The sequence below is a fragment of the Balaenoptera borealis genome (genome assembly GCF_965194805.1).
Source record: "Balaenoptera borealis genome assembly, chromosome: 15".
Taxonomy (NCBI): Eukaryota; Metazoa; Chordata; class Mammalia; order Artiodactyla; family Balaenopteridae; genus Balaenoptera; species Balaenoptera borealis.
Window position 1 is genome coordinate 22,730,811 of NC_138871.1, and position 72,089 is coordinate 22,802,899.

The 72,089-nt window shown below is 33.8% G+C and overlaps 1 long non-coding RNA gene across 1 annotated transcript; it reads left to right on the top strand.

Moving 5' to 3' along the window:
* The first annotated feature begins 9,462 nt into the window (after window positions 1-9,462).
* Window positions 9,463-51,282, top strand: LOC309611962. Its single transcript, XR_014234861.1, has 2 exons — window positions 9,463-16,062; window positions 28,620-51,282. It is a non-coding gene; the product is annotated as an uncharacterized lncRNA (long non-coding RNA).
* The last annotated feature ends 20,807 nt before the right edge of the window (window positions 51,283-72,089 follow it).

A 72,089-nucleotide genomic window follows, 5' to 3' on the forward strand; every position in this document is an offset into this window, starting at 1 on the left:
ATTTTAACAGTGAATTATTTCTGGTATCCTACTTTATAGGAAACAACTTTAATGTCTCTTCCTCTATCTCCATTTCTTCTTTCTCCTCCTCTCTGCCCAAAGATAAGTGGTACTGGACTTGGATATTCCCCTTTTCAGGATGAATGTAACGTATCACAACTCTCTGGATCATATTCTTCCATGCCTCAGTCTTTAGTTTCCACCTTCAGAATAGTATGCACCAATTCCACCTTATTTTTATCCCAATCCCTAGTTTTAATTAGTCACGAACGGAAAATTCAGAAACACTATTATGAAAAATATTAAGTTGAATGTTTTTAGACATATTTTTTACTTCTCCCATATTATTTTTCTAAAGGTAAATTTGTAGAGAGGATTTGATGGCTCAAAAGACATACAAATAGAAATATATATAGAAATTTTGTGCCTGTTAAAATACAGTCCCTTGCTTCAACCCGATATTTGTTAAATGAATGTTAAATGTGATTTTGTAGGGGCAGGAACATCCTAGTTTTTATTAATTAAAATTTGCAAATTGAAACCAATTTCTACCCTAATTTATTTCCTTAGGTCAAGGTTCTAAAGAAAATATACAAAACATTTCCTATATCACTGCATGTTCTCTAATTCAATTTTCTCTTGCCATTTTCCAAACTAGAAACTTCTAGGGGTATGTTAAAGGTTTATCATTTATGTAATAAAAAACATCATTGATTTCAACTAAGCAGCACATCATGACTGATTTTGTTATATAATTTCTTTTGCCTGAGATTATCAATTTTCTGCTAGCTTATGACTTTATGTGCATATCATAATATATTAAAGAGAACTATAGATCCATGACTGGATATAAGTTTTATGTTTGTTAGTTTTGTTATTTGATTTTGTTAGAGTATGTCTCTGTGTGTGTGTTTGACTTCTATTAGAAAACACACTAAATGAAAGCAGAAGCAATTCATATGTTTCCAAGTTGGTCTATTTTGAACATTCTATGTTTTAACATTTTTTATATTTAAGAGTCTTGGGTAACCGACCATGTGTCCAGTTCTTAATTCCATTCATGCTAAATGTAATGAGATAACTTCATGTCACAGAATATAGCAGATAGTTTTCTCTATTATATTCTCCCACCTACTCTCTCAGCATATTTTTCTACTTCAGGGCTTTTTGTGTCCTTTAGTTTTGGCAATTATAATACTAATGATATTTTCATGTGTGAGTACTTTCCAGGAACAAACAAACATAAATTTTCAGAATTGATTTTGACTTCATACTTTTAATTCTTTATATATTCATTTTTATTCATTTTTTCTAGAGCTATTTGTTACTTAATATACTGTGCTTACAATGTCATTGAAATGCATTTCTGTTACATGTTTGCGAATATATACTGAATGCTTTCAAGGTTAAAGTTGTTGCTGTTTTGTTTTACATGGCAAATATTTATCATGATATCAGTTATCATATTAATGGTTAGTAGATTTGTCTCAATTCCATTTCATGTCTTTTACAGTGTTTAAATTGTTATATTTCCATTTTTCTATTTGCCTCAAATTGAAATCCATTTTAGTTAATGTTATAGAAGGATTATTAAGAATGTTGAAAAAATATTTTTCTAGTTCCTGTGCATTACCTGTAGATTACATTAATGGCAGCTTACTAATATATTAAGTCTCACATATCACCCTCTTCTATTCTAAATAGGAATAAAATTGAGTAGCGGAACTACTCTGACATATCTTTTCAACAAAAAATTGAATAAGAAATTAACATTAATATTTGTAAGCAAGATGCATAACTTGGCAGTTTTCAGGATTTTATGAAAGCATGCTATACACACAAACAGCATGTTTTGTTTTTCTTTAAAATCAATCTGTTACTATCAATTTGAAAATCTGTTGAGTGAAAAATCTTTTAATGTGAAGAAGTTGCTCTTGTACTGATTCTGGAGGTTACATAGAACATTGCTCTAGATCAGAGCTTGACAGACATTTTCTGTACAGTAAATATTTTAGATTTTGCTGGCCGCACAGTTTCTGTTCCAACTGCTGAACTCCACTGTTATAGCCAAAAGTAGCTATAGAAAATATGTAAACAAATGAGTATTTAGTCATGTTCCAATGAAACTTTATTTACAAAACAGGTAGAGACCTAGATTTTGCCTCCAAGCCATAGTTTACTGACCCTTGCTTTAGATCAAGCATTAGGAAAAAAATTATAGTACACTTTCAAGCTATACAACAAATATTAATTGTGAATAATGTAAGAATTTTAAAATATTGATATAATATATAATACATACCAAACATATGCAAAAATTGTTATATTTATTTATATACAATAGCTATAAATGGAATAGGATTCAAGGGCTATAATTGGATGCAGTCTTATGTTTTACTCTCACCATCCCTTTACATTTGTTCTGTGTATGATACTTTTTTTTTAACATCTTTTATGGAGTATAATTGCTTTACAATGCTGTGTTAGTTTCTGCTGTATAACAAAGTGAATCAGCTATACATATACATACATCCCCATATATCCTCCCTCTTGTATCTTCCTCCCACCCTCCCTATCCCACCCCTCTAGGTGGACACAAAGCACCAAGCTGATCTCCCTTTGCTATACGGCTTCTTCTCACTAGCTATCTATTTTACATTTGGTAGTGTATATATGTCCATGGGGCAGGACAGGAATAAAGATGCAGACACAGAGAATGGACTTGAGGACACGGGGAGGGGGAAGGATAAGCTGGGACGAAGTGAGAGAGTGGCATGGACAAATGATGCTTTTCTTCTTGTGAATGAAAATTAGGGTGAGATGTATGATTTTTAGTTTCACTGTCAGGAAAGATAACAGTCTCAGTTAATAAATAATAAGCCTGGTTCAGTCTATCATAATCATAAAACATTTAGGCTTCACTCATAGTTATACTGCCTGTGCTGGAAGCAGGCTGGGTTCAGAATTGATAGAGAGATGCAAGATTGCCACATCCATTTTCTACCCAGTTTACTCATCATGATTTTTAAGCCACCCGGGTATGCTCAGTGGAGAGAAAGGTGAGAAAAGAGAACAGAAGAGTTCCTATTGGACTAATATTCTCATGAGGTATCATCATGTCCTTTGGATAGAAGAAATATTTAATACTAATATCTTTTTTATGGGGCCCTTTGTAGGAACATATTGGAAACCTAGCCACTTACCTGGAGGTCTCAAACCTGAAATTCCTGTGAAAAGTAGAGAGGAGTAGCTTCAGCTGTTGCTGATCATGCTATTTCTTAAGCCCCTAAGCATCAGAGTGCCTCTACTTTCATTTTGCTGAGGTATTATTCCCCATTCCAGGTAACAGCTACAATCTGGACTTCTCACTACTGTGGCCTACATCATGTGTGTGGAAATTACTCTTTTTTTTTTTTTTTTCGGAAATACTTTGGAAGATCAGGCCAGTCCCAGTACCACCACCTCTCCTTGGCTGCACTGTTAAAGTAGTCAGGCTGATCAACTCTTACATTTTAGAGTCTCTTGACAAAAGTAAGCACATAGTCCACGATTTCCCTCAAGGTATACAGATTATTTATGAAATTCTCTAAGTGAGAGGGGTTCTCATTACAATATATCTTTTTACACTTAGGGTAAAGATTAAACACCAATGACTTTGAAAATGTTAAAATATTCTCCTTAGTCTCCAATAATTTCCAACTCATTGTAGTCTTATTGTGATTGAAGATTTAAGAGTTTTGTAACTAGCTCAATTACATTCATTTTTGTTCAGTTTTATTGAGATATAATTGTCAGCCAGCACTGTATAGGTTTAAGGTGTACAGCATATTGATTTGACTTACATGCATCATGAAATATTGTATGAAAACAGTTAGTTTAGTGAATATCCATCATCTCATATAAATACAGTTGTCAATAACATGGGTATAAAGGGAACACCTCAACATAATAAAGCCCATACAAACAAACCTACACCCAATATCATACTCAACTGAGAACAGCTGAAAGCATTTCCTCTAAGATCAGGAACAAGACAAGAATGTCCACTCTCACCACTTTTATTCAACATAGTATTGGTCGTAACCACAGCAATCAAAAAATTAAAAAAATATTAAATGTAATCCAAATTGAAAGGAAGAATTAAAATTGTCACTGTTTGCAGATCAAATAATATAATACATATAAAATCTTAAAAACACCATCAAAATAGTTTTAGAATTGACAAATGAATTCAATAAAATTGCAAGATACAAAATTAACATACAGAAATCTGTTGCATTTCTATACTATTACAACTAACTATCAAAAAGAGAAATAAGAAAACACCTCCATTTAAAATGCATCAAAAAGAATAAAATACTTAGGAATAAATCTAACTAAGGACATAAAAGACCCGTACTTGAAAAACTACAAGGGGCTGATGAAAGAAATTGAAGATGACAGAAACAAATGGAAAGATATCCCATGCTCATGGATTGGACGAATTAATATTGTTAAAATGACTGTATTACCCAAGGCAATCTACAGATTCAATGCAATCCCTATCAAAAAACCAATGGCATTTTTCACAGATATAGGACCAATAATTATAATATTTGTATGGGAAAAAAAAAGACTCTGAATAGCCAGAACAATAATTATTGATAGGTATGTACTTACCTATGTGATTCTATGTTTGATGATCATCTTTAGAGTTTTGTTTGAATTTTCTTTCTCTTTTGTGTCTGTGTATCTATTATAGATTTTTGGTTTTAAAATAACAAATATGGGCTTCCCTGGTGGCGCAGTGGTTAAGAATCCGCCTGCCAATTCAGGGGACAGGGGTTCAATCCCTGGTTGGCGAACATCCCACATGTGCCCATGTGCCACAACTACTGAGCCTGCACTCTAGAACCCTCAAGCCACAACTATTAAGCCTACGTGCCACAACTACTAGAACCTGTGTGCCACAACTAATGAAGCCTGCTCACCTAGAGCCCGTGTTCCGCAACAAAAGAAGCCACTGCAATGAGAAGCCTGCACACCACAATGAAGAGTAGCCCCCGCTCACCACAATGAGAGAAAAGCCCACGCATGGCAACAAAGGTCCAATGCAGCCAAAAATAAAATAAAAATAAAATAAAATAAATATATGTGGTTATTTTAAGGTGATGATCGCTTAAGTTCAAATGCATTCCATTAACTTGCATTTTCACTCCCCAGTCAGGGTATTTGACATCATACTTTCCTTCTTTTTGTTTTGTGTATCCATTAACTACTTATTGTGGATATAGATGATTTTACTACTTTTGTCTTTAACCTTCCTACTAGGTTTATATGTGGTTGATTTACTACGTTTACTGTGTATTTGCCTTTACCAATGTGATTTTGCTTTTCATAATTTTCATGTTTCTAGTTGTGGCCTTTTTTTTTTCTCTTAGAGAGGTCTGTTTAACATTTCTTGTAAAGCTGGTTTGATGGTGCTGAACACTTTTAGCTTTTACTTGTCTGTAAAACTTTTCATCTCTCCATCAAATCTGAATAAGAGCTTCACCAGAACTCTGGGTTGTACTTTTTTCCCCCTTTTATCACTTTAAATATATTGTGCCACTCCCTTCTGGACTGCCAATTTTCTGCTGAAAAGTCAGCTGACAGTCCTATGTGAGTTCCCTTGTGACTAGTTGCTTTTTTCCCTTCTATTTTTTAATATTCCTTCTTTATCTTTATTTTTTTGTCATTTTAATTACAGTTTGTCTTGATGTGGCCTCTTGGGCTTGATCTTTTTTCGGACTTTGGGACTCTGTGATTCCTGGACCAAGATGTCTGTTTTCTTTCCTAGATTAGGAAAATTTTCTGTTACTATTGTTTCAAGTAAGTTACCTGCCCCTTTCTCTCTCTCTTCTACTTTTGGGACCCTTATAATGCAAATGTTAACATGATTGATGTTGTCCCAGGAGTCTCTTAAACTGTTCTCATTTTTTTTAATCCTCCTTTTTTTTTTTTTCTTCTATTCACCTTGGGTGATTTCCACTACTCTGTCTTCCAGTTCACTGGTCTGTACCTCTGTATCTAATCTACTACTGATTCCTTATAGTGTATATTTTATTCCAGTTATTATATCCTTCAGCCCTGTTTGATTTTTCTTTATATTTTCTAACTCTTTGTTAGACTTCTCACTGTGTTTATCCATTCTTCTGAGTTCATTGAGCATCTTTATAATCATTACCTTGAATTCTTTAATGGGTAGATTGCTTATCTCTACTTCACTTAGTTTTTCATCTAGAATTTTATCTTGCTACTTATTGGGGAAGATATTCCTCTTGTCTCTTTTTTCCTAATTTCCCATGTTTATTTGTAAGTATTAGGTGGGTTGGTTATGTTTCCCAATCCTGGAAAAGTGGCTTTATGTAGAAGCTGTCCTATGGGGTCCAGCAGCACACTGCTTTCTGTTCAGGAGAACTATATGATCTAGGGATGCCCCCTGTGTGGGCTGATTGGCCCCCTTAGTTTTGTCAAGGCTGACTACTGTGGATATGATCATAGGTGATGCTGGCCCCTGGCCTGATTGGCTGCTGGGCCCTTCCTTGTGTGGAGGTTGCCAGGCACTTTTGGGTAAGGCCAAGACCTGGAGAGGCTGGCTGTGGGGCCTAGGGTTCCCAGACCTGGTGCTGGACCACTAGTGGGCTAGACCACATCCCAGCATGGCTTCTGCAGACCTAGGGGTCCTGGGGAAACTGGCTACAGGACCCTGGGAGGGAAGCCTGGGTTGGTGCCCCCCAGCTGATGAGTGGGACTGGATCCTGGGGTGATTGGTTATTGGGCGTTGTGGTTCCAAGGATGGTCCTTGTGCACTGGTGGGTGGTCCTGAGTCCATAGTTGGCTTGCTAGGGGACATGGGAGAGCCCTGGGTTAGTGCCTGTCCATTGTTGGATGGAGATATTTCCCCATGCAACTGGCTGCTTGGCTAGGGGGCATCCTAGGACTGGTGCTGACTGGCTGGTGGGCAGGCCCAGGCCCTGGTGTTAATAGTCTAGAGGGGGGGCTCCAAAATGCCAGCACTAATGTCCTTGTGGTAGAACAAGCTCCCAGAAATGGCTTCTGCTAACATATATGTCCCCAGGAGGAGTCCCAGTTGCCCTCTGCCTCTCTGGGAAGCTTTTCCAAGACTCAGCAAATGGGTATTATCCAGGCTCCATTCAAATTACTACCTCTGTGTTAGTCTCAGAATATGTAAGATTTTGCATGTGCCCTTTAAAAGTGGAGTCTCTGTCTCCTACAGACCTCTGGCTCTCCCGTACACAGGCCCCAAGGACCTTCAAACCAGACATTCACCTTCCCAGTGTAGGACCCCAAGGCTGGGGAGCCTGATGTGGAAATCAGACACTTTGCACCTTGCAGAGAACCTTGGCAAGTGATTATCCTATGTATCCTACCCAGGGGTATGAGTCTTTACTATACCACATTTCCACCCCTACTCCCTGTCTCTTTGTGGTTCCTTCTTTATATCTTTAGTTGTGGAAAATATTTTCTGCTAGTTTTCTGGTCATTCTCATCAATAGTTGCTCTTTAAACAGTTGTAATTTTGATGTGCTCATGGGAGGAGGTAAGCTCAGAGTCTTCTTACTCAGTCATCTTGGCCTAGCTCTTCTTTTACAGACTTTATAAGTCCTACATCATGGTTTCTCCATTCCCCTTGCAGTGAGGCATCTATTGCTTTGGTACCCAGGAACAGCGCTGAGCCTCTGAAGGCAATGAAGATTGTACACAGCAAAATTTTAAAGTCTTCCTAGAGCTCCTGTGTATGGTAGAACTTACCTACCAAAAATGAGATTGAAAAAATTATGATTAACATACATTTGCATATATAATATTTAATATAATTAGTAGTTTGATTAATGAATTTGTGTCTTAATTACATATTAAGTTATGCATTGAAATCCACGTATTTTAGTACTCATCATATTTGATAATGAATTCCATACTGTTGACTATTGTCTTTCCAATAATCTGTATTTTTTAAGCATCATACAATTTTGTTCTTCTGTTACTCCTTCTACTTTCTTGGTTTCTCCTTAGGCTCACTTGCCAGTTCGTCCTCCTTTCTCTATTCTTAAATATTGGAGTTTCTTAATACTCAATCCTGGACACTCTTTTTTCTGACATAGTACATACTTTGTACAGAATTTCATCACATTTACTGAATTATCATTTACATACTGCTGTGTTCACGATTCATAATTTTAGGCTAAACATCGCCTTTATAAATCTAACTTCCTACATAATATGTCTTCTTTGAATACCTAAAGCCATTTCAAATTCAGCATGTCAATAACTGAAGCCATGACTGACACCTTCTTAGCCCAGTCTCCTTCATTTCTTCTTAACATAGCAGTCAACTTTATCCATTCACTACATCGTACTCAAGCAACATATAAAAGGTAAATCTGATCACATCATTTTCTTCTTAAAACTCCTCAATACTTTTCCACTGCTCTTTGTAGAAGCTCACCTAATGTCATAGTCTACATACTCCCTCTCCCGTTTTTCACTTCTTTAAACTTATTGCCTGATGTTATCATTCTTAGGTTTCCTCATTTTAACCTGAAGTTTCTTCATTTCTATGAATGTAATATGATGCATCTATTATATACAATCTCTATTAGAGAGATTTTCCCCTATAATAGGTAATAGTTCTGTCTAGAACCGCTATTCTCAATCCTCCTGTATCTAGTTATAGGATAATTATTTACTAAAGCCAGATCTCAGTTCAAACATTATAAATTTGGGAAAAATTTTCTTAGGCTTCTAAACAAGGTCAGGTCTCATTTTATATATTCTTTATCCAGCTTCTGATTAAGTTTTTTCATAACACCTACCAAAATTCATTCAAATAATTGTTGTCATCCCTGCAGATTCTAGAAGGACAGGAACTCTTACTTCTTTGTTCACCATTGCAACCCTAACACTTGACTGATTATTGCTTGCTAAATAGTAATAGATTTTCTGAATGAGTAAATAAACACGTTTCTACAGTGTGTCATGATATTTATGAGAACACTGAATATGGTGTGATTTTTACACCTGTATTCTCAAGGTAAATTATATTAAAATAATAAACAGTAACATAGAAAATTGAAGGCAATTAATCTTTTTCTAGAAAAATGTGACAAAAATCTAAGAAGAAAAGGCAGCCTATGGAATGGTAGAAAATATTTGCAAACCATATATTTCATAAAGGGTAAGTATGCAAAATATATAAGAAATGCATGCAATTCAATAACAAAAAAAAATTTGATTAAAAAATGGGCAGAGTACTTGAGTAGATATTTTCCAAAATTGGCATCAATGGCCAAGAGATACATAAAAAGAATGCTCAAAAAATTAAAAGTAGAATTACCATATGATCCAGTAATCAGAAAAATTCAAATCAAAACTACAATGAGATGTCACCTCACACCTGTTAGAATGGCTGTCATCAAGGAAAAAAAGAGACAACAAATGTTCGTGAGGAGCTGGATAGAGGGACCCCTGGCACTCTTGGTGTAAATGTAAATTGGTGCAGCCATTATAGAAAACAGTATAGTTGTTCCCCTCACAATTAAAATACAACTACCATATGACTCAGTAATCCCACTTCTCAGTAGTTATTCAGGAAATGAAAACAGGATATCAGAAAGTTATCTGTACTCTCATGTTTTTTGCAGCATTATTTACAATAGCCAAAATATGGAAACAACCCAAAGTTTCTTTCAATGGATGAACAAATAAAGGAAAGGAAATGTGGTATGTATATATGTGTGTGTATGTATATATATATATATATATATATATATATATATACACACATATATAACATGCAATATATATGATATGCAATATATAATGTATATATTATGTATTATATATCTAGATATATATAATGGGAAATTACCTATCCATTAGAAAGAATGAAATCCTGCCATTTGTGACATAATGGATTGACCCGGAGGGTATTATGCTTAGTGAGATAAGTCAGACAAAGACAAATATATTATGATATGATTGATATATGAAATCTAAAAAAACAAACTCATAGATACAGAGAGTAGAATGTTGGTTACCAGAGGCTGGCAGTAGAGGAAATGGGGAGATATTGTTAAAGGGTACAAACCTGAAACTAGAAGCTGAATAAGGTCCAGAGATCTAATGCACAGCATAGTGTTTATAGTCAATGGCACTGTATTATATAATTCAAAATTGCTGAGAGACTAGATCTTAAATATTCTCACCACAAAGAAAGAAATGATCATTATTTGACATAATAGTGGTGTTAACTAAAGATATAGAGGTAATCATATTTCAATATGTAAATGTATCAAATCAACACATTGTACATTTTATACTTATGCAATGTTGTATGTCAAATTTACTTCCATTTTTAAAAAGGAGAGATCGAATTAATCATTAATTAATTATTTAAATATTTGACACAATTCATCAGTGAAGCCACTTTGGCCTGGGCTTTCTTTGTGGGAAGTGATTTTAATGACTATTTTATTTTCATTAATTCTAAATTTTCTTCAGTGAATATGTATTGCTTTAGTAATAAAATTAAAGAGGCACTAGTAATAAAGTTTCATTTACACACTAAGAAAATATTTATAACAAATACAAGGTACATAATATTTATAAATAGAATTCTTTATGGCATAAAGAATCCCATACATCAATGAGAAACAGATAAGTACCACAAGAGAAAGAACTGTGAAAGACCTGGTAAAGGAGAGAAAAGCCCAATAACATATAATTGAAGTTCCAAGTAGGAATATTACATTGCTACACCAATTCTGGAGTACTTTTTGCAATTGTGTTTTTAAAAAATGCATCATGTTTAATCAAGAACTCTCTTCTTGTAATTTTTCTTAATGATTTATTAGATTATTTTTGGAAATTTGATAACAATTTCTCCTCTTTTCCAGTGTTCTTCTTGCTTTCTTATTGATCTCAGTTGCAGAGAGTTATTTGCCTGTTTTGAAATCACTATCTTACCCCATGTTGTGTCTCACTTATTTTATATGGAGAATGTATTAGTTAGGATATATTAGTTGTTGTAACGCACAGGTCAAAAACTGTATAATAGCTCATATGTGATAGAAGTTCATTTTTACTCATGTAAAGTCCAAATGGATGTTTCTGACTTATGTTTCTCAATCCTGGGGCACTGCCATCTTCAACAGGGGGCTTCCCAAGACTTAGCGCTCTTCATCAACAAGTATGTGAAACCAGACTTTGCAGGAAATTATATGGAAGATTTTTTGGACAGACTTGCAAGTGACGCACATCACTTCCAGTCACCTCTGTTGCCTAAATCTTGGTTATATATACCTCTCCCTGACAACTCTATGGTAGGTTAGTAAATGTATTCTAGCTCCCTGAGAAAAGAAGAAACAGTCTTAGTGAATATTCTGTCTGTCTCTACGGTAAAAGAAAAATTATGCTCCCAGGGATAAGTTTTCAACAACACATATTAGTTTTTTTTTTTTTTTCTTTTGAGTGTTATGAATTTAAATATATGCTATGTAGCACCCATCACATATTATCATTCACTTCAAAACCTAAAAGTTCAAATTATTCATGCTTGATTTAAAGTTTTATATTTCTTGTTCTGCTTTGTTTTGCCTCTGCTCTGTAACAGACATCCATTTTTAAAAAGCAGCCTTATTTTACCTATTCCTTCTTAATTTTTTTCACTCTGACTAAAAGTATTTTACCTCATTGCTGCTTTATCTTTTGGCTTTTTCTTTCATTCCAAAGTCTTTTCTTGTAAGCTCTATAAAAAAAAAAAAAAAAAAAAAAGTTTAATATTTACTAAATAATATGTCTTATCCAAATAGTAAATCCACACATATAGGTATATGTGTTCTGAAAGAATTTCTTGGTTTATGGATGATCAATAAAAACTAGCTATGAAAGAAGTGAACAACTGGGAAATTATCTAATATTCGCTTTTTTAATCTCACAGTATATCTCCGAATCCTTCAATGTTACTTATTTTCAAATTACCTTTATTATTTATCAAAGTAGTATAAGCCCATCATTTTAAAAAAGTGAAATAAAGCCTAAAAACACTTAAAATTAAAAACAACATACCCAACCCCCTATTTCTACCCTAACTCCCAATTTTCAGTTAAACCCTCTTTATTATTTAGTTGTATCTTCTTACAGTTACTTTCTCTTTATTTTTTCCATACAATATTCCTACTGTTATTTTACTACAAATGCTCAAATTGATCTGTTGTATACCTATTAAAATTTTTGCCGAAGTTAAACTTACTAAACATCTGACTGCTCAATCTTTCCTATCACTCTCCCCACCCATTCAAGGAGATATCTTCACAGCACTCAATCCTCAAGAGTCACCTTAACTTGGCACTATTTCGTCTTGGTTTGGTGCCCAGTTGTGAAATGGGAATTCCTTTCACGTCTCTCTTGTTTGTAGGGTCTAAATTTGCCCACTTGCTTTGCAGAAGCTAGGTCTAAGAAGAAGTGTATTGCCACAGTTGATGTGTAGATTTTTAATTAATTCTCCCATTATCAATAGGTAACTTCCTTCTGAAGTGGCTTGTGCTCTTGCATCTGGAGTATCTTGCATTCAATTTACCCACAGAATGAACCTATGTGGCTTGTGATTGTAGGAAAGGACATTTTTCTGGATGGCTTTCAATGCTCCCATTAAGAAGACCTTGAGATTCCAACTCCTCTGTACTTCGATTTTTGGCAATTCCTTCTTTCCAATCCCACCCTTCTGTGGTACTTGGTTCTTTCACGTAAGGAGACTTTAAGGGTTCTGTGGAGCACTTTGGCCTTTAGCTCATTAGTTTCCACACTACAAACACCCAGGTAACTGCTTCCTAAACTAGTTAGCACTCTTTCAATTTCCTTTTTTTGTCTTCAAATTTTGTTGAAATATCAAACATACTGTTGCATTTTCTTCAGTTTTCTTTGTCCCTGGGAATAAAAGCTCTTACTTTATTATTGGATTAAGAAAATATGTGTATGGTCAAGCTCTAATCATTCATTTAATTCTTTTCTAATTAAATTTTAGAGAGGATATCATATATGCCTGAGTTGTTGATTTTTTGTCCTGTTTAATCCTAAAATCTGTGTTTTAATTCTCTAGAGTCTTAATAGAGTTTTAATTCTCTAGCTACTGAGTCTAGAAATATTAAAAATTACTTTCAACTCTTAAACCTAGACCCAAGCTGAACACATGTAATATCCCACTCTTTCTAGTCCTCAGAACCCTCTTGTTCTCCACTTAATCCTGTGTATCATGGGAGGGGCATATTCCAATAAAGAAAGCAAATATAACTCCCTTTTATCAATTCAGGTCCAGAAAGAGAGAACAAGAAAAGTTGTAAGGAGGAGGAAGAAGTAAAGCGTCATTCAGAAGGAAAGATCTTTCTATTCTGTGCAACTTTAACCTTAAAAGATGATAGTGAATTTTTCTCAATATTATTTTTAGTAAATGTATAACATTAAAAACCCTTGGTTTGTATACAAAACTATAAATTTCACTTAAGACTCATAATATGAGGATATTTTCATTTCATCAGAAATGTTAATGGAATTATTTAACCCTTATAGTAGATTAGTTAGAAATATGTATCCTCTCATCAAAAATGGCTAATATATTTATTTACTTAATGGAAAACAGTAAATTGCTGAAGACTATTTATAGAATGAACTCATTTCTGAAAATTAAATGATAAATTCAATAAATGATAGCATACCAACAGAAAATTTTCTGGAAAGTAATATAATCAACTGTTCATAGATGATTACTTTAAAGAATGGGAATACAGTAGTCTTTCTAAATTTTATTATTCTATAATGTTCCCATTTTCTTACACTATATGATATAATTAATTTAATGATGAAAAATTACTTATGTCATATTTATTGAATATATGCCATTTACCCAGCATGATGCCAGGAATCATAGTTTTTATAAAGAAAAATAAGTTACTAATTCTAACTTCATGTAAGTTGTGTTATAAAGACTAGATACATAGACATAAACCACATAATTATACAAGTATGGGAATAATTGTCTAAATTAGTGGTTCTGTTTTAGCTCAATGAGCCAAAAGTTTAAAATAGGATAGAATAGTGAAATGATTGAACCTGAAATGCATACTAATAGAGGAATTCTATTTGTATAAGTCAACTAGAGTGCTAGAGTACATTAAAGTTGGGGTTATTCAGGCATGAAAGACCCAAGTATTTAAGAGAGAAATTAATATTAACAAATCATTTTAATATCCAGTATTTTTAATTTGAAAATATTTATGTTTATGAATAAGATAGTGTTAACATTATGTCAAATGATTTTTTACACAGGAGAAAAACATATAAATAGAGGAAAAGTAGTTCTTGCCCAAGAAAGCATGGAGGGCATACAAGGACAAAAAATTGTATTTGTCTCTTTCACTCCCCCTGACTCCCAATGATTGTTGTATTGGTATAATAGCTTAGCACTATTAGGTACTTATGTTATTTAAGATAAGGTAAAGTAACCATAAAATGAGGACAAAAATTATTGTGGATTATGTAAGCTGAAGTTTTTTTTTTTAAATTGAAAACCTGTATTTTTCAAGTATATGACCTGGAGGTAATGATGTTTTGAGGAGTCTTAGTTATTTTCGTTTGTGGCTCTGCAATTTCTCAGTGCAACTCTTCCAACATTTGATCCAATATTTCTGCTCCAGTTTCCACAATCATAATTGTTTTCCCCTAACAGATGACGGGGAGAAGGTTATACCAAGCCATAATCATGTAAAAACAATGAAGGTGACTAGTAGAACTCAACCTTGACTGTCCATTAAAATCACCAGTGACCTTCACAGGACAATTCAATCAGAATCTGTAGGGAACAAGCAAACAGTAGTTTTCCAGAACCCCACCGATGATTGCAATGTGCAGGGAAGGCTGAGTACTGCTGAACTTAGGTAAACTCAGATCATTGAGTGGAAAGGGAATCTGAATACAAAGAATAAGTAGCTTCCACTGAAGTAGAACTCATGGAAAATCCATACAAGGAATTTAAATACAAGAAAAATTAAGAGTTTTTAAGGAAAATAAATTAATAGATAAAATATTTTTAGGCACTATGATCAAGAATTTTGAATTTGGAAATGTAGTAGAAAAAGTAGAAGTGAGATGATCAATACTAAGAAACAGTAAAATTTCCTTGAATTCTCAGTGGAAGAAATATCTTAAAATTTATAGATAAAATTTAAAAAGATAGAAAAATGAGTGAAAATGTAAGTAACTTGGTATACTCATACATGAGCTGTAACATGGGACATATAAGCCTTCCATAAAAAGAAAAATATAAGGAGAAATATAGTTAGACTCAATTAGTAGAGAAAAAATGTTCATTATGTAACTAAGAAATTGACCCTGCAGAATGGAAGGCTTCCTTCCACAAAGCCCAGGAAAGATTAATGCAAAAAAACAAATAAAAATTAAAATGAAATATCCATATTAATGATTATCAAGCTAAAGACAAATATTTTAACAGAGAAAAAAAATTAACAACAGACTTCTCCTTTGCAAGCAGAGGAGACTATAAGTGAACAGACTCATATAGAATAAAAATTAAAGGACAGAGACCCAAGAATACTATTCCCAGTTAAAATATTATTTACCTGTCAGGAAAATAATTGTAATTATCTAAGGATTCAAAAAGTTAGCATAATTAATATGAAGGAAGTGTTCGAGATAACGTTCTAATCAACAAATAAAAAAGAATATTTTTTAAAAAGAGAGTAATATTATGGGGAAACAAATAGGAGAATATTTATAAAATATTAAACATAACATTATAAGAATTTTCTAATATATATGGAAGTAAAAGTTTAAAAGTATATATATATATATTTTTAAAATATTTATTGGAGTATAGTTGATTTACAGTTTTTAGTTTCAGGTGTACAACAAAGAGACTCAGTTATAAGTATACATATATCCACTCTTTTTTAGATTCTTTTCCCATATATGTCATTACAGAGTATTGAGTAGAGTTCCCTGTGCTATACAGTAGGACCTTATCAGTTATCTATTTTATATATAGTAGTGTGTATATGTCAATCCCTATCTCTTGAATTGTGCCTCCCCCCCCCCACCTTACTCCCTGGTAACTATAAGTTTGTTTTCTACATTTGTAATTCTATTTCTGTTTTGTAGGTAAGTTCATTTTTACCCTCTTTTTAGATTCCACATATAAGTGATATCATATGATATTTGTCTTTGTCTGACTTACTTCACTCAGTATCTAAACCCAATAGTTGAAAAAAAATGATAAAGTAGGGAGAATAGGAATTCACTAAAACAGAATTTCAAAAAAAGTTTTAATCGGTGAAATTGACCTTCCCATGAAAAGGCAGGAATAGCATAATAAGATGAGAAGACCTTATGGTGCTTTATTTAACTAGTTTAAAAATAATAAAACAAAAAATGAATTCAAGGGATAACAAAATTTTAAATGGGCTAGCAATTTCAGTAGGGGTGATCCCAGAGAACAAAATAACCCCCAAATGATTAAATTCTAGACAAATTTGTCAAAATACTTTATCACTTATTGATCCAAAATATTGATCAATGGAACAAGTTACCCTAGGGATAACAGCATAGTCCTACTCTAGAGTTCATATGGACAATAGGGTTTATGACCTCAATGTTGGATCAGGACATCCCAGTGGTGTAATCACTATGAATGGTTTATTTGTTTAATGATTCCACATAATCTACATAATCTGAGTTCAGACTGGAGTAATCCAGATTGGTTCCTGTCTACTGTATATTTCTCCCAGTACAAAAGAACAAGAGAAATAAGACCTACTTTACAAAAGCTTCTTCACACTAATAGATGATATAATCTAAATTCAATTAAGTTATATACAGCCCTGCCCATGAACAGGTTTTTTTGATGGTGGCAGAGCCTGGTAATTGTGTAAAACTTAAACTTTTTTGCCAGAAATTAGATTCCTCTTCCTAAAAACATGTCTATAATTAATATCCTTTCAACTAATTATTCCCATCCTACTTGCCATAGCACTTCTCACACTAATAGAGCAAAAAAATTTAGGTTACTTACAGCTCCAAAAAGGGCCAAATATTGTCAGACCTCATGGCTTACTATAACCTTTCTCCAATGCTGTCAAAGTATTCATTATGGAGCCACTAAGACAACTAATATCATCAATGTTTTTCTGTAAAGGTCAGAATAACAAATATTTTAGACTTTCTACGACATGTGGTCTTTGTAACAGCTGATCATTTCTGCCATTATAACACAAAGTCAGCAAAGGAAGGCATAGACAACACATACACATATGGGAATAACTGTATTCCAACAAAATTTTATTTACAAAATTAGGCACTGAGACTGATTTGCTTTATGGGCAGTAGCTTAATAACCTCTGTTGTAAAAGAAAATTTTTGCTGGAGAGGAGCAGATAGGCCAATGAAAAAATAAAAGTATAGATGAAAGGACAGAAAAAATAAGGGAGCACTTCATGAATGACAGTATGAGGAACTCCATGGATATGCTCCCCAGTGAAACAACCATAACTGCTAAAAGTTATATATAAAGTAAAAGTCTTGGGAAAATTCCTAAGTGCATACATCAAATGAAAATATCTTTATTCAAGAAATTCTACTAAATCTCAGTAAGAAGACTGAGAGTCTATAGTACCTGAGCCATAATCCACTTCCTGCCTCTATCCTCAGTTCAGTGTGACCAAAGCTCCACTCTGAGTGGGTATGGTTAACATTAACTGCCCTCATTCCCTAGCTCCCAGTCAAGAGCTATGGCATTTTCCTGGAAGAGACAAACCACAAATAATTCTCATTCCCACAAGCTGTATGATATAGAAGCTAAACTCCAGGTAAATATGTACTAGACATTGGAGCTCCCTCTCATTACTTAAGGATAATGGGTCATTTTTCTCTCTCACCCCAATGCCCTGATAGGTATGATATTCTTCAACACAAGATATAAGTCAAAAAGACTAGTACTACTGCCCCTGAAAGCACCTAGCTCATAAAACATGGATGTCATCCTAAGAAAAGCAAGTTACTGTCACTGAATTTTATGTGATCATGAAGGATTCAGAAAAGCTACAAAGATAACCATCACAACATTACTTCTGTTTAAAAATAATTTGGAATTAAAAATGTGTGCTAATTTCTAAATATAAATTTTATTAAGAATTAAAAATTAAAGAAAATGTATGCCATAACTTCAAAACATAGAAAGAATAGCCAAGAAAACTTCTCAGAAGTTTAAAGGAAGAAAAACAATAGTAAATGATGTAATGCACCATAAAACAAGGACAAGACAGAGTATTAGCAAAGCTAAAATTAATTCCAAAAGTCCCACAAATTAATAAAACATGTGACTACAATGATCACAAAAAGAAAAAAAGCACAAAGTCTCTTATAGAGCCTCATCCACCAGAGGGCAGACAGCAGAAGGAAGAAGAACTACAATCCTGTGGAAGAAAAACCACATTCACAGAAAGATAGACAAGATGAAAAGGCAGAGGGTTATGTACCAGATGAAGGAACAAGATAAAACCCCAGAAAAACAACTAAATGAACTGCAGATAGGCAACTTTCCAGAACAAGAATTCAGAATAATGATAGTGAAGATGATCCAGGACCTCGGAAAAACAATGGAGGCAAAGATGGAGAAGATGCAAGAAATGTTTAACAAAGACCTAGAAGAATTACAGAACAAACAAACAGAGATGAACAATACAATAACTGAAGTGAAAACTACACTAGAAGGAATCAATAGCAGAAAAACTGAGCAGAAGAACGGATAAGTGACCTGGAAGACAGAATGGTGGAATTCACCGCTGCGGAACAGAATAAAGAAAAAAGAATGAAAAGAAATGAAGACAGCCTAAGAGACCACTGGGACAACATAAAATGCAACAACATTTGCATTATAGGGGTGCCAGAGGAAGAAGAGAGAGAGAAAGGACTGAGAAAATATTTGAAGAGATTATAGTTGAAACCTTCCTTAACATTGGAAAGTAAATAGCCACCCAAGTCCAGGAAGCGCAGAGAGTCCCATACAGGATAAATCCAAGGAGAAACACACTGAGACACATAGTAATCAAACTGACAAAAATTAAAGACAATGAAAAATTATTGAAAACAGCAAGGGAAAAATGACAAATAACATAAAAGGGAACTCCCATAAGGTTAAGAGCTGATTTCTCAGCAGACATTCTACAAGCCAGAAGGGAGTGGCATGATATAGTTAAAGTGATGAAAGGGAAGAAACTACAACCAATATTACTCTACCCAGCAAGGGTCTCATTCAGATTTGACAGAGAAATCAAAAGCTTTACAGACAAGCAAAAGCTAAGAGAATTCAGCGCCACAAACCAAGTTCTACAACAAATGCTAAAGGAACTTCTCTAAGTGGGAAACACAAGAGAGGAAAAGGACCTACAAAAACAAACCCAAAACAATTAAGAAAATGATAATAAGAACATACATATTAATAATTACCTTAAATGTGAATGGAATAAATGCTCCAAGCAAAAGACACAGGTTCACTGAATGGATACAAAAACAAGACCCATATATATGCTGTCTACAAGAGACCCACTTTAGACCTAGGGACACATACAGACTGAAAGTGAGGGGATGGAAAAAGATATTCCATGCAAATGGAAATCAAAAGAAAGCTGGAGTAGCAATACTCATATCAGAAAAAATAGACTTTAAAATAAAGAAAGTTAGAAGAGACAAGGGAGGACAGTACATAATGATCAAGGGATCAATCCAAGAAGAAATATAACAATTATAAATATATATGCACCCAACATAGGAGAAACTCAATACATAAGGCAACTGCTAACAGCTCTAAAAGAGGAAGTCAACAGTAACACAATAATAGTGGGGGATGATAACACCTCACTTACACAAATGGGCAGATCATCAAAACAGAAAATTAATAAGGAAACACAGATTTAAATGACAAAATAGATCAGATAGATTTAATTGATATTTATAGAACATTCTATCCAAAACAAGCAGATTACATTTCTTCTCAAGTGTGCATGGAACATTGTCCAGGATAGGTCACATCTTGGGTCACAAATCAAGCCTCAGTAAATTTAAGAAAATTGAAATCATATTAAGCATCTTTTCTGATCACAGCACTATGAGATTAGAAATGAACTACAGGGGAAAAAACATAAAAAACACAAACACATGGAGGCGAAACAATACGTTACTAAATAACCAAGAGATCACTGAAGAAATCAAAGAGGAAATAAAAAAATACCTAGAGACAAATGACAATGAAAACATGACAATCCAAAATTTACGGGATGTGGCAAAAGCTGTTCTAAGAGGGACGTTTATAGCTATACAAGCCTACCTCAAGAAACAAGAAAAATCTCAAATAAACAATCTAACTTTACACCTAAAGGAACTAGAGAAAAAAGAACAAACAAAACCCAAAGTTAGCAGAATGAAAGAAATCATAAAGATCAGAACAGAAATAAATGAAATAGAAACAAAGAAAACAATAGTAAAGATCAATAAAACTAAAAGCTGGTTCTTTGAGAAGATAAACAAAATTGATAAACCATTAGCCAGTCTCATCAAGAAAAAGAGGGAGAGGACTCAAATCAATAAAATTAGAAATGAAAAAGGAGAAGTTTCGACAGACACTGCAGAAATACAAAGCATCCTAAGAGACTACTACAAGCAACTCTACGCCAAAAAAATGGACAACCTGGAAGAAATTGACAAATTCTTAGAAAGCTAAAACCTTCCAAGACTGAACCAGGAAGCAATAGAAAATATGGACAGATCAATCACAAGTAGTGAAATTTAAACTGTGATTAAACAAATTCCATTAAACAAAGTCCAGGACCAGAAGACTTCACAGGTGAATTATATCAAATATTTAGAGAAGAGCTAACACCCATCCTTCTCAAACTCTTCTAAAAATTTTCAGAGGAAGGAACACTCCCAAACTCATCCTATGAGGCCACCATCACCTTGACACCAAAACCAGACAAAGATACTACAAAAAAAGAAAATTACAGACCAATATCACTGATGAATGTAGATGGAAAAATCCTCAACAAAATACTAGCAAACAGAATCCAACAACACATTAAAAGAATCATAAACCATGATCAAGTGTGATTTTACCCAGGTATGCAAGGATTCTTCAATATATGCAAATCAGTCAATGTGATACACCATATTAACAAATTGAAAAATAAAAACCATATGATCATCTCAATAGATGCAGAAAAAGCTTTTGACAAAATTCAACACCGATTTATGATAAAAACTCTCCAGAAAGTGGGCATAGAGGGAGCTTACCTCAACATATTAAAGACCATATATGACAAACCCACAGCCAACATCATTCTCAATGGTGAAAAAGTGAAACCATTTCCTCTAAGATCAGGAACAAGACAAGGATGTCCACTCTCATCACTATTATTCAGCATAGTTTTGGAAGTCCTAGCCTCAGCAGTCAGAGAAGAACAAGAAATAAAAGAATACAAATTGAGAAAGAAGAAGTAAAACTGTCTCTGTTTGCAGATGACATGATACTATACATAGAGGATCTTAAAGATGCCCCTAGAAAACTACTAGAGCTAATCAATGAATTTGGTAAAGTTGCAGGATACAAAATTAATGCACAGAAACCTCTTGTATTCCTATACACTAATGATGAAAACTCTGAAAGAGAAATTAAGGAAACACTCCCATTCACCATTCCAAAAAAAAAGAATAAAATACCTAGGAATAAACCTACCTAGGGATACAAAAGATGTGTTTGCAGAAAACTATAAGACACTGATGAAAGAAATTAAAGATGACACCAACGGATGGAGAGATATACCATGTTCTTGGATTGGAAGAATCAATATTGTGAAAATGACTATACTACGCAAAGCACTCTACAGATTCAATGCAATCCCTATCAAATTACCAATGGCATTTTTTACAGAACTAGAACAAAAAACTTAAAATTTGCACAGAGACACAAAAGACTCCGAATAGCCAAAGCAGTGTTTTGGGTTTTTTTTAACATCTTTATTGGAGTATAATTGCTTTACAATGGTGTGTTAGTTTCTGCTTTATAACAAAGTGAATCAGTTATACATATACATATGTCCTCATATCTCTTCCCTCTTGCATCTCCCTCCCTCCCACCCTCCCTATCCCACCCCTCTAGGTGGTCACAAAGCACTGAGCTCATCTCCCTGTGCTATGCAGCTGCTTCCCACTAGCTATCTATTTTACTTTTGGTAGTGTATCTATGTCCATGCCACACTCTCACTTTGTCCCAGCTTACCCTTCCCACTCCCCGTATCCTCAAGTCCATTCTCTAGTAGGTCTGTATCTTTATTCCCGTCTTTCCCCTAGGTTCTTCATAACCTTTTTTTTTTCTTAGATTCCATATATATGTGTTTGCATACAATATATTTTTTTCTCTTTCTGAGTTACTTCAGTCTGTATGACAGACTCTAGGTCCATCCACCTCACTACAAATATCTCAATTTCATTTCTTTTTATGGCTGAGTAATATTCCATTGTTTATACGTGCCACATCTTACTTATCCATTCATCTGATGATGGACACTTAGGTTGCTTCCATGTCCTGGCTATTGTAAATAGAGCTGCAATGAACATTTTGGTACATGACTCTTTTTGAATTATGGTTTTCTCAGGGTATATGACCCATCGTGGGATTTCTGGGTCGTATGGTAGTTCTATTTTTAGTTTTTTAAGGAACCTCCATACTGTTCTCCATAGTGGCTGTATCCACTTATATTCCCACCAACAATGCAAGAGTGTTCCCTTTTCTCCACACCCTCTCCAGCATTTATTGTTTCTAGATTTTTTGATGATGGCCATTCTGACCGGTGTGAGATGATATCTCATTGTAGTTTTGATTTGCATTTCTCTAATGATTAATGATGTTGAGCATTCTTTCACGTGTTTGTTGGCAATCTGTATATCTTCTTTGGAGAAATGTCTATTTATGTTTTCTGCGCATTTTTGGATTGGGTTGTTTGTTTTTTGGTTATTGAGCTGCATGAGCTGCTTGTAAATTTTGGAGATTAATCCTTTGTCAGTTGCTTCATTTGCAAATATTTTCTCCCTTTCTGAGGGTTGTCTTTTCGTCTTGTTTATGGTTTCCTTTGCTGTGAAAAAGCTTTTAAGTTTCATTAGGTCCCATTTGTTTATTTTTGTTTTTATTTCCATTTCTCTAGGAGGTGGGTCAAAAAGGATCTTGCTGTGATTTATGTGATAGAGTGTTCTGCCTATGTTTTCCTCTAAGAGTTTGATAGTGTCTGGCCTTACATTTAGGTCTTTAATCCATTTTGAGTTTATTTTTGTGTATGGTGTTAGGGAGTGTTCAATTTTCATACTTTTACAGGTACCTGTCCAGTTTTCCCAGCACCACTTATTGAAGAGGCTGTCTTTTCTCCACTGTATATGCTTGCCTCCTTTATCAAAGATAAGGTTACCATATGTGTGTGGGTTTATCTCTGGGCTTTCTATCCTGTTCCATTGATCTATATTTCTGTTTTTGTGCCAGTACCATACTGTCTTGATTACTGTAGCTTTGTAGTATAGTCTGAAGTCAGGGAGCCTGATTCCTCCAGCTCCATTTTTCGTTCTCAGGATTGCTTTGGCTATTCAGGGTCTTTTGTGTTTCCATACAAATTGTGAATTTTTTTGTTCTAGTTCTGTGAAAAATGCCAGTGGTTGTTTGATAGGAATTACATTGAATCTGTATATTGCTTTGGATAGTAGAGTCATTTCCACAATGTTGATTCTTCCAATCCAAGAACATGGTATATCTCTCCATCTATTTGTATCATCTTTACTTTCTTTCATCAGTGTCTTATAATTTTCTGCATACAGGTCTTTTGTCTCCTTAGGTAGGTTTATTCATAGATATTTTACTCTTTTTGTTGAAGTGGTAAATGGGAGTGTTTTCTTGATTTCACTTTCAGATTTTTCATCATCAGTGTATAGGAATGCCAGAGATTTCTGTGCATTAATTTTGTATCCTGCTATTTTACCAAATTCATTGATTAGCTGTAGTAGTTTTCTGGTAGCATCTTTAGGATTCTCTATGTAGAGTATCATGTCATCTGCAAACAGTGACAGCTTTACTTCTTCTTTTCCAATTTGGATTCCTTTTATTTCTTTTTCTTCTCTGATTGCTGTGACTAAAACTTCCAAAACTATGTTGAATAATAGTGGTGAGACTCGGCAACCTTGTCTTGTTCCTGAGCTTAATGGAAATGGTTTCAGTTTTTCACCACTGAGGACAATGTTGGCTGCGGGTTTGTCATATATGGCCTTTATAATGTTGAGGAAAGTTCCCTCTATGCCTACTTTCTGCAGGGTTTTTATCATAAATGGGTGTTGAATTTTGTCAAAATCTTTCTTGTCATCTAATGAGATGATCATATGGTTTTTCTTCTTCAGTTTGTTAATATGGTGTATCACATTGATTGGTTTGCGTATATCGAAGAATCCTTGCATTCCTGGAATAAACCTCACTTGATCATGGTGTATGATCCTTTTAATGTGCTGTTGGATTCTGTTTGCTAGTATTTTGTTGAGGATTTTTGCACCTATGTTCATCACTGATATTGGCCTGTAGTTTTCTTCCTTTGTGACATCTTTGTCTGGTTTTGGTATCAGGGTGATGGTGGCCTCGTAGAATGAGTTTGGGATTGTTCCTCCCTCTGCTATATTTTGGAAGATTTTGAGAAGGATAGGTGTTAGCTCTTCTCTAAATGTTTGTGAGAATTCGCCTGTGAGGCCATGTGGTCCTGGGCTTTTGTTTGTTGGAAGATTTTTAATCACAGTTTTAATTTCAGTGCTTGGGATTGGTCTGTTCATATTTTCTATTTCTTCCTGGTTCAGTCTCAGCAGGTTGTGCATTTCTAAGAATTTGTCCATTTCTTCCAGGTTGTCCTTTTTATTGTCATAGAGTTGCTTGTAGTAATCTCTCATGATCCTTTGTATTTCTGCAGTGTCAGTTGTTACTTCTCCTTTTTCATTTCTAAATCTATTGATTTGAGTCTTCTCCCTTTTTTTCTTGATGAGTCTGGCTAATGGTTTATCAATTTTGTTTATCTTCTCAAAGAACCAGCATTTAGTTTTATTGATTTTTGCTATCATTTCCTTCATTTCTTTTTCATTTATTTCTGATCTGATCTTTATGATTTCTTTCCTTCTGTTAACTTTGGGTTTTTTTTTTTTTTCTTCTTCTTTCTCTAATTGCTTTAGGTGCATGGCTACGTTGTTTATTTGAGATGTTTCCTGTTTCTTAAGGTAGGATTTTATTGCTCTAAACTTCCCTCTTAGAACTGCTTTTGCTGCATCCCATAGCTTTTCACTGTCATTCTTTGTAGGTATTTTTTGATTTCCTCTTTGATTTCTTCATTGATCTCTTGGTTATTAAGTAGTGTACTGTTTAGCCTCCATGTATTTGTATTTTTTACAGATATTTTCCTGTAATTCATATCTAGTCTCATAGCATTGTGGTCAGAAAAGATACTTGATACAATTTCAATTTTCTTAAATTTACCAAGGCTTGATTTGTGACCCAAGATATGATCTATCCTGGAGAATGTTCCATGAGCACTTGAGAAAAATGTGTACTCTGTTGTTTTTGGGTGGAATGTCCTATAAATATCAACTAAGTCCATCTTGTTTAATGTATCATTTAAAGCTTGTGTTTCCTTATTTATTTTCATTTTGGATGATCTGTCCATTGGTGAAAGTGGGGTGTTAAAGTCCCCTACTATGATTGTGTTACTGTTGATTTCCCCTTTTATGGCTGTTAGTATTTGCCTTATGTATTGAGGTGCTCCTATGTTGGGTGCATAAATATTTACAATTCTTATACCTTCCTCTTGGATCGATCCCTTGATCATTATATAGTGTCCTTCTTTGTCTCTTGTAATAGTCTTTATTTTAAAGTCTATTTTGTCTGATATGAGAATTGCTACTCCAGCTTTCTTTTGATTTCCATTTGCATGGACTATCTTTTTCCATCCCCTCACTTTCAGTCTGTATGTGTCTCTAGGTTTGAAGTGGGTCTCTTGTAGACAGCATATATATGGGTCTTGTTTTTGTATCCATTCAGCCAGTCTGTGTCTTTTGTTGGGAGCATTTAATCCATTTACATTTAAGGTAATTATCGATATGTATGCTCCTATTCCCATTTTCTTAATTGTTTTGGGTTTATTGTAGGTCATTTCTTTCTCTTGTGTTTCCTGTCTAGATAAGTTCCTTTAGCATTTGTTGTAAAGCTGGTTTGGTGGTGCTGAATTCTCTTAGCTTTTGCTTGTCTGTAAAGATTTTAGTTTCTCTGTCAAATGTGAATGAGATCCTGATATGTAGAGTAATCTTGGTTGTAGGTTTTTCTCCTTCATCACTTTAAATATTTCCTGCCACCCCCTTTTGGCTGGCAGAGTTTCTGCTGAAAGATCAGCTGTTAACCTTATGGGGATTCCTTTGTGTGTTATTTGTTGTTTTGCCCTTGCTGCTTTTAATATGTTTTCTTTATATTTAATTTTTGATAGTTTGATTAATATGTGTCTTGGCGTGTTTCTCCTTGGGTTTATCCTATATGGGACTCTCTGTGCTTCCAGGACTTGATTAACTATTTCCTTTCCCATATTAGGGAAGTTTTCAACTATAATCTCTTCAAATATTTTCTCAGTCCCTCTCTTCCTCTCCTCTTCTTCTGGGACCCCTATAATTCGAATGTTGGTGTGTTTAATGTTGTCCCAGATGTCTCTGAGACTGTCCTCAATTCTTTTCAATCTTTTTTCTTTATTCTGCTCTGCAGTAGTTATTTCCACTATTTTGTCTTCCAGGTCACTTATCCGTTCTTCTGCCTCAGTTATTCTGCTATTGATCCCTTCTAGAGAATTTTTAATTTCATTTATTGTGTTGTCCATCACTCTTTGCTCTTTAGTTCTTCTAGGTCCTTGTTAAATGTTTCTTGTTTTTTCTCCATTCTATTGCCAAGATTTTTGGATCATCTTTACTATCATTATTCTGAATTCTTTTTCATGTAGACTGCCTATTTCCTCTTCATTTGTTAGGTCTGGTGCGTTTTTACCTTGCTCCTTCATATGCTGTGTGTATCTCTGTCTTCTCAGTTTGCTTAACTTACTGTGTTTTGGGTCTCCTTTTCACAGGCTGCAGGTTCGTAGTTTCCATTGTTTTTGGTGTCTGTCCCCAGTGATTAAGGTTGGTTCAGTGAGTTGTGTAGGGTTCCTGGTGGAGGGGACTAGTGCCTGTGTTCTGGTGGATGAGGCTGGATCTTGTCTTTCTGGTGAGCAGGTCCACGTCTGGTGGTGTGTTTAGGGGTGTCTGTGGCCTCATTGTGATTTTAGGCAGCCTCTCTGCTAATGGGTGGGATTGTGTTCCTGTCTTGCTAGTTGTTTGTCATAAGGTGTCCAGCACTGTAGCTTGCTGGTTGTTGAGTGAAGCTGGGCCTTGGTGTTGAGATGGAGATCTCTCGGAGATTTTCTCCATTTGATATTACATGAAGCTGGGAGGTCTCTTGTGGACCAGTGTCCTGAAGTTGGCTCTCCCCCCTCAGAGGCACAGCACTGACTCCTGGCTGGAGCACCAAGAGCCTTTCATCCACACGGCTCAGAATAAAAGGGAGAAAAACTATAAAGAAAGAAAGAAAGGAGATAAAATAAAATAAAATAAAGTAAGATAAAATAAAATAAAGTTATTCAAATAAAAAATAATTATTAAGAAAAAAATTAAAAAAAAAAAGAACAGACAGAACCCTAGGACAAATGGTGAAAGCAAAGCTATACAGACAAAATCTCACACAGAAGCATACACATACACATTCACAAAAAAAGGAAAAAGGGAAAAAATAATATATCTTGTTCCCAAAGTCCACCTCCTCAATTTGGAATGATTCGTTGTCTATTCAGGTATTCCACAGTTGTAGGGTACATCAAGTTGATTGTGGAGATTTAATCCACTGCTCCTGAGGCTGCTGGGAGGGATATCCCTTTCTCTTCTTTGTTCACACAGCTCCCGGGGTTCAGCTTTGGATTAGCCCCACCTCTGCATGTAAGTCGCCTGAGGGCATCTGTTTTTCGCTCAGACAGGACGAGGTTAAAGGAGCAGCTGTTTTGGGGGCTCTGGTTCACTCAGGCTGGGGGAGGGCAGGGTACGGATGTGGGGCGAGCCTGCTGTGGCAGAGGCCAGCGTGATATTGCAGCATCCTGAGGCGTGCCATGTGTTCTCCTGCGGAAGTTATCCCTGGATCAGGGGACCCTGGCAGTGGTGGGCTGCACAGGCTCCCAGGAGGGGAGGTGTGGATAGTGACCTGTGCTTGCACACAAGCTTCTTGGTGGCGGCAGCAGCAGCCTTAGCGTCTCATGCCCGTCTCTGGGGTCCGCGCTGATAGCCGTGGCTCGTGCCCATCTCTGGAGCTCCTTTAAGCAGCACTCTTAATCCCCTCTCCTAGCACACCAGGAAATAAATAGGGAAGAAAAAGTCTCTTGCCTCTCAGGCAGGTCCAGACTTTTTCCTGGACTCCCTGCCAGCTAGCCGTGGTACACTAACCCCTTCAGGCTGTGTTCACATTGCCAACCCCAGTCCTCTCCCTGCAATAGGACCAAAGCCCGAGCCTCAGCCCCCAGCCCCTGCCCACCCCAGTGGGTTAGCAGACAAGCCTCTGGGGATGGTGAGTGCTGGTCGGCACCGATCCTCTGTCCAGGAATCTCTCCACTTTGCCCTCCACACCCTTGTTACTGTGCTCTTCTCCACGGCTCTGAAGCTTGACCCTCCACCCCACTGAGTCTCTGCCTGCAAAGAGGCTTCGTAGTGTGTGGAAACCTTTCCTCCTTCACAGCTCCCTCCCACTGGTGCAGGTCCCGTCCTTATTCTTTTGTCTCTGTTTTTTCTTTTTTCTTTTGCCCTGCCCAGGTATGTGGGGAGTTTCTTGCCTTTTGCTAGGTCTGAGGTTTTCTGCCAGCATTCAGTGGGTGTTCTATAGGATCATTTCCACGTGTAGATGTATTTCTGATGTATCTGTAGGGAGGAAGGTGATATCCACGTCTTACTGTTCCACCATCTTCTCCGACTCCACCAAAGCAGTCTTGAGGGAAAAGAACGGAGCTGGAGGAATCAGACTCCCTGACTTCAGACTACACTCTAAAGCTACAGTCATCAAGACAGTGTGGTACTGGCACAAAAACAGAAATATAGATCAATGGAACAAGATAGAAAGCCTAGAGGTAAACCCACACCCCTATGGTCAACTAATCTATGACGAAAGAGGCAAGGATATACAATGGAGAAAAGACAGTCTTTTCAATAAGTGGTGCTGGGAAAACTGGACAGGTACATGTAAAAGAGTGAAATTAGAACACTCCCTAACACCATACACAAAAATAAACTCAAAATGGATTAGAGACCTAAATATAAGACTGGACACTATAAAACTCTTAGAGGAAAACATAGGAAGAACACTCTGATATAAATCACAGGAAGATCTTTTTTGATCCACCTCCTAGAGTAATGGAAATAAAAACAAAAATAAACAAATAGGACCTAATGAAACTTCAAAGCTTTTGCACAGCAAAGGAAACCATAAACAAGATGAAAGGAGAAACTTCAGAATTGGAGAATATATTTGCAAATGAATCAAAAGACAAAGGATTAATCTCCAAAATATATAAACAGCTCATGCAGCTCAATATTAAAAACACAAACAACCAATCCAAAAATGGGCAGAAGACCTAAGTAGACTTTTCTCCAAAGAAGACATACAGCTGGTCGAGAAGCACATGAAAAGCTGCTCAACATGACTAATTATTAGAGAAATGCAAATCAAAACTACAATGAGGTGTCACCTCACACCAGTTAGAATGGGCATCATCAGAAAATCTACTAACAACAAATGCTGGAGAGGGTGTGGAGAAAAGGGAACCCTCTTGCACTGTTGGTGGGAATGTAGATTGATACAGCCACTTTGGAGAATAGTATGGAGGTTCTTTGAAAATCTAAAAATAGAATTACCATATGATCCAGCAATCTCAGTACTGGGCATATACCCAGAGAAAACCATAATTCAAAAAACACATGTACCCCAATGTTCATTGCAGCACTATTTACAATAGCCAGGTCATGGAAGCAAACTAAATGCTCATCGACAGATGACTAGATAAAGAAGATGTAGTACATATATACAATGGCATATTACTCAGCCATAAAAAGGAACAAAATTGGGTCATTTGTTGAGACGTGGATGGATCTAGAGACTGTCATACAGAGTGAAGTAAGTCAGAAAGAGAAAAGCAAATATCATATATTAACGCATATATATGGAACGTAGAAAAATGGTACAGATTAACTGGTTTGCAGGGCAGAAATTGTCAGAGATGTAAAGAACAAATGTATCGACACCAAGGGGGGAAAGTGGTAGGGGGATGGTGGTGGTGGTGTGATGAATTGGGTGATTGGGATTGAAATGCATATACTGATGTGTAAAAAATTGATGACTAACAAGAACCTGCTGTATAAAAAAATAAATAAAATAAAATAAAAATAAAGAAAAAAGCACAAATAGTTAATGAAGCAAATTAAAGGATATATACCCAGAACATACATAGAGTAAAGAGATGAAAAAGCATATCATTAAAATAATTTGTCAATATACAAAAATGTAAATGAAATGGCTATATCCTAGAAAAATACAACTTTTAAATAATTACAATAAAGAACAGAAACTCTGAATAGTTCTAGAGTTAAAAAGACATTAAAATTTCTCACCTAAATAATATCTCAGGCTTTGATAGTGAATTTTACCCTACACAGACAGAGCTAACCACTAATCTAAATGGAACATTTCCAGAGGTTACAAAAAATGGACATCTCCAGCATATTTTGTGAGGCCAGTGTGATATTCAGTCATAACAAGAATAATAAGAAAAAGGAAATTACAATCTAATCTTAATCATGAACATTAATAAAAATTATTTTTAAATGTTATCAAAAGCTATCCATCTCTTTATATATAAGACTAAATATGACCAATTTGGATTTATTCTGGATATTGAAGATTGATCTAAAATTTAAAAATAATGACAAAACGCTTAGTGAATTAGGAAAAGAAGGGAAGTTAGATAAAATGATAGGACTCTTACAAACTCTAAAGAAAATATTATACTTAATGATATGATAAATGCTTTCATTTGGGACTAATAATTACATTACACAGCTTATCTACTACCCCTATGTAGCCAGTCTGTTAAGACAAGAAAAAGAATAAATGGTATAGAAGTGGAAAGGAAGAAACAAAACAGTATTATTCCCACATGATATGACTGATACACAGAAACTTTTTTAAAGTTTAACAATCAGAATAAATAAGTGAATTTAGCAAGGTTGCAATGATGTACAGAAATGATGTAAAGATTATTTAAATTTCTCCATATTTGCAACACACAAAATATAAAATTTTCAAATGATACAACTTAAATTTGTATAAAAAAAATGGATGAAATCTAACAACCCATGTGCACAACTTAATAAAGAGAATCCAATGGACTGCTATAGTTTTACGTAGACAATGGATTATTCTTCAACTGGAAGACTTGCTATGGCAACATATCAATTGGGAATAATTGATTTGTATAATTAATAACATCTCAATCTATCTTCCAAAAGACTTTCTTTTAGAAACTTATATAATGATTCTTAACTTTATATGTGAAGGTAAATGGCCCAGAATAGCCAAGACACTATTAAGAAGAAAGTTAAAATGGGCATCCTCACTATAAGTGATAACAAGACATGTTAAAATGGTGTCTGAATTACAACAGTGTGTTTGGTGCAAAGGCACACAAATAGACTAAATAAAAAACAAGAAACAGACTGACCAATGCCTGTATGGCCAGTAACTTCATTAATTTATTAATCTCGTATCAAGATATCACAACAGAGTAAAGAGAATTGTTGGTCTTTTTAACATTGCATTGAGATAATGCCTATAAATGTGGGGAAAGTATTGACCCCCTCCCAACACAAAAAACAGTTTCAAATAGATTGCATATCCGAGTTTAAGCAGCTATTCTGGATAGCATTTAAAAGATAATACAGGGGAACACATATAATTCCAAAGTTGGAAAGGTCTTACTACATGGAATATTTAAACACTAATTACAAAGAGGTGAACTGATAAATTGAATCACATTAATATTAAGAACTTTTGCTTATTAAAATACTATTCCCCCAAAAGGGAACAGGAATCCACTGCGTGGAAGAAGATATTTTCCACAAGTAAAATGGCTAAAGTTCTGTATCTTGAATATACAACACACTTTGTAATAGATTGAAAACAAAATGGTCACAAAGTTTAAATCTTTATGTGCCCATGACTTTGCAAGGTGGATTTTCAATTATTTCCATCATGAAGAATAGATGTCTTCTTGTTCTTGAATCTGGGATAACCTTGAATGTTGCTTTGCCAATGAAGTATGGCTGAAGCAATGTTGTACCTCATATAAGGTTAGGTTTCAAGAAGTCTTTCATGCTTCTACTCTGGCTCTTGGTCCTGCTGAGCTGACTAGTTTAATAAGCTCAGGCTAGACTGCTAGATGATAAGGAATATGTGGTTTAGTCATCCCCATCATCCAACTTAAGCTAGTCAACACCAGAAACAAAGCTACACTGTTAAATTGCATGAGTGAGTCTAGCTGAGATCAGACCTAATTATTCATTCACAGACTGTAAGCAAAATATTGTTGTTTTAAAACAGTAAACTTCAGATAGATTATTATGTCATAAAATGTAATAGATAATGACTTAAATAGGTACATCATTTGAGACAATATTCAAATGAAAATCTAGAAGAGTTAACAATCATCAAGTGACAAAAACAAGGATAATACCAAGTGTAGACAGGACATGTTGCAATTGGAATTCTTATACATTGCTGATGGGATTACTAATTTATAAAATAAATTAGCGAAGTGGTTGGCATTAGCTATTCAAATAAAAGATTTTCATATGCTATGATTTACTAATTCTAATCCCAGGTAAAATTCAACAGAATGCATGCATGCATGTTTTATCAAAAGACATGCACATACATGTTCATTTTAGCAATAGTTTAATATTTAAAAAACAAGAAACAACCTAAATGTCCATCAACACTATAATGGATACTTACTTGTGGTTTATTCATGTTAATATATTATTATGCAGTAATTGAAATTTACCTACTAAACCTACAAAACATGGATGAAACTCACAAACAGAATTTTGAGCCAAAGAAACCAGAAACAAAAATAATACATACTGTTTAATTCCATTATTGTATGTTTCAATAATTCAGCAAAGATAAACAGTGGTATTTAGAGATTTATGTTTATCTGGTAAAACTCTAAAGGAAAGCAAATGAGTTTTATCATAATAATCAGGTTAATGGTTACCTTTTTAAAATAATTTTTAATTCAAATATATTTGACATATAACATTGTGTAAATTTAAGGTGTACAGCACTGTTGATCTGATACATTTATATATTGCAATATGATTGTCATTGTAGTGTTAACTAGCACCTTTATCACATCAGATAATTATCGTGTCTTTTCTGTGGTGGGAATAATTAAGATCTAGTCTCTCAGTAAGTATGATATTTATAATACATTATTGTTGCCTATAATCACTATATTGTACATTAAATCTTTAGGACTTATTTATTTATAAGTTGTAAGTTTGTATCCTTATACAACATCTCTCCTATCCCCCAATCCCCAGGCCCTAGTAATCCCCATTTTACTCTATGTTTTTATAAGTTTGGCTTTTTTAGAACCCACAAATAAGTGATATCACACAGTATTTGCCTTTTTCTGTCTGACTTATCTCAGGCTAATATGCTCAAGTTCCACACATGTTGTTGAACCTGGCAAGATTTCCTTTCTTCTCATAGATGAATAATATTTTATTACAGATATATATCACATCTTCATTATCCACTCATCTGTTGATAGGCACCTAGGTTGTTTCCATATGTTGACTGTTGTGAATAATGCTGCAATAAACATGGTAGTGCTTATATCTCTTTGATATCCTGTTTTAATTTCCTTTGGGTATATGCCTCAAAGTGGAATTGCTGAATCATGTAGTAGCTCTACTTGAAATTTTTAAGGAAACTCAATACTGTTATCCATAGTGGCTGAACCAATTTACCTTCCCACAAACAGTATACAAATTTCTTTTTTTCCGCCATCCTCACCAACATTTGTTATCTTTCATCTTATTGATGATAACCATTCTAACAGGTGTGAGGTGATCACTTATTGTGGTTTTGATTTGCAGTTTCCTGATGATTAATGATGTTGGGCATCTCTTCATGTACCTATTGGCCATTTGGATGTCTTCTTTGGAAAAAATGTTTATTTAGTTCATATGCCCATTTTTAAATCAGGCTGTTTGTGGTTGTTGTTACTGAGTTGTATGAGATCTTTATATATTTTGCATATTAATCCCCTTATCCAATGTATGGTTTGGAAATATTTTTTTCCCATTCCACAGGTTGCCTTTTTATCTTGTTGATTATTTATTTTGTTGTACAAAGGCTTATCATTTTGACATAGTCCTACTTGTTGATTTTGACTCTTGTTCTTTATGTTTTTGGTGTCATGTGCAAAAAGTCATTGCCAAGAGCAATGTCAAGAAGTTTCTTCCCTGTGTTTTCTTCTAGGAGTTTTATGGTATCTTTGATCCATTTTGAGTTAGTTTTTGTGAATGGTGTAAGATAGGGGTTTAATTTCATTTTTCTGTATGTGTTTACCTTGTTTTCCCAACACCATTTGCTGAAGAGACTATTCTTTCCATATTGGGTGTTCTTGGTTCTCTTGTGAAAAATTAATTGACTATATATGCAGCAGCAGAATCTACATTCTTGTCAGGTACACAGGGAGCATTCTTCAGAATATATCATATGATAAGATAAGAAAAAAAAACAAGTCTTAGAAAATTTAAGATTTAAATTATGCCAAATATCTTTTTTCACCATAATGATATGGAACTAGAAATCAACAACAAGAGGAAGGCTGGGGAATATACAAATATGTGGAAACTAAGCAACACAGTTCTGAATAACAAATGGGTCAAAGAAGAAATCAAAAGGAAAATTAAAAAATATTCTGAAACTAGTGAAAATGAAAGCACAACATACCAAAACCAGCAAAAGCAGTTCTGAGGGAGAAATTTATGGCAATAAATACATGTAACAAAAATTTTAAAGATCTCAAATAAACAACTTAATTTGCACCTCAAAAAACTAGACAAAAGAAAATAAAGTCTAAAGTTAGCAGAAGGAAGGAAATAATAAAGATCAGTGCACAAATAAATTAAATAGAGACTATAAAAACAATAGGAAAGATCAACAAAACTGAGAGTTGTTTTTTTTCAAAAAGGTAAATAAAATTGACAAATTTCAGTTATAGTAATTAAGAAAAATGACAGAAGACTCAAATAAAATCAGAAATGGATGAAGATATTATAAATGATACTACAGAAACACATAGAATCAAAAAAGACTGCAGAGAACAATTATACGCCATACAAATTAGATAACCTAACAAAAATAGAAACTTACAACCTACAAAGTTGCTAACCCTAACCCTAATTATGAAGAAATAACAAATCTAACCAATAACAAGTAAGGAGATTGAATCAGTAATCAAAAACTTCCCAAAAAACCTCCCAGGATCACATGGCTTTGCTGGTGAAGTCTACTAAACATTTAAGACGAATTAATGCCAATCCTTCTCAAACCATTTGGAAAAGTTGAAGGGGCAGGAACAATTGCAAACTTATTCTATGAGGTCAGCATTACCCTAGTAGCAAAGCCAGATAAGAAAATGATAGACCAAGTTCCCCAGTGAATATAGAGGCAAAAGTTCTCAAAAAAATAATAGCAAGGTGAATTCAGAAGCACATTAAAAGTATTATACACCATGAGCAAGTAGAATTTATCCCCAGGATGCAAGGATGGTTCAACATAAGCAACTCAATTATGTACACTACATTAACAGAAGGAAAGATAAAGAAGTTATATTATTATTACATCTCAATAGATGCAGAAAAAAATTTGACAAAAATCAACGTTCTTTCATGATAAATACCCTCAGCAGTTTGGGTATATAAAGAATAAACTCAACATAATAAAGGTCATATAATACAAACCAACAACTAACATTACACTCAATGGGTGAAAAATTGAAAGCTTTTCCTCAAAGATCAGGAACAAGATGAAATGCCCACTCTCATTCAACATAGTACTGGAAGTCCTACCCAGAGCAATTAGGCAAGACAAAAAAATAAAAGCATCAAAATCAGAAAGAAAGAAGTAAAATTGTTTTCATTTGCAGATGATATGATTTTATACATCAAAAATTCCAGACTCAACTAAAAAGCTGTTGGAACTAATAAACAAATTCAGAAAAGTGGCAGGATATGAAATCAACATACAGAAGTCAGTTGCATTTCTATGCACAAACAATGATACATCTGAAAAAGAAATAAGAAAACTATTCCATTCACGATAGCATCGAAACAATAAAATACCAAGGAAAAAATTTAACCAAGGAAATGATAGATCTGTACAATGAAAACTACAAGTCTTTGTTGAAATAAATTGTAGAAGACACAAACAAATGGAAAGATATCTCATGTTCATGAATCAGAATTAATAGTGTTAAAATGTCCACACTACCCAAAGCCATCTACATATTCAGTGAAAGTCCTATCAAAATTCCAATTACATTTTCCACAGAAATCGAAAAAAATCCTAAAATTTGTATAAAACCACAAAAGACCCCCAGTAGCCACAACAATATGAGGAAAAAGAATATCAGGAAGTATCACACTTCCTGATTTCAAACTACACTACAAAGGTATACTAATTAAAACTTATGTTACTGACATAAAAATAGACATGTAGACCAATGGAACAGAATTGAGAGCCCAGAGTTAATGGTTCTCTTTTAGGAGTTATGCAGGGATATAATTTGAATTGAGCATGTAAGGGTTTCTCTGGTATTAACAGATTCTACTTCTGGGTTCAGGTTACAAGAAGTTTATTATGTTATAATCATTGAATATTACAACAGTTTTTTTGTTTTTCAATTTTTATGAGTATGTCTGATTCAACATTTTAAAAGGGTAATTAATGCATTCATTGCATCCTTACAATAGAATACAATTAGTCTAGAAGAAACAAAGTTAAAAAGTCACAACAGAGCTGGTAGAAGTAAAATATTCCAAAATCCCTTCCTTTTGTCTATTTAAGAGGAATGAGAAACAGAAGTAGCTTTTTCAAAATCAAATGTCCATACATGGGAGTCTTTTTCTGGAATCTTTGTTATGTTCCATTCATCTATTTTATCAAACTTGATATCAGTGCCACATTTTCTCATTTATTGTTGCTTTATGATAATTTGTGTAATTACATACTGTTAGTCTTCCAACTTCATTCTACATTTTCAAAGTTGTTTTTGTTAGTCTATATCTTTTGTATGTCCATATAGATATTAGATCTTGTTAATTTCAATTAAAACAAAAGCAAAAACCAAACACCTGCCAAAATTTTGATTAGGATTGCATGGAACTGACAGAAAACTTTGGAGAGAAGAGACATCTTGACAATATTGAATCTTCTGACTCATGAATCCTATACTCCTATCCATTTTGTTAGATATTCTTTAATTTCTTTCATCAGTGTTTCATAGTTTTCACTCTACAGGTCTTCAATATCTTTTGTCAGATTTATCTCTATTTCATATTTTGATGCTATTTTAAATATTATTTTTAATTCCATTTTTTATTGTTAATTGTAGAAGTCAATTCACTTTTGTATGTTGTTCTTCTCAAGAACAAACTTGTGGTGTAATTTTTGGCTCTTTTGCTTTATTATTTTGTTTGTATTTCCATAATGATTTTCTGTGATCTTGTTATTGTCTTTCTTCTATTTATGCAGTGTTTCATTTGTTTTTCTTTTCAAGTTTCTTAAGTGGATGCTGAGCCATTGATTTGAGATCTTTGTTCTTTTTTAATATTAGTGTTCAGTGTTATAAATACCACCTACATACTGCTTTATTGGCATCTCACAAATTTTGATACATCATGTTTTTTTATTTTATTCAGTTGAAAATAACTTCTAATTTCTATCTTTTTTAAAAAGAATCATTGATGAGTTATTTAAAGTGTGTTATTTGGTTTCCAAATATTTGAGGATTTTCCAGGAATTCTTATTTGATTTCTATTTTAACTCCTTTTCTGCCAGAAAGCATAATTTATATAATGTGGATCCATACTGAGAAATGTTTGTTGGTCAAGAATATGGTCTATTTGGGGTAATCTACCAAGTGTTTTTTTTTTTTTTTTTTTTTTTTTAATGTACATTTTCTGGTTGTTAGATAAGGTATAGGATAAACAGCAAAGAGGTCATGTTGGTTGATAGTGTTGTTCAGGTCATTTATATTCTGATTTTTTATCTTCTTATTCTATCAATTATTGAGAGAGAAGTGTAATATAATATAATCTAACTACAACTGTGGATTTTTCTATTTCTCCTTGTAGTTCTGACATTTTGCCTCTTGTACTTAGACTCTTTGGTGCATAAACATTTAAGATTGGTATATTCTCCTGGATTAATATTTTATCATTATAAAATAAACTTCTTTATCTCCAGTAATCTACCTTGCTTTGAAAGTTACTTTGATATTAATGCAGCCAGTCTAACTTTTTAAAATTTGTTTTAGCTTGGTGTCTGTTTACTTAAAGTACGTTTTCATGAGGGAAGCATAGAATGAGATTATGCTTTTTTATTTAGTCTCACAATCTCTGTTTTTTTTTCATGGTATTAGGAACATTTACATTAATTGCTATTATTGATATTGTTAGGTTTATCATAATCATCCATTTGCTGTGAAGTTTTCCCATCTGTACTTTGCTCTCTTCTCCTCTTTATTGTTTTTTTTTTAGAATAATATATTTTTTAGGATTCTATTTCAACTCTCTTATTTGTTATAACTCTTTGTTTTGTTACTTTAGTGAATGATTTGGGGTTCATAGTATACACTTGTAACTTTTTTAAGATTCAACCTTTATGTGATATCATACCACGTCTCATACAGTATAAGAGCATTAAAATAATATACTCTCATTTCTCCTCTCTCATGTTTTGTGCTAATTTGTCATACATTTTACTTTTACATATGTTATAAACTCTATACCGCATTGTCATTAATTATGTTAGGCAATCAATTATCTTTTAGTGATATTTCAATAATAATAAAAGCCTTAGGTATTTACTTATATAACTACCACTTCCAGTACTCTTCATTCATTTGTGTAAGTCAATACTTTATATCTGTTGTAATTTTTCTTTTGTCTTAAAGTCTTCCTTTATCATTTTATGTAATGCAGTTCTGTTGGCTATAAATACTTATCTTCCTGGTGATAATCTTATATTCTTATTCTTGGAACTTATTCAGATATGATATGAAGTTACTTCATAAAAGTTTGATTTGGGAGAATTTGGCTTTTAAGATATGTTAGATCCAGAGTCAGGGTCAGCCTAAGGCTATTATTCCCCACCATTGAGGTACAACTAGTCCTTGCTTTGTACACAAGTCCCTGTGAATCATAACATTTCACATATATGGTGAGAAGAAGTACTATTCTTAGATCTGTATGAGTACTGTGCACAATTATCTCTAATAATGTCTGGCAGTTATTTTCCTAGAATTGAGTAATTTCAGCTAAATATGCAAAGAGCACCATCTATGGATCTCTGAAATTCTCTCTTAGTGGAGCTCTCTTCTGTCTAGAACTCTGTTCTGTGAATTCTAACTACCCAGATCTTCTGGACTTTCAGGTATCTCTTCAGTTCAGGCAGTGCATCAGTCTCCACCTGAGTACCCTATTTCCTAGCCTCTAAACTTTCTCAAGCTGGGTCAAACACAGGCTCACCTTGTTTGTTTTCCAGCTCTTAGGGATAAGTGACCTTCATTGCTTGATGTATTTAAGAGCTATTGTTTAACAACTTTTGCTTTGTTTTACTTATTTCAGGAAGTAGGGTAAATCTATACCTGTTATTCTATCTCAACAGAGTTATAATTGCCTGGGGATTGTTACTGCCTGACGGAAGTAGTTAAAATGATGGTTGAATGGTTTGAAAAGGAAAGTCATGGGCTTCCCTGGTGGCGCAGTGGTTGAGAATCTGCCTGCTAATGCAGGGGACACGGGTTCGAGCCCTGGTCTGGGAAGATCCCACATGCCACGGAGCAGCTGGACCCGTGAGTCACAACTACTGAGCCTGCGTGTCTGGAGCCTGTGCCCCGCAACGGGAGGGGCCGCGATAGTGAAAAGGCCCACGCACCGCAATGAAGAGCGGTCCCTGCACCGCGATGAAGAGTGGCCCCCGCTTGCCGCAACTAGAGAAAGCCCTCGCACGAACCGAAGACCCAAACACAGCCAAAAATAAATAAATAAATAAATAAATAATAAAGTAGCTATAAAAAAAAAAAAAATCATCCCCTCGAAAAATAGTCTTTAAAAAAAAAAAAAGAAAGAAAAGGGAAGTCATGTAGTTAAACTAAGGTTTACTTATTTTTCTAAAAATTTCCTTTTGTAGTAGATAAATATTAACCTGTAATTTAAAAGTAGCCTTATGGATCTGAATGATTATTTCCAAATTATCTAAAAAACTAGATTTCTGATGCTTTCACCATCTTTACGAACTATTTACATAATGCTAAATCAGCATGTGATGATTAAAATCACCAGCAAACCAATTCAGTATATACTAAATTTATAGAGATTAAATTTGTAGATTGCTGGATTTTCTCCAAATTGATTCCTGAAATCTATACCATGTTAATTTGTCAATGATTCATAGATTTGAAGATTTTTAAGGCCTGTGCTTTTAGCTTCAAGTCAAAACAAATACTTTACATTCACACAGCACAGCCATCTTGATGACTGAAGAGAACTTGACACTCCATGCATGTATGTTTTTCCACTTTTAGTATTTGATAATTTCTTATATTTCATATGGTATTTACAATACAGATAAGTCTTCTTTAATGAATATTTAATGGCTATCTGAATTTTTTGAAAATCTCAAACATCACTGTAGGAGCCTATTACACAGTACATAGAATAACTCCAAATGCGTAAGACAGATGGAAAAAAATATGTTTTCAATGTCCTCCAGTAAATGTTCTTACCATGGAGTTATAGCTGATGTGATCATCCAACATAAGCAAGAATTCCAAAAAGAAGTTAAACATAGCAGTAAAAATCACCCACCAATAAAGACAACTTTGAAGTTTAAAAAAAAAAAAGAAGGGTTAAAATTTTACCAAAGTATGTGACTTAAATGGACACCATGAATAGCAAAAACATATAATCAAAAGGAAAATATGTTGATAAACATTGTAAAGATTGCTAGTGCCATACTTATGATGTATTTAGATAACAGAGAGTGAATAATTGAAAGAGTATGTTGCCACTAGCTTTTTTGTCATAGTGGAGATTTTAGTCTGAGAGGTTTTAAAAAGGACCTAAATTTGATTTTAATTATAATTAAAAGCAGATGTTAATTTTCCTATAATATCTTATTTTTTGTCATCTGTGAATTGGATATTTATATTACCTTTGTGTATAAAGGGAATTGTTACTGAATATTAAAATACCTTGTGTACCTAGAGGAGTTTTGTTGCTGTTGTTGTTAAGTGCAGAGAAATTTATAGGACAGAAATAATATCTCAATTTGAAATCGGAGAGAAAATTTAACTTATAAAAATGGGTAAATGAGCTTAAGTTATGCTTAAGTCAGGGATCTTCATTATTCTTATCCTAGTCAATGTTAATATGAATGACAAATCATAGGTTCTCAATAAAAATTTAACCTAATTGAAATTGAATCACTTTGAGGACACCAGAACAACTTGAGCAAACAAGAAAGTACACAAACAAACTGGACAAGAAAATCAAGTTCCTCCAAAATTGTCTCTATTTCTTTGCAAGCACACACACACACACACACACACACACACACACACACACACACAACATTTCTTAACCTGTTTAAAATTTGTGTTTCTTTAAAATTCATCACTTCAGCAACCATCTCTAGAGTAGCATAATAGTTTTTTTTTTAAGTAGTTAAACAAGGGGACCATTAGACTAGGGTGACTCTAATGCCTTTGTAGCCCAAAACCTAAGCCATAGTCAATGTATTTCAGTCAGAGACAAAGAAATTTAAGAACAACCAATCACAAAGAGGCAACTAGGCTTTCCCAAATCAGGCACCCACTTAAGTTATAGTCAATTATATACTTGAAAGCTGCTCAGAGAGTAGATCTTAAATGTTCTCACCACAAAATATAAATAGTAATAATGTGGCTGTGATGTTAGATAATGCTACGGTGGTAATCATTTTGCAATACATGTGAATCAAATCAAAACATTATACACCTCAAACTTACACAATTTTATATGTCAATTATATCTCAACAGAGCTGGAAAAAAAATTACGGAACCTAAACTTGAACACACACACACACACACACACACACACACGCAATTTCCTTGCTTTGTTTCTGTATCTTCTCTGTAAAAGCGTCTTTTCTGGCTCCTGTCCTGGTGTACTCCTAATAACTATTGATTTAGCATTGCCTGATTCAAATTGGTGTATGCTCAAATAAACTCTTGGCAGTTTTAACGTGCCTCAGTTTATCTTTTTACACCTTCTACGGCACTGGATTTTCTTGCTATAGAAGTGTTTCTTAGAACAGGCTCTCTGTGCATGTTCTTTTACATCAACCTGCAATGTGAACTGGCATCATCATGATGTTCACAAATGCAAACATCCATGAGGATGTCACACTGTTAAAAATTCTACATCTTATTAATTTGGAGAAAAATTATTATAGGAGAACAAGACCTGGCATTGTCAGAGGTTAAGTTGCTATGACTCTTTAATAACCTTGAAATTGAACACATTATAACTCTATAAGGCTGCCCGAGCTCTTTCACACATTTTTGGTTTTGAAATTGAACATAATAAATAGAAAAAACGTTTTAAAAGTAATTTAATTTAAATAACGTGCCAACATGAGTTTTAACTGTGCAATGTGCTTACTCTCATAACTACTTTAGACAGTTCTAACATAAACCGATTTTAAATAGAATCTTACTCTAAATTTAACTGCAACTTGACAATTATTTGTGTAACATAAATTAGCAAGTATTCTCATTTATCTTCATCACTTATCTTTTATTTTTTGTTATGTGCAGTTTCATTGGGAGGCACTGCTCTATATATAGTGGATGAACAGACATGGATTCCTCAGTCACTGAATGTTGACTAAGGGTGGATGTCGGTTTATAATCTTTACATGTATTTCTTTATTTAATTTTCAACCTGATGATATATGATTAATTATTAGTTTCTCTAAGAAAAGATCCCAAGGTTAAACAATTTGTCCAAGATCACACAGACAGGTAATGGAAGACCCAAGAGTTGAGGCCAGAATATCTTTTGAAATGTTGCAAATAAATAGATTAACAACATATGAAAAGTTCATGAACTAAACTTACAAGTCAAAATATAGTTATACAATATATATTTGATAGCTTTTACCTATGACATAGCCAGAAGTTCTCTGCAGGGTGAAAAAAGTGTTTCATGCTACCCTCATCTCATTCAGAAGAACTGTAAATTCTGCTTACAGTTCTGTTTTTATAACATTAATGACACGTGTGATCCTGTGGCACTAAAATAATAATAAACATTATTATACACTGAAAATAAAAAATGGTTATAAACTGTAATAAGTGTTAAAAATGAAAGAACAGGGTGTTATGATTATAGAACAAAATAAGACCAACTAATCTTTCAGTGGACAATGTCAGTAGAATTGCAATGTGATATATAAGTAAAGTTTAGTTTGCCCCAGGGATGAAGGCAAGTATTCCAGTAAAAGCGACTACACGAGCAAGCCTCTGTGAAGGACGGAACATTGTTTGCCCCAGGAACTGAGAGAGGATTGAGGTAGCTGAAGAACACTGAGGAAATGGAAAATGAGTTTGAAATGCATATTGATAGTAAGAAGGGATCACCTTCAACCAATCATTTTTGGCCATTAATTTAGCTATGATCCAAAATGCAGTGGAATATGATTGCAAAGTTTGAAGCTGTGTGACATGATGAACTATAGTCCATAAAAGATTATCCTGTCTTCTATGTAGGGAATAAATTGGGGAGACCCAAAGCAGGAATCACAAGCCCAATTGGCTAGCAGAATTTTAAATTAAAGATCACATGGCCCTGCATTAAATGGTTCAGGTAGATGAAGAGAGAGGCAGGATGCAGGATGTACTTTGGATATGAATTTTGATCTAGGAGGATGAAGGAACATGATATGTCAAGATTTCTATTATTGTTCCCAAGTGTAAGGAGTAACGTTTACTGTACAAGGGTAACACTAGAGAAGTGAGATTTTTGCGATGAAAGAATAAAAATTAATTTTCTACTTTCTAAGTTTGAAAAGAATGTGAAACATACATAGAGAGCTGTCGATAAGGTAGTTGAATACATGTTTAGAAGAGGTCTGGTCTTGTTATGAAAGTTTGAGAAATGTCTGCATTTGGTTATATCTTTTAAAGATTTCAGAATGAATGAGATTGTATACAGAGGGAGTGGAGAGGAGCAAGGCACAGGGGAAAATCTCTGGAATATTAACTTAGTTGTCAAGTAGAGATTGATAAAATGTAGCCAAAAATGTAAGGATTTGGAAAGTATTAACCTGGACCAAATACTATTAAGAGATCACTCATGTCCTTTAGATTTAACAAAAGTAGCTCACAGTGAGTTACTTTGAAGATATTTGTGTAGTGTTGGGAGAGAATCACGCCACAGTGAGTCAAAGAGCACATTCTTTGGTGGAGAAATACTGAAAGACAGAAGTAAGGTAACTAAACTTTACTAAGAACCTTGTCTGTTCAGAGGTGGTAAAAGATAGGGAAACATCTGAGGTAGCTTGCAAGGTTAACAGGTGGAATTTTTTGTTTGGGTTTTTGAGCATTATTTGTTTTTAATTTGTATTTCTTACTTTGAACACACAGTTGATAAGAGGCAAATAAAGCTTATATCTAAGTACTTACCACTGGAAAAAAAAAAGGAGTGTTAAAATTTGCATCAAATCACTGATTTAAAAAAAAAAAAGATAATGCTAAGACTCCACTCCACCTCATATTTTCCCTACCTTATCTCCAAAAGGCAACACTTAACATAATGTAAGAATGAGTCATTCCAATGTAAGTTTTGTATTTTCACTTTATATAAATAAATAAATATAGAATTTAGTTGTATGTTTTAACATTTGTATAATTGTTCTTTCTCATAGTGTTTCATACTTTGGCAAATAACTTTTTAAACTTGTTCTTATGTTTTGATATTTATCCAGGGATACAAATAGATAGAGCTCATTTTGTTTACTATTTATTATTCTGTTGTTAGAATAAACTAAAATATAATTCATTTATTCACCCGTGAGGGACATTTAAGATTCCCATGTATTTAGTTCCTACAAACAGAGATATAGTAACATTCTTATATGTCTCTTTTTGAAAGTTTAAGAGATTCTCTAGGGTAGACACGTAAAAGTACAATTGATGGGTTGTAGGTTACATGCCTTGTCTTCCTTGCTTGGAAATTTTATTTTGCCTTATAATTACCAATTTTACTATTTCCAAAATATATATTTTCTAAACTTTAGACATTGATTTTCTTGTAAACTTGTTCATCAGGAAATGATAATTTACTGTTCCATTACACTCTTTACTGATTAGTAGAAGGGTTGAGCATTTATTTATTTGATTATTGTTCTTTTGGTTTCTTCCTCCTTGAACTGCCCGTTCTTATACCTTTTATCCATTGTGGCTTTCCTTCTTGAGTTGCAGGTGATCTGAGATGTGAACAATAGGGGATCCTGGGCACAGGGTATATGTAAGGAAATACTTGTCATTATTTTGAGACCCCTCTGTACATCTATAATCTGTCAAAAGCAGAGAAAGTTCATAAAATGTTAGTTTTACTTCTCTTTCTCCATTTTGCCAAAGAGCTTCAGCTAAGTTTCTGTATGCTTTGCTGTATAAATTAGTCTTGCTAAATATATCTGGTCTCTTTCTACCAATCTGAAGCTCTGCTATGATGTTCCAAAAATCTTAATATAAAGAAACAAGAGTGTAATGTAAGAATGTTGGTGTTTATTTAAAGAAAATGACTACAATTTTGCTTTTTTACTCCTTTTTAAAATTTTAAAAAAATTTCACTTAAGAAAATATATGCTTCAGAAACAGTCTTTCTCATGTGTAGTGAAAAGAAGCAACACTCAAAAAGGACAAGCACTTTAACTCTAACACCCAATATTCACCCCTACCTGAAGCTCAAATAGGAGGACTAAAGCCAGCAGGCTGTTGTGAATTCTGTTCCAGTTTTTGTTGTTTAGAAACTACACTGCTAAGTATGTTTATGAGCCTGGAAGACTCTTTAAAAAAATAGCAAAAATAATACAATGAAAATGATAATCAGAGTAACAACAAAGCTGTCTTCCAAAGAGAATTTTTGCATACTCTGACTTCTCTTCTAGAAAAATCAAGATAAGGAAATATATTTTTCCATTGATAAAAACTATAAAATTTTAGTCTATGAAGTATTCAGTTCAATCAGTGAAGCATGCACCTCAATCAAATACAGTGAATTGGGAAAAACACACAATTAAATTGTATCTGTGAAGTTTGTTTCTTGAGTTGTAGAGCAATCTAAAATTATGAGTAAATCAGGCATCTAGGAAATTATGCAACATTTTAATCAATTATGCCCTGAAAGGTCTTGGCAAGAGAGTAGTTAAATCAGTAAAATCTGCAACTAATTCATAGGATGGTGCATACTGATCAATGCATTATGGTACTCTATCACCAATGGGTAAATGCACATTGAAATTCATCATATTTATTTCCAACTTTGTACCTATTCAACATCCTAACCTAACAACCATGCCTATAAAGATCATACTACATATATACTTCCTCCCCACGTACAAACCTGATACATCTCAAAGTTCATCATTAATTATATCTGGGACCCAGATAACACAGGAGCAGTTATTCAAGTAGATACTAAGTGTGAACATAGCCTTGAATTCTGCAAACAGTCTATAAGTCAGAAGAAAAGTAAACTCATTCTTCACTTTGTACGTGTGTCAACCCCACACAGTTTCCAGATTCTATTCTTTAGCTAGATCTACAAATTTCACTATGACCCCACCAATTTGCAGAGAATAGATTCAATGTTGTTGTGTAATTTTTTTTTTTTTTTAATTTGGAAAAGAGGAAGATCATCATTGTTTTAGATGAAGCACTTAGGGGACAATACTAGCTTTCTTCAGTTTGTAATGTAAAGTCAATCTTTTCATCTAACTGGAGTCCTTATAACAGAAAAATTACAAATGTGAGGAGGGAAGTACTACTCTTTTTTCACTCTTGTCTCTTTTTGTTCCTCCATCTTGGTTAACTTTTAAAATTAGTGTTCTTCTATTTCCAATTCTCCATATTTCTAACTTAGATGATAAACATAGATCACTCTCCCATACTTATGATTCATCACACAAGTACATAACTCATAAATATATACACCCACATGCATGAACACACACTTGTCGTGGTGGATCAACTTCCAAAAATGTCAACAAGCTGATTGGAGCTATGAATCACGGTGTATGTAAAGGGCCTTTAATATTAATATAACATGCACTGTAGGTTGTAATTAGGTGCCAAGTCACCCTCAGCCTCTTATTCAAAAAGTGTAAAAACAAGATAGATGTATAAAAGAAGAAGTAAAAGTACAATGATATAATAAGAGCAAAGTGTGGGAATGGGGGGTGTGTGGTGGGGATGAATAAACAAAAATATGTACAATCACATCTAAGCACTGTATACATGTTGACCCAAACCGTTATGGACTTTTGAATATATCCTTAAGTCTTCCTTCCTAAATGTTATGGTAATGAAACTTTCCAGGAATTAATTGCCAAATTAAGTTGAGCTTTATAGGATGACCTCATTCCCTGCAGCAAGCTATTGCTCCAGAAGTATGCCAAAATGAGGAATGTCTTACTTGTAAATATTGAAGGCAAAATGTAATGGTGTAGTTGGTGAAAAAGCAATGCAATGACCTTCCTGGCTTTTCTGGACATAAATAACTCCTTTATCTAATATAGAGTCATAAAAATTTTAGGAATCTTAAAACAGGGATAGTTTATGTACGAGAAAGGGTGCCTACTGTTATTTACACTGTGTGTCAGGTCCTGTGGATTTAACATGGGTGATCCAATATAGCATAGTCCATCAGAAAAAGTCTATCTCCAAGAAAAGAACGGTATATGAGGTACAGAGTATGATTGGGTACTTAGAAGCTAATTGTTTTCTTGAGCTGAAAGATTTGAGAGAATTTTAGTGTAGATCATGAAACATAGTTTGAGCACACTAATGAGGGATCTAATTTATTTCAAGCAAAGTGAATAACATTTGCAAAGACACAAATTATGAACTTGTGTGATATGTTGAAGGAACAGAGGTTTGATTAATATGGCTGGACATTGATTATAACTAGAAATGCTCTATGGAAGCTGATCATGAAAAGCTCCATATGTTATATTTGAAGGCCCTAAAATTGGGAGGAAAATATGCATTTAAGATTCTGAGAAAAAAAAGGGGGCAGTGCCTGGGATACTGTGCCTTCAGGCATCAATGTTCACCTATAACCGCTCTGGTATATAAGGTAATTTCTTCCATTAGATGTTTATTTTTTATTGTTAGGTAGGTTTTTTATCATAAATGGGTATCTACAATTACCAAACTTGTGTTATCTATCTAAACACTATTTGTTTATTTTTTTCTCCTTTACCTGTGTAAGGTAATGATTATAATTCCTAATGTTAAATGATCCTTTCATTTCTAGAAGAAACCTTAATTGATCATGATATTTTCCTCTTCTACTCACCTAAACTCAATATGTTAATTCTTTGTTTTGGATGCTTACACCTATTGAGTGACACACACTTCTATTTTTCACCTAATATTCATTTTTCTCATTATTCTGTTTAGCATTTTACTTGAGGACATGGCACATGGCTGCAGACTGCATTTCTCAGCTTTCTATGTAAGTAATAAGGTCATGTGACTAGGTTTTAGACAATGTTAGATTAAGAGAAGAGGTATGCAGAACTTGCAAGTAATGTAACTTAAAGGAAGCAGCTAACTCTCCATGATTTTATTTTTAATTCTCCTAGTTTGAAACTTGAATATGGTGGATGTGACTACTCATTATTGACCATAGGTTCAACAAAACTTAGGGGATGAAAGAGTAAGAAAAAAGGAACCTGAGCCTCTGGATGACCTAGTGAATCAAAATCATACTATTCACTTCCACAGTCTACATACTGAAATTTTTATGTAAGAGGGAAGGAAAAATTAAAAGAGCTATTTCCCTCTGTCTCTCTTTTATAGTAATTTATATGCCACACAAATTATCTGTCTCTTAAGTTTGATAGAATTAATCTATTAAATCATCTAGACTAACATAGAAACAGATGTCCATTCACTTCTCTGAAAAATAATTTTATTAAAAGTTGAATTGCTAAAAATAATATTTATAATACATGTGAATGTCATACTAAATAACAGTAATTACAAATCTAGGGTTTAATCCTCGAAGTCCATTATGCCATATTCTCTCCACTCATATCTCCTCTTTGGATACACATATACAAAAGTTTCCAAAGAGTGTATATTAGTAAAAGTGACATTCCTGAGTCATGGAAAATGCACAAATTTTGCTTTATTAAATAATGTCAAATTATTTTCCAAACTGTTATGGAGCAATCTACAGTTCCAGCAGTCATAGTGTATACATAGTGTAGACCAGTGCTTGACATTCATTGCCAAACTTTTTAATATTTGTCAGTCCAGTGAGTACAAATAGTATCCTTGTCTTTCTTTCTCTCTTTCTCCCATTCTTTCTTTCTTTCTTTTTCTTTCTTTCTTTCTTTCTTTCTTTCTTTCTTTCTTTCTTTCTTTCTTTCTTTTCTTTTCTTTCTATTATTTGTATTTCTTTACATGCTAATAAAGGTTAATTCATTTTAATACATTTATTGTCATTTCATGTGTCTTTCTGTAAAGCACACATTCAAACCTTTTGCCTTGTTTTTAAGCATTTAAAAATTGTATGGACATATATCTTTATCATGTTTATGCATTGCTAAGTATTCTCAGTTTGTAAATTTCTTTTTTTACTTCCTCTAATATCTAAAGCCTTAATTTTAATGTAGTTGGATTTACCAGTCATCTCCTATATGGTCTGGATTTATGGCTTAGTGGAAAAATTCAGGCCCTCCTTCTTTTTGAGGACTGAAGCAGTTTTCCTCCAGCTTCTGAAAATGTTGGCAGGTGACATGTGAAACAGCTGACTCTCACTGCTCACCCCCCCCACACACACATATATTGCCTGAGTTTTTTGTTGGCTGAAGAATGCCACCTTCGCAAAGATTTCTTCTCTTCCCCAGAGGGGTATTGTGTACAATGACTGGTCAATGTGGAAGTAGAGATGTGTGACCTCTTGTCCCACATTAGGAAAATATGATATGGTAGGACCATCCCAGTCCCAAAATTCCACATTGACCACAATGACCATGCTAACCATTTGCAGCCAATGTAACAAGCAGGAGGTCCCAGTGGCACTGCAGTAAACGGGCATTAGTAGCTTGGACAGTGAACAAACCTAAGCAGCTCATCCAGTGATAGGATTTTGGCTTTGCTTGGCTTCCCTTTGTGCCTACAATCCCCAGATTTCAAATATTTTTTTTTTTTCTATTTAAGTTACTTATGGTAATACATATATCCTAAGAATATATAAATATAGTTTTTGTTTTTAGTTTGCTTAAATTAACCTGAACTGGATTTTGGGTTTTGCTCATAAGAAAATTACTTGGCCATATCTGGAATAAAGTTCACATTGAAGGCAAGGCTTTTGGAGATACAAGCAATTGAACTAAATAGCATTAAAAAAAAACCAAGCCAAAACAAAACAAAACAAAATTCAACCACTCTAACATTGGGCTAGAGTAATTTCGTTACTCCTTATACAAATATCAGATTCCAAAGAAATATTTTAGTGGTTGCTCACAACACAAGAAATTTAAAATACCAGTAATTATGTTACAAATTAAGAGATAAAAGGCCAAAATTTGCAAAACAGGATGCTGTAAATAATTTGTTACAGCTACCCAGCAGTGTTACACAAAAGGATACAGAAGACATTCTTAGCAATTTCCTGAGAAACACATTATAGAGCTCTACAACTCTTAACAGCATTTCAATGACTGTTCTCTGCAGTGGATAATCAACATAGTGTCCTTGATTTCAAGGAGGACAGAAAGATTCAAGATAGAGAGCAATGAGTGGCATTTAAATGACAAAGACTAAGTTAGGTTGACATAATCATTGGAATGGCTCAGTCTATAGACTTTTTTTCAGCAATGGCTAATATCAAGTGAAGATATTGGATCAGTCTATGAAGGTAATTTTATAAGAGATATAAAAACTATTACATCAGTTAAACAGATGCTTGACTTGAACCCCAACAGTAAGTGTTGGCTTTGGGATACAATTTGTATTACAAATGTAGGTAAAAGTTGTAAGGTAATCTTAAGCCTCTGTGAGGACTCTCTAAAGGATCCCTAGTTCTTTTATTTCTCAGAAGCCTTTCTATCAATAAATAACAGTACCACATCCTGGTCCCACCAGGACAGTCTTCATCCCAAATGGAGGAATCAGACAAGGGTTCATTATAATATTCTTTCACAAAAGGGAACATTGGGGTGGCAGACAGGAGGAATGTATTCCATTATCAAGTGTTTAGTAGGTTTCTAACACTGTCAGTCTGCTAAATTGCTTTGGTCTTGTCACATGCTTTGGATGACCCTACACGACAGATCTCTCACTTGTTACAGAGGGGAAATTAAGAGTGTGGTCACAGTGTACTTTTCCTTCATTACAAATGCTTGCACTGATCTGATTTGTACAGGTTTCTATTTTCTGTTTCTGTTCAGAATAAACTTTGCATCAATCCTCTATCTGATGTCGCTCAACTGAACTAGTTTTCCTAACTCAAAGCTGAAATGAGATTTCTTTCTTTCTAACAAATAGTCTTGTTCTTGATTCTTTACTTCTGAAACTAAGTTTCAAAATAATTTCTTTTAGCTGTACTAACCCAGAACGATCTCAACCCATTTCTTTTTGTCAAGCAATACTGTTGTTTTATTATTCATCCTGTTTCAGGAAAGTTAGGCTTTTTAGATAGTATCAACTCTCCATCTGCTCCCCCTCTCCCCCATATTCTGATGCTTGGTTTTCTCATCTGTAAAAGAATTTCATATACTCTTCTTATTTTACAGTATAGTTGGGGACTGAATATATATATTATCTGTGAAAGAGATTTTTATCCCTTAAAACACAAAAAAATGGAAGTAGTTTATATTAATACTCATGAACTATGTTGTACAACTTTAGAGTAATGTGATCTTTTAAATATATAAAGGTATTTCTTGAATTTTTTCTTGTTATCTCATTCCTAGATACCACTCTGTCATTGATTTAGCTTTTCTATACCTCTGTTTCACAAGGAAATAAAGGAAAAACACACTGACCTGGACTAAAAGTGAGACAGGCTGGGGCCTGGGGCCTTTGCTGCAATGCTTGCACCTGGACAAACCTCTCTTCAAGCAACAAAATACAAAGAAAGTATAAGTAACTAAAAATAATGGCATATATGTGCAGTTGGGGCAAATTATGGACAAAAAGATACAAAGGACCAAAAAACTCAACTGCCACTTCTGAAGAGCCAGGAGCAAAAACAGGGTGTTAGGAGCAAAAGCAGGGTACTGCGCATGCCCCCTGCACTCAACACCATCAGAGGGGTGGGAAAAACACCTAACCTATCCCACTGGCTTCACCCTTGGACACACCCCTACCCTCACCCCATATAAGGAACAAGCTCACACCCTCTCAGGGAGTAAGCAAACAAGGGAAACTGTTACTTGTTCTTGCTCCCCCCGGCTGCAGCAGGAGCCCCAATAAAGCCTTGTCTGGATTTCGTCTGGCCTCTAGTCAATTTCTATTGATTGGGGAAGGCCAAGAAACCTGGTCAGTATCAAAAAAAGTGGTGATGAAATTAATATGTAAACAGACCCCAGGCTCAAAATCAGTGGAACAAATTATTTCTATTCTTGAACACTTTCATTAGACTATCTTCCCACATTATTTCCTCCCAATTCTTCTTCATACATCATAGGAGTCAATTGCCTCCAGTCAAACTGAATTGTTCATATGCTACAGATATAGCCTAGTCTTCCCAATCTCAGCAAATTTGCTCAACATAACTTGCACCAGGTTAGTTATCATGACATTCCCCAAGGCCATCACCACTGTCATGCTTGTTACTGATCTACTTTGCCAAATGTGATCTCTTTCTCCCCATGTCTCTAGGACTTTAATTTTTCTTAAGACACTGCCCACACTCTGCCTTATATTAGGACTCTAGTTTCATCTCTGGTTTTATGTTCTCCCAACATTCTGATAAGTTGTCTGATGGCAGGGTCTACACTTCCATGTTTCTACATCCTCTACAAAGCTTATGGTTCCCACAGCAGTAACAATTAACACTTTGAACTGAATAAAATTGAGAAACGATTTAGAGTAATATACTATAATGAACCTTTTGGAAAGGTTCATTTCTAAATGAACAGCCTAGAAAGGCTGTTAAAATGTTTATAACTCAGCCAAGAAAACTCTTAAGCCTAAATTATCAGTGAGATTGATTGTATTAGAGGTAGAGAAAACTTCTGACTGAGAAATTTTCCTCTCCTGAGAGAAGAGTCAGGAGTTTTTGCCACTAAGCTATGGCCAATCAGAAATTTAGGTGGCAAGAACCTTCCACTATATGTTTATGTCCTTGTACTCTCTGTGGACATGCTACACTGCCTCCATCCTTCCAGACAGCCATGATTTAACCAACTGTAAGTCTTTAAATAGAAAGGTTTGTGACTTTTTTCCCACTAGAATGTTTTTACTTTCTCTGGGAAGTTAAAACAACATAGGTAAGAGTTATAACTATACTTTTGGGTGGGTGTTATAGAGGGCATTTCTCAAATAATGATGAGGCAGGAAGTACAATTTTACTTTCTAGAGGAAAGCTGCAAATAAATTTTCAGAATCTCCTCAAACATTGTTTTTTCCCTGGTACCTTAAGATATCTTTCCAACTTAATTGCATCTTTGCATTTGTTTTCAAATGTTAGCATTGTCATGTGTCCTAAAAATTACTACCTTTTCTTTAACCTTTTAAAATATTTATTGAAATAGTTGATTTACAATGTTGTGTTAGTTTCAGATGTACAGCAAAGTGATTCAGTTATACATATACATACATACAAATATATTCTTTTTTTACATTCTCTTCCATTATAGGTTATCACAAGATATTAAGTATGGTTCCCTGCGCTATACAGCAGGTCTTTGTTGGTTATCAATTTTATATATAGTAGTGTGTATAGTTTAATCCCAAACTCCTAATTTATCCCTCCTTCCGTTTCCCCTTTGGTAACCATAAGTTTCTTATCTATGTCTGTGAATCTATTTCTGTTTTGTAAATAAGTTTATTTGTATCATTTTTAGATTTCACGTATAAGTGATATCATATGATATTTGTTGTTCTCTGTCTCACTTACTTCACTTAGTATGATAATCTCTAGGTCCATCCCTGTTGCTGTAAATGGCATGATTTCATTCTTTTTTATGGCTGAGTAATATTTCATTGTGTATATATACTAAGTCTTGAATACTACTTTCATGGAAATCCATGCAAACAGAACCTACATAAATTTTTAGGACTATTTTCTTTTTAGCATCCAATAATCATCAGTTCTCCAGGCTCTTTGAACATAGCAGATTTGGCTATGTTTATAAAAGTGACTCCTTCACTTTTATAAACATAGCTTCACTTTATAGAAGCCACTCCTTCACTCCCATACTTTCATACTTAGAGGAAAGGATGACAAATAAAAGCTTAAAAACTTCATAACTAATATATAGCAATGTTGTAACTGCTGTATAGAGTACTGAGCTAAAAGGAATCTTACTAACATTTAAAATATTTCTGGTAGCTGCATAAGTCCTTGAGAACACTGTATTTATCCTTTGGTAATAACTGAGCATTATGAATTTTAAGTCCCATTCCTCTGAGAGTCTAGAATTAAAGAGATAGATTGTTTCATAGCTATGTTTATGATGACCCCCTAAAATCTCTTGCCTGTTAGTTTGCCTGTTACTTTATTAAAAATCCATACACATAAACTATTGTACAGAATTACATTAGCATAAACTTTTTGGTAAGCAATTTGGTCATGGTTATGATGATAATGATTAAAATGAAGTAAAATACAGGATGCTATAAAAACCTATCACAGAACTTAAAGAGTAAGAGGTGAAGGTACCACAAAATAGACATCTTCAAAACACAGATATGATTCAGTCTCTTTCCTGAATATTAGCATAATGTTAAATGAAAAAAGAAGGGACAGAATGAATATATGCACAGATTTTTATAAACAAATATATATTATTATATAATTATATTTTTATATGTATGTTAGAAACTAAAATTACCTAAACCAAAAACATCAGGATGTTAATATCAATTATTTCTTAATGATATGATCCTTATTTGTTTTTATTTTTTGTGCTTTTTGCAGTATGCAATATCTTTCAAAAAATCGAAACAAACATTTAATAAGAATTACTATAGACTTTTTACTTCACAGATCAACAAATTATGACCTGGTAGCCAAACATATTTTTAAATAAAGTTTTATTAGAACACAGGTATGTGCATTTATGCCCATTTGCTTACTTACTGTCTGTGGCTGCTTTCATAATATAATAACAAATTTGAGAGGTGTTAAAGAGACCACATATCTAGCAAATCTTAAAATATTTATTATCTGGACCTTTTTACAAAAAGTTTACATACTCCTGCTTTATATCATCAATTCTTTCTTAATTACCTGTCTAGGATAGCCCAGAGGACAATTTATAGGCAACACTTTCTTAAAAGTATGATCGCACTTCTACAAGGAACAAGGCTGTTTCTTAGGATTAAGTTGTTACACAGCCAGTTTAAATTAACAGGTGGAAGAATATGTCAACAGATGCGAAATTCTGACTGCTGCTATATTTTTGTAAGCTATTTCAACAGTAATTTGTATTTAGTTAAAAATATTTTTATTACAATTCAAGCTTAAATAAGCTCTGTGTCTGTCTGTTATGATACTTTCATATTCTGGCCTTTCTTCTGAAGGCTTTTCTGAATAAAAACAGATGGGATTCCAGAACTAGAGAAACTGTATGCATATCTGAGTTACTTGTTTAAAAAAAGTTAAAAAAGGAGAAAAGTCTATAGATAACTTAAAAGTAAATGAATAATCCAAATATTTTATATCTTGAGTGTGCATCTTTTATGATGAAAGTTGTTGAACTTTAGTTTGTATATAATTTGATCATATGGTTACAAAATATGTGATTAAGCAATGCAACAAAATATTACACAGATATTTAACACACAGATATCCACCAGAGGTAGATGCTAACAAAGGTGAAAAAATGAAATAGAACCAGGAAAAATGTTCAATATTTTATTCATGGCCTACAAAATGCTTATAGATGGGCCACAAAGTTGATTAAGATTTCTCATAGACAAAGTGGAAAGGGAGATTTGCTTACTAACAGTTCTTTGTTCATAAGCTGAACACATATCTATTGCCCAGAAGAAACACAAATATCCTATGTACTACACAGCCAGGAAGGAATTTTCTCAGGAGGTGCAAGCCTACTTCACCCAATTCATGCAATAGCTGAAAAAAGAAACTCTGTAGAATCTCATTCTAAGCTGAAGATGTCACACAACAAAGAATAATTATTTTATTCATTTGCTTGTTTATTTGTTTTTTTAATAAAATAATGTTCTGAATCAGAGCCCAGCTCTTTGCTAATCAGATTTGAAGCAAGGGTAAATATTAGAATATATTTAAAAATTAGTTATGTTTAATTATGTCCCATTTGTTTATTTTAGTTTTTATTTTCATTACCCTAGGAGGTGGGTCAAAAAAGATCTTGCTGTGTTTTATGTCAGAGTGTTCTGCCTATGTTTTCCTCTAAGAGTGGTATAGTGTTCAGCCTTACATTTAGGTCTTTAATCCATTTGGAGTTTATTTTTGTGTATGGTGTTAGGGAGTTTACTAATTTCATTCTTTTACATATAGCTGTCCAGTTTTCCCAGCACCTAATTAAACTTAAAAACTTTTGCACAGCAAAGGAAACCATAAACAAAACTAAAAGACAATCCTCAGAATGGGAGAAAATATTTGCAAACAAAGCAACCTACAAGGGATTAATCTTTAAAATATATAAATAGCTCATGCAGCTCAATATCAAAAAAGAAAAAAAAAAAAAACCCAATGAAAAAATGGGCAGAAGACCTAAATAGACATTTCTCCAAAGAAGACATACAGATGGCCAACAGACACATGAAAAGATGATCAACATCACTAATTATTAGAGAAATGCAAATCAAAACTACAATGAGGTATCACCTTACATTGGTGAGAATGGCCATCATCAAAAAATCTACAAACAATAAATGTTGGAGAGGATGTGGAGGAAAGGCAACCCTCCTAGACTGTTGGTGGGAATGTAAGTTGGTACAGCCACTATGGAGAACAGTATGGTGGTTCCTCAAAAAACTAAAAATAGAACTACAGCATGACCCAGCAATTCCACTCCTGGGCATATACCCAGAGAAAACTATAATTCAAAAAGATACATGCACACCAGTCTTCATTGCAGCACTATTTGCAATAGCCAGGACATGGAAACAACCTAAATGTCCATCAACAGAGGAATGGATGAAGAAGATGTGGTACATATATACAATGGAATATTACTCAGCCACAAAAAAGGAATGAAATTGGGTCATTTGCAGAGATGTGGATGCACCTAGAGACTGTCATATAGAGTGAATTAAGTCAGAAAGGTAAAAACAAATATTATATAATATCACTTGTATGTAGAATCTAGAAAAATGGTACAGACGAACTTATTTGCAAAGCAGAAATAGAGACACAGATGCAGAGAACAAACTTCTGGATACCAACGGGGGATGTGGGGGTGGGATGAATTGGGAGATTGGAATTGACATATATACATTATTATGTATATAATAGATAACTAATGAGAACCTAGTGTATAGCACAAGGAACTCTATTCAGTGCTCTGTGGTGATCTAAATGGGAAGGAAATCTAAAAAAGAGGGGATATATGTATACGTATAACTGATTCACTTTGCTGTATAGCAGAAACTAATGCAATATTGTAAAGCAAAGCAACTATACTCCAATAAACATTTTAAAAAAATATAAGTTACAAATTATTTACTGGCCAAAGAAACTCCCATATATAGTATTATATATATATATATATATATATATATATATATATATATATATACACATACATAGTATATGTTATACATATATTTTATGTATATAGATGTACATACCCATATATAATTTTTTTCTAAACTTCTTTTTATATGACAGGTGGAAAAGATCTCATAAACTGAAATGACAACAATGTTAACAATGGGTTTCTCCTATTTAGAAGAGAATGATGGCTGATTTGTTTTGTTTCTCTGTTTTTTGTAAAGAGGTTAAAATTCAAGTGTTACTTCTGTAATAAGAAATACAATTTTAAACTGCCTTTTCCATTAATCTATTACAATACTCTATCAAATTACTGCTTTTTCTCCTTTATTAAATGTATTATATTTAATGAGGTTTTATTCTTCAGTCATCTATTTATAGTTTAAAGTGGAGCTGATCAGAGATTTGAAGCACCCTTGCCACCACTCAGTAGTAGTGCACTAAAATCACAAGGGCAGACTTAGGAGACAGAATTAATTTCAATTATGAGAGAAAGCATCCATGATACGATTTTGATACATGCTGCCATCTTTAATTTGGAGTTAATATATGTGTCAGAATTTATTTAAAACCGTAAACTACCTAATAAAAGCATATCATGTTTTTTGCAACCTCCACAGAAATCAAAGAAATACAAACTAAGAAAACCTGAAATGACATGTTAAACTATGAAATCACAACACTGTGTATATTTTAATGCTAATTTCATTCATTGTTGAAAGTGAATAGGAATTCTTAAAGCCTACTCTTAAAACTATTATTGAATACAAAACTTCTGGTTAATACTTTGGCAATATATATCAAGAGCACAACTTTTGATTAAGCAATTAATTTAGAGGTCTTTACACACAAAATAACATCAAGATATGCCAAGATTTATACACAAGAATATTCTTAATTATCAGTACCAGTAAGCAAAATAGAGGGAATTTAATATAGAGAACTGGCTACACAGGAATAGCTGAGATGCCAATCATGGAATTATAAGTTTGATAAGAGCAGGAAGTCTTCAGCACTCTAGGTTGGAGGGACAGAGAAAGAAGGCTACCAGAACCCAGAGATGGAGATTACCTGTTAAGAGCTGGAGCCATGTCACCATGGCCTTTCCCATGCAGGGAAAATGAAGCTGATGACAGAGGTACCACCCAATGCAGACAGAAGAGAAGTACTCTCTCTCTCTTCCTCCTGCCTTTCAATGTCCCACTGACCCAGCCAGCCAGAAGTCAGCTGACTTAGGAACTCCCCACACACAGGCTGCAGGAGTCTCTTTCCTGAGATACAGGGGAGGGCAGGGTTGGAATGGCTCAGAGAGCAAACAGGACAAAAACCAGCAAATTAGCAAAAACTATTAATAATCTTTATGTCAACAATTATTGTACAATAATATGATAGAACAAATAATATGCAGTCATGGAATATTTTGTATGAAAGAGCTTGTAAACATATTCAAGATGTATGAAAAACCCACATAGAAACATATTTTTAAAATATGATTCAAATATTTTATTTTCTTCATTTAAAAAGTCATATTATTATCCTTCCTTGTACACAGACTCCCTCTCTTAAAAACAAAACACAAAAAACAAGCAACAACAACAACAAAAAACAAAACAGGAGAATAATTTTTTGGGCACATATTTAGCACATATGGTTTGGTTTTGTTGTGTGTACATGATTATAAGGGGCTTGTTTAAATGGGCTTAGATGCAAACTTTGTGCCCTCAACACACACACAGCATAATTACTTTACTTAAATTTTAAGTTTATAGCAAAATCAGGAAATATGTCTTTATAAAATTAAGAGATGTATCAATTTAACATGTTCCAAACATTAAATATTAGACACCATGTATAATTCAATTTGAATTTAGCAATTTTGTTTATGCAGAACTTAGAAGGCAATATAATTGGATTTTTTTTCAGAGATTAAAGTGTCCACATATTTTTATAAAAGGACTGAGGACAAAATTGTGCTCTTAAAAGTTTATTCCTGTTTGACTGAAGACAGAGAAACAAGGGGAGAGTGAACACATTCTCATCGCTATATGGTGTGATTAAGGACAAAACCAGGAGTTTGGTTGTGAAAAGTGAAATAGAAAGGAAAGATCAAATGGAGGTAATCTCAGAAATGGTTACAGTGATTTGTTAACTGTGTTCCTGATGCAAGACAGGAATGTTGAAAAAATCAACAACCTTTTATGAGAAGAAATATTTTCTGAAGAAATGCTTTATCACGTAGAGACAAAGCAATACTTCCCCAATATTTGTTATCAACATGCCTTTCAAATACCTTTCTTTTGAACTTTCATCATTTATTACTACGTCATCTTCTCTACAGAATGTCAACAACACATCTCCCCTCCCTGAATGCCAGGCAGTCTCTTTTCACCTCTTTCATGCCATGAACTCCACTCATCCTGAGTGTCAGGAAGTCTTCTTCCTTTATTCTCACAAAGCCTTTCTCAGAAAGGGTCTTAGGTGGTGGTCTAGATACAACACATCTGTAATTTTGATGTGTTAGGGGATGTGGTGACCCCAGCCCCTGAAGTGTAAACATTTTTTTCTTCCTTCTTGCAATTCAGACTTTTTAAAAGATCTTTAAAATTATAGATAGAAGATTTTCAATTCTGAGTCTGTGGTCTTATGGTATAGAAGTCTGTGGTATAGAAGATTTTTTAATTATAGATAGAAGATTTTCAATTCTGAGTCTGTGGTCTTAATTTACATTGCAGTGAGAACAGGCAAGCCTGGAGAAGGGGAAATAAGATAACGTGTTCATGTTTTGACATGTCAAGTTTTATTATTTTAACAAGATATTCATGTGCAGATGTCTTGTTTGAAAACGTAGCTATAGAATTAGATTAGATTTTAAATCTATAACTGTGAAGGTTAACTCAAAAATGTCATAGGGACTGTAAAATCATTCAGAATTTCTGATTGTTGCTAAAAATAAATTAGATTCTCATCTGCCTCAGGACATTTAAGTATTGTTCATTTTAAAAAGGAATTAATGGAATGTTTTTGCATCATCACCCTCTTAACTAAAAAGAAATTTTTGAGAAAGAACAGCCCATATACAGTTGAACTTTGCTACTTAGTATATACTATGCTACAAATTTTATCTAATTTGCTTCCTTATAGAGACAAAATTTTGTGCTTTCTGTCTTTTTTTTCTTGCTAAATATGGAAGCAGTATTTTTATTTGTAGTTCTGACCAAGAAACTGTACCCGAACAAATAGTTAATTTGTAAAACATTAAAATTGCCATTACATTGATTTCTTAGAGAATGTAGCTTCTTGAGTATATTCAATTTTAAAACATAAATTAAAAAGTGACATACTGGGGCTTCCCTGGTGGCGCAGTGGTTGAGAGTCTGCCTGCCAATGCAGGGGACACGGGTTTGAGCCCTGGTCTGGGAAGATCCCACATGCCGCGGAGCAACTAGGCCCGTGAGCCACAACTACTGAGCCTGCGCGTCTGGAGCCTGTGCTCCGCAACAAGAGAGGCCGCGATAGTGAGAGGCCCGCGCACCGCGATAAAGAGTGGCCCCTGCTTGCCCCAACTAGAGAAAGCCCTCGCACAGAAACGAAGACCCAACACAGCCAAAAATAAATAAATACAAAATAAAAATAAAGTAATTCCTTTAAAAAAAAAAAAGTGACATACTATTTTTATAATTCTCTATATTGTTTGAGATGTAAATCTATAGATATTTGGGGGGAAGTAATTGAATTATGTCTCATCTTTCTGATATTATAAATCTGTCTTTACCATGCAAGAAGTGAGATATAAATTTATTTTTCTGATGCTTTAAAAATATAAAAATATCAAACCATTTCATTTTTTTTTACTTTGCATCCTTACCCAGGGAAAATATATGTTTAGTGTCATATGTTTGAATTCAATTTTTAAAATTAGTTAAAGTTTCCTGGAACAGTACATATTTTGACACATATAATGAACACTTTTCCGTTGATATTTAATTGATTTTCTTGGATCACAGATCTGAATATCTCTACGTTTCTTTTGTATTCAACACCTGCCATTTTTCCTAAGCTTTTTTCCTTAAGCAATGCAAGTTTTAAAACAGACTAAGCAACACAAAATATGTGACACTACAAAATTTGATTTTCATATTCCAATGGTTTACTCTAAGGAAAATTGAGACAAGGAATAAGTTATAAGTCCTACATTACCAGGTGTTTAATTGCTTAAAACTTATCTAAAATTATAAAAAGTGTAGAATTTTCAGACTGGAAACTAACTTTAACTTTGAACCATCTTCTAGTAAAAATAATTTATTTTCTTGAAATAACTGCTTCCTTTGGTATGAGCCAAACAAACTTACTACTTGAATAAAATTGTTGTAGGAAATTACTTTGCTTTGATTTCATGTAAGAGAGACATTATGTCAACATATCATATAATTTTAATATGTACTTAATCTTACCTAAGAGATTTCAAGGTTAAAAATAACAGTGTCTATACATTTTAAATATAAAGTATTGCTGTAGAGTTATTGTGTGTGTTAATTATATGAAAAAAAAAATGAATTGTAATTGAAATGAAAACTACATTTGGAAAAACCTCAAAAGGCATTTCCATGTTCTACAAGGCCCTGTATGATCTGGTTCCAACCTACCTCTAAAATCTTCTTATATAACTCTCACCTTAACTCACCCTGCTCCAGACTCACTGACTTTCCTCATGTTCTTTCAACATGCCAGGTTTATTCCCATCATTAGGTCCAAATTTATTACATGCGTTATAACAGATGACTTTACACTTTCTTAATGTAGTCTCTTAATGTAGTCTCTTAATCTAGTCTCAATCTATTTCCTCAAAAGGAACTACAAAGATCTCCTCATGGTTTCCAAGTATAACTACAGATATTAACACATACACAAATATACATAAACACTTTAGATTTAATAACTCTTCAGTTCTTCATGCAACAATTTGTAATAAAACTAAATTATCTATCTGGTTTCTTCTTCATTAAAAATGTTATTAAGAAGTTCATAGATAAATTATTGAACAAGTACAAAAATTGTATTGTATACCTAATTTACTTTCTTGTTACTTGATCACATAGAAAGTGTTTGTCAACATACAAATATTTTAAATTTATATAATCAGCAGAATAATATTTGATAATTAAGTTTAGATCTTAATTTTAAACCAATGAAAATAGCATTGTCAAGATTTCAGGTTGCTAGGCCATTGACAAATTTATTAGTACCAGGATGTTAGTGATGAGATATCCTAAGTTAAACTTAATAAACCACTAAGGGTTTTATTCAGAGAAACAATTTTCCAGGCTCAAAACTAAAGCAGGGCATAGGAAAAAAGTTTTCAAAATTATTTTATAATACTAATAGCTTTGATACAAAATCATAATAATGACAATGCAGTAAAGAAAAATATAGGCCCATAATTTATAAGAATATCGATTTTAAAATACCAATACATTTAAGTAAACTTTATCGAGCAGTGTATTAACTGAATAATGTAACATATCCCAAGAATTAAATATCATAGAATTTCAAGGATAGTTCAGTAATAGAAAGTATAATAATAATTCATTTATTCAGCATATTTTTATAGAGTACCTACTAATGACCATGTGATACAACAAGTACAAAGTTACTTGCCCTCATGGGACCTGAATTTTGGGTAAGGAGAGAGTAAATGATGTAAAGAATAATAATTAATGTATACAGTAAGTTAGAAGGGGAATGTGTTTTCAAAAGATAGTGGAGATAGGAAGAATTGGAATTATTCACATTAATAGATTTGATGAGAATAAAAGTATGAATATTGACAGTTCAAATTTCAGAAAACATGATAGATACTGAAAAGCATTTGAAACATGATATAGCTATCTCAGATACACAGAACATTGGTAAAATAGGAATAAAATGATGTCTCTATTATAAAAATATCTGTAAATCAAATTAATAGTTATAAAATTATTTTAGATTAGTGTATATTATTTTTATCTCCTTGTTCTATTTTTTTCTTGCCAATTTATATTCTTCTTTGTCATTTATTATAATCTCGGATTGAACTCCAGCTCTTTTTTAACTGGTATAACTTTTTTCACCCAAATTTTCTTCTTCTTTTATTTAACAGTCAAGAAATACTTTATTTAAGGCTATTACAGTTGACAGAGGCCAGAACTGAGTTTGAGCTGAATTCTGCTAAAAAAAGAGGCGGTAGGTTTTCAAGAATCAGGGTAAGGAGGAGATAATAGGCTATTTCCGTTTGTTACTTGGCTTTACAACTTGAAGCAAGGCGCCCATTGAGGCAGGCTCCTACCCTTCTACAGGGACTGGGAAGTGGGGTATTCTTTTCCTTGATGATTACATTTCAAAGAGATGATTCCCAGGTTCTTGAGAAAGATAACCCTGGGTTGTAAAACTATCAAGAGGCTTAAGAATATTTATTTATTTATTTATTTGGCCGCAATGCGTGACTTGTGGGATTTTAGTTCCCGACCAGGCAGTGAAAGGGCCGACCAGATCACTGGACCGCCAGGGAATTCCCCCTAATTTTCAATCTTCATTCATTCAATAAATATTTGTTGAGAGCATACCAAATTCCAGGTGTAATTCTTTTGTTTGAATCATAAAATGTTAAGAAGCAATAAATTTTGAAAAAATAAATGAGTTTAGAGTTCATGAATTGCCATTTTAAATAGGTTAGTTAGGGTAAGCTCATTGAAAACGTAGAATGTTAGCAATAATTTGAAGTCGAAAAAGTACTTTTTCATGAAGATATTGAAATGAAATTGTTCCACACAGGAGAATTATTTGGCACTAAAGTATAATGGCAAGAAGATGCCCAGTATGTTTGAGGAAATGCATAGAGGAAAGTGTGGTAGTGGCAGAGGGTGTGAGGGGCAGAGTAGTAGAATGTGAACTTAAAAGAGATAATGTTTTTTGCATTGGTTTCTGTGTGTTATTGTATGGATTTTGGCTTTCACTTTCGGTGAGGTGCGGAACCATCAGGTGGCTTTAAAGAAAAGGAAAACATTATTATATGTTAAAAGGATCACTCTGTTCTTTCAGATACAGACTGAAGAGGGAAATGTTGCAAACAGGGAAACACGACTTTATTGCAAAAAACTACCTAAAAGATGATGATGGGTGGAAAGTACCAAGACATTTATCATGAGATTCTAACAAGTAATACAGATAAATTGTGAAGGCAATCAGAATGATTTCCTGTAATATTATATTTGGTTTGTTAGAGAAACATGATGAGGTATTAAGCTTGAGCAATTAGATTAAGATCTGTTTTTAACTCAGGGGCGTGGATTATGCATGGGATGTGTTTGAGAGACAGAAACAAAAGTTCACTTTGGATATGAAATGTTGATATTTATTAGACCAAGTGGAGATATTGAGGAAAGAGTGGATATGAATCTGGATTTAGGGAAATAAATCTGAGCCATAAATATAAATTTGTGAGTCACTAGAGTTTAGAAAGTTTTTAAAGACATCCCAAAAGTTAGTGTAGTTAAAGCAGAGAAGAAAACCAAGGACTGAATCATGGCATTCTTTAATATTAAGGGCTTTGAGATAAAAAGAAAAAGAAGAAAAGTTGACTGAGAATCAGTGTGGTAGGAGCACAGCCAGGTGAGTGAGGTGTATTAGAAATCGAGTGTAGAAAAGAGAGAGTGATAAACTGTGTCCAGGTCTTCAAATAATATAGTATTTAAAATTAGCCATGTTATATTGATGCAGCAATTATGAAGTTATTGATGACCTACGCATGACCAATCGAATGGTGAAAACAAAACCCTCATTTGAGTGAATTTAGGAGAGAGCTAGAACAGAGAAATTAGAGATAATGAGTAAAGATATTTCTTTCAAGGGATTTTCCGCAGGAGGAACAAAGAAGTGGGATAAACCTGGTAGAAAACTGAGCAAATTATGGCATATTATTTTTATATAATATTGGAGAGATAACAGCATATTCCTAAATTGAAAGAAATGATAAAGAGGGAAAATTAACAAAGCAGGAGAGAGGGAAGAATCCTTGGAACCACTTCCTTAAGTAAACGAGAGGGGATGAAATCTACACACAAGTGGAGATATTGGTTTCATATAGAGCACAGATGGTTCACTCTAGTAACAGGTGGGAAGGTAAATATTATGGGTGAGATAGTGGAGGGTTGGGAAATGAAGTTGTGGGAGTCTGTGGAAGTTTGTTTCTGATTGCTTAATTTTTCTCAGTAAAATAGGAAAAGTTCATTAATTGAGAGTGAGCATGGGGGAAGATGTGTTGTAGGTTTCAAGATAGAGAAAGGTGAAATATTTATCTAGGGAAATGGTGGAATACATGGTTAGAAAACTACAATGTATTTGTTTTACAACATTTAGAGACTACTTCATGATAACAGTCATAATTTAAAGTGAGACTTAATGCAATTTATTTTTTTCTATAGCTGTATTCAGTTGCAAGGGTGTGGGTGTGGAGTAGGCTGGATTATATTTAATCAAGGGTGACTTTATCAATTGAGCGTGATGATAGTCAATGTACAGGTGGGAAAGCAGGATATTTTCAAGAAAGTGATTATCATGATCACAGAACTTAAGCTGAGGAAGTAGAGCAGAGTCAGGATGGTGAAAGAGTAAATAGATTGAATATGATACTGGACAAAGAATTGTGGAGATTAGGTGGTAGAGGGAGTGGGAAGGATATATATGAGTTTGTGGTCATGAGTAAGATGTGCTAAATGAAAGTTAAGGAATGATTGCAGTTACTTGAAAAGAAAAATTGTAGGATATGATGATGCAATGTGTACTTGAGACTGGGTAATATACAAAACCACTTCACAAAATGTGATGAAAATGGCATTTTACCACAGTGATTGTCCTCCTCAAAACCCATAACCCATGTCCAATTATGAGAAGAACACCAAACTAATTTCAACTGAGAAACATCCTACAGTATAACTGACCATTACTCCTCTCAACTGACGAAGTCACCAAAAATAAGTAAAGTCTGAAAAAGTGTTGCAGCCAAGAGGAGTCAAAGGAGACATGACAGTGAAGTGTAATGTGGTAGTCTGGATGGGATCCTGCTTCAGAAAAACAACATTACCTAAAAACTGAGGACATCTGAATAAACTATGGACTTTAGATTATAATAATAATTAATGTTTATTCATTATTTATAACAAGCATATGATACTAAGATGTTAATAATGGGAAATTAGATATGGAGGTGTATGGGAATTCTGTGTACTATCTTCTCATTTTTTTTCTATAAATCTAAAACTGTTCTAAATAAAAAAGTTCATTTTTAAAAATGTAGTCCTAAAAATCACATTTATCCATTGACTGGTTGCAATTAGGACCCCCAACATTGGTAGTAGGTAGAGTATTGGCAACCCCTGGAATGTTATTTCAGTATAATTATTGAATCTTTTCCAAGGGTAAATACTAATGGAGTAGTGATACAAGGAGTGCAATGGGCCTCCAATATCTAGGCATTTGGAATTTGGGACAAAGTATAAATTTTTAAAAGGACTATAGAGTCGGATGCCTGGGTGCTATAGGTGCATTGAATGAAAAACTGAGGGTGATAAATCATCAGTTTAAGGTGACATGTGGAAGTCAGAGTTTCATCTGCAGCCTGAGGCAGGAAAAGCTAAATCTAAAGCCCAAGGATTAAATTTAAGAATAGAACACACATTTCCTGAGATGTTTGGATTCTCAATTCTGGCATGTCTACTATACCAAGATCAAGGCCCTAGAAGGAACAGAACTCATAGAGGTGGGGTGGGGAGTCTTGGTTTGATTCTCTCTGCAGTCTCCAAATTCTTCTCAATCATGTGTGCTACAGAAGTGGCCCACACCTCTCTGTTAAAAGCTAGCACTCCCTTGTTGCTCATCCATGACACAGAAACCTCTGTCTTGGAAAAACAGCAAACACTTTCTAACCCCCAATCCACCATATCTGGTAGTTTTTCTTATACATTTGGGTAATTTCTTCAGGTCTATTTTCTAATTAACTACTTCTATATTCAGTTATTTCTGATCTGCCCATCAATTAACCTATACATTTTTAATAAAAAAAATATTTTAACATCTACTTATTTTATATTTATCTTGCCATATTTATAGTTCCTAATTATTTGCTTATGTTTCTAGTACCCCTTTCATTTTATTAACTTTTACATAGATTTATTTTATATCTCTTCCTGACAATATCTATATCTGAGATACTCATGGGTCTAATTCATTGACTTATTTCTGTTTATTCTCTGAGGTTTTCATGTGCATTTCTTTTATCAGGGATCTGTTGGGTGAACTGAGGAGTATGAGTTTAAGCTGTATTCCTCCAGGTAGAATTTTCAATTGCTTCTGTCTGGTGGACTAGGGGACTGCTAACTAGTGAACACTTGAAAATATTTTCTGGACTTGTGGTTTTCAGATCAGACATAATGTGCCTTCAAATCCTAAATATACATAGGACAAGCCTGGGTTATAAATTCTTATAGGAAATTGCCTTTATTTTCCATCCAGATGCATAATTAAGAAATACAATTTGGCAAGAAGGAAGATATTTTCTAGCTTGTTCCATCCTGCAATGAATGAAAGCACTTCAGTGTCCTCAAGAATGTCAGTTCTACCTTTAACGTTATTGTTGGCCCATGGATTTTTGTCAGCAAATATCTTCTGGGCAGCTCTTAATTCATGCTAAGTTTGCATTGGCTGGTTTTCTCTTACTTTCTTAACACCCAGGCCTGTGTGCATGTGTTTGTGTGGAAAGAGAGATTGCAGTATTTTTTCCACTTTGTTCAGTTCAGTAGCTGGAAAAGTTTTCAGAATATATAGTCTGCTATTTTTCTGAAGTCTGTAAATTCCACTGACATCTAGTTTTTAGTATTGTGGATGAGAAGTTGATTCCTATCTTGATATTTTTTCTTTTATATATAAACTCTTCTCTCTGTATAGTTTATATATATTTCTCTTTATCGTATGAGTTCATAAATTCCACCAAGATACAAGTGGATATTTTTTTTAAAGTTAGTATATGTGACACTCAAACTTTTGAATCTAAAAACCTAAGTTTGTCATGTTGGGGAGTTTATTCTCTTATTCATTTCTTCTTCTATTTATTATTTTTTCTTTAACCATTTTCTTCAAGAACGGCTCTTTATTTTAAATATTATTTTTATTTCTTCATTTCTATTCAATAAATTATTTTCTTCGGTAATGACTCACTTGTGGTTTTCATATCTTTTAGATCAATCTTCCTTTTTAAAATGTTTGTTCTTTACTGTAAGAGATAGCCTCTAGTTAAGCGTTATCAATTTTCTCATTGCCTCCATTTGTGAAATGCACATGCCACCTTCCAGAAGATAATTTTCTGAGACATATCCTTCTTCTGAATCTTTACAGAACATTTTTCCTTCCTGTTTTTTATTCCCAGGGCCCTGGCCTCTAACTTGTTATGGTTATTACTTTAGTTCTTTAATCTTCCATAGTTTCTTGCAGCAAGTCGATGATTACAAACTTCAGGTCAGTTTCCACTTTATAAATAATTTTCTTCTGGAGATCCTCTATTCTCCAGAAGTGAAAACTTCTCTCACCTCCATATCCTGTTTTGTTGTTGTTTTATTTTTGTTTTAATATAAAAAATAAAAAAATAACCATCAAAGCTATGTACCTTACTATGTTTATTCCTCCCAAAGAACTTCCAAAACAGTACTTTGTGTCCTTTATATCAGTAGGTTTGAGGACAGTACTATTTCCTAAAGCAAGAGAACACATTATAAGAGTGATAAAGGAGGTTACGCATGGGATAGGCAGAAGTAAACCAAATTCTGGGCCACATTTAAGAATCATGGAAATTCAGTTTCCTTGGTAATGCTCCCTGGAGCATAATGCAGGCTCCCTGGAATCTTCAATATATGTATAGGCAGCATGGGAGATATAAACAACCCTTCTTAATTTTGTAAGTGGTATGTTTTATGGGATGGTAACTGAATAGGTTTTTCTTAATTAGCATATTGTGAGTATGGAATTTCTTCAAGATCTTGCTATTAAATTTGTCATTTGTCATGCATGAGTTGTTTGATGCATTTTTCGGAAGTTTATTTTACATTTCTAGTATCTTCATAGTTATTTTCATTGGCAATTTGGAGAGACTACTAGGGACTTCCATTCAGATTCTCCTTTTAGGGAAGTTATGATTTTATGTTTTTGTGCAGATATACCCAATATTTGCTTTAGTAACTAATTGCTTCATCCGGGAATTAGAAACTATAGACTTGCTTTTATTTCAACTTGTATCTTTTAAATGTCCCTTCTATTATAGTGGTATTTGAAATTTTTAATGGCCCGTGTTTTAAAAGCTCCTACATTTCTCATATTCAGAAGCCAAACAGATTGACTTTGAAAAAGATTAATAACATAAAGGACTAAGTACATTTTCATGGGGCATTTGGATGTTAGAGATGTTTGCCAATTTCACAGAAATTATGATCAGAAATCCTTAAATGCTGAAGGTAAAATTATATAATGTTTCGTATTTTGCTTAGTTTTTATTGTATAGAGTAAAAGGAAAATATCTCAAATTAGTGCCACAGTGTCCACATGCAAATCAAGGTTGTTTGGTTGGTTTGTGATTTTCAAGAGTATAAGTGATAAAAACGGTGGAACAAGGAGAGTAAAGATATAGATGGTGAAATGAAAAAGTATTATGCTTCTTTGCTAAGTTGCTGTCAGCCTCATTTACAATTCAATTTTGATTTGTACTAAACACATTTAGCATAAATAACCTTTCTTTATTTCCCTTTTCTGTTTCCGTGAAAGTTCTATTAAATCAAGCCTTTCCTAGCAATAGAATACAATGACAGCCCTATGTTTCTGTAGGTGTATATGTACTCAAAACAAAACAAAAACAAAAAGAAGCATCAGTGATGTCCTCGGAATGTGAGAAGGTTGCCTAGGCACTGATTGCTGTTCTGTCATCATTTCTATTGCTTAACAGTTGGAGACTCAGAGTTTATGCCAGCAGACTCTGTTTAACTGGCAGACACAGTCATAAAAATTAAAAAAGAATGTGAAAAATTTTGCCGGGTAATCGAAGACCTAGTGAGACTGAGACTGTGTTTTGGCTTTAAATTAACTCACTAACTAACAAAGTCAATAAATAAATATAGGCAGGTATACATCTCACACAAACACACACACACACAGACACACACACACCCTATATTTGATCCTTAGGGAGATTTTGAACAGAAGTTGGAGTTTTTAAATTATGTTACTTTCATTCTAAACATAG